Source organism: Bidens hawaiensis, unplaced genomic scaffold (genome assembly GCF_021521415.1).
Source record: "Bidens hawaiensis isolate Kalapana, Puna unplaced genomic scaffold, B.hawaiensis_p1.1 tig00034474_1, whole genome shotgun sequence".
NCBI classification, from domain to species: Eukaryota; Viridiplantae; Streptophyta; class Magnoliopsida; order Asterales; family Asteraceae; genus Bidens; species Bidens hawaiensis.
The window spans coordinates 14,348-86,436 of record NW_027495960.1 but is presented as its reverse complement, the minus strand read 5'-3'; the positions used below and the strand labels follow the sequence as shown (position 1 = coordinate 86,436).

General features: G+C 38.3%; 1 protein-coding gene across 1 annotated transcript; it reads right to left on the bottom strand.

Annotated features, from left to right (window-relative positions):
- Positions 1 to 27,138: 27,138 nt before the first annotated feature.
- Positions 27,139 to 60,636, bottom strand: LOC143586208 (uncharacterized). Its single transcript, XM_077067807.1, has 5 exons — positions 60,523 to 60,636; positions 57,929 to 58,579; positions 45,965 to 46,250; positions 44,243 to 44,533; positions 27,139 to 27,194 (listed from the first exon to the last, which is right to left on the bottom strand). The coding sequence occupies exons 1-5, from the start codon at positions 60,550 to 60,552 to the stop codon at positions 27,139 to 27,141; spliced, it is 1,314 nt and encodes a 437-aa protein (XP_076923922.1). The 5' UTR covers positions 60,553 to 60,636.
- Positions 60,637 to 72,089: the final 11,453 nt, after the last annotated feature.

The following is a 72,089-nucleotide window of genomic DNA, read 5'->3' as shown; positions in this document are numbered from 1 at the left end:
GTCCATTTCCCTCGTCCCAAACGGGTCGAGGTACTCCGGCGGCTTGTGATTATACTAATAAGGATAAGGATGAGATACCAACCACCAAACATAAAAATAGACACGTAGTCACGTTCAAACGTATAACTATTTTAACAATATCATACGAATACAATTAATGAAATTGTTGTGAAAATGATAAGCTATTTAATTTGTTAACGCATAACACCCCCAAAATATAAAACGGTACAAAGGGGGATGTGAATTACTCATCTTATAATGTAAGATAAGTCAAGATGTGACGGCGATAGAAATTAAATAAAGTGCGGTGGAGCTCCTCGAGATACGTCGACAACAGTTCCTAGTTGTTTACATATGATATATATTAATTAAAATGAACAAATTATAACGAAATTTGGGACTTGATTGGGTTCTATGTAAAAGTTTGTTATTAGTTTAATTATATATTTTGTTATTGTTGTAATTATTATTATTATTATTATTATTATTATTATTATTATAAATTTCAGGTTTGATAAAACATAAATTTTTGATAAATAATAATAATTATATAATATAAATAGATATACTAATGGAGAAAGTTAAAAGAAAGTTTATTCTTCGAACATTATTATATCATTTGTTCGGTTTTTTAAGCGAACGGTAAAAATATAGTATCATCATTGTTATATGTATATTTATATCTATATTTACATCTATATATGTGTGTGTGTGTGTGTGTGTATATATATACAGATTAAGAACTAAAGATAAAAAACAAGAATAACAATAACACGAGGTTTGGTTCATCAAAAAAATGTTTATTTAATATTGTATATATATATAATAAATATAAAAACTTTATTAAAAAGACTTTAAAAATGATAAACTTAAAAATCGGGCCTAGGGGCACGAACACGCGCCCCAGGCTAGTTCAATGCTTGAGAAAACATGTGCTGGCCATTAGGCCAGCGCCTTAATTTGATAAAACTTGACACTGATAATATAAATTCACTATATCTAGTTTATATTCTTCCCCAAATCAAAACCTAGACTTTAAATCGGTTAAATTGATAATCATTTGTTGAAATTGAATCGGGGTTAACGTTTGCTAGGCAAAAACGAACTGAATGGATAATTAAGGCTTAGGCTCAAACTTGAAATCGTTAAAGGTTTGCACTGTTTCGTATAATAAAATTGAGTTAGGGCTTTGGTTCGTGAGGTTTTAGAGATGGTGTGGGAGAGTTGAATTGCATTATAAACGAGTTTTATAGTGTTACAAGGAACGATTTGGTCACGGTTAGTATTTTGGTAAATTAACTGTCAATAGTTAATATATTCTACAATTAAAATGACGTTGGGATGCGATTTTTGTTACCAAAAGATTGGGTGAGATCAAATTTGATGATTTGGCCGTTAATTAAGGCTCAAGAAATGGGGTAGGTGGGGAGGTGTCGGCCACTGACGAGAGAGGAGGAAGGATAAGATAATTGTTTTTGATTATTTTGCAAGTTGGTCCTTTTAGTTTGGTGTTGGATACATAAGTGTATTATAGTTAGTTAGAGGTTGTTTTTGTACTTGTATCATAGTTATAATCAATTAAATAGTTAATTAAAAAATACTAAACAAATGCGGAATTTATTGACTACTAAACCGAATACAAATTCGAGTCGTGTAACGATTACAAAAATAAAAAACAAAAAACCAAAATGTTACAGTTTTGCAGTGGCAGTTCGTAAGCGTAAAGCAAAAGGTAAGGCTGTTGCTATTAACAATCATGTGAAGAAGAGAACCAGTAGGGGTTGTGGTGTTGAGATACATGAGCCACAACCACGTGTTTCAAGGGTTGTGGTGTCTACGCATGTTAATGCATTTACTCCAATGACACCGGCTGGTACTACTGCAACAAGTACACCGGTTGTTACACTTATAATTACAACGTCAACAGATTATACTTCAGTTGACGTGTAAAGATTTTATGCTAAAGAAAGTGAAGAATGATGATGATAAAGATCCCAAGGCTGTTGAATTGGATCAGCACCCATTCGGTTGTTTTTCATTATCTAGGAATGTTGCTGCTGAAAGAGATTCAGAAACAGTCGGTGGTGTATCATGATTCCACTGACGTGGAACCCGTGAGTACTTTTAAAGTAAAAATGGAGTTGTTTGTGGATGAGAAAGGGATTGAGAGAAGTATTGTGGATGCCAATGTAATAGAAGAAGGCGAGTTTGTTGACCATTCGTTAAGAAAAGAACAATTCGCCTTGCTTAATTATTTAAACAATGAGGCGGTGGATGCGTTGAAGAAACAGGATGATATGGAGATTGATGATAGTGAAAAAGTAAGATTTGATAAAAGTGTTCCATCCGGGAATACATATTTTAATTATGATGATGTTGAGATAGAGGATGTGACAACCGAGGAATACCCGGACTTGTATACTCATTCTAACAACTCTGATGAAGGGATTCCTTTCTTTACCACAGAACATGTTGAAGCAGTTGAAGAATGTTTAAGGAATCAAAAGGAGAAAGAAAGTGGCAACGCTAAAGTATCAGAAACCGATTCACAAGATTCAGGTGATATGTTTACACATAACATGTCAAAGATAAACAAGATGATCGAGTCCCTAAGATACGTTGAAAGAAAGATTATATGTAGTCAAACGCTCGAGAATCGGCATATCATATGAAGAAGTTTGTTGCAGTCAAGACGATCGTAGGTAATATTATCTCGTGGATGTACCAACCCGAGTTAAAAGTATGTATTGTGAAGTGGGAGCAAGGGGTTCAGTATTACAAGCATATTATTAACATGCTTACCATGCCACTCTAGGAAGTTCGTGCATTAGCAATCAAGCTGTTTATGAACTGAGGATGAAATTACTTAGCTGATTGGTTCTATCATCACTTGATACACGAGGTAAGGTATGGATTTAAGATCTTCAAACTACAGGTTCCAACACGTAAGTATAGTGATTAAATTGATCCGTCCACTAGTTGGAGAAAGCTTGTTCTTAAAAAAATAATAAATAATGAATGACCATGAATCCTCCAATTCGTTATCAAACTGATGAATTTTAGAAAAAAATTACGAATGACCAGGACTCGGTAAAGAATGAGCCCAGCAAATTAACAAACGAAGTCTCATTCGCTTAAATAATCCACAATCGTTAAAACCATTAATGAGTGAACTCATATGTTAAGAATTCATAGCGAATGAGCAACGGTAAGGAAAAGAAGGAGTCGTTGGAGCAGTTACTGTAGCCGGAAAAGCGCGATTCGCTTGAAAAATCTGGTACAACGGCCGAAAAAATGGTTTTCATGGCCAGAAATTGAAATTTCAAGCTCCATTAATGGCAAACATCGTCGAATAATCAAAATCACATCCAAAAAACACACCAAAAGTTCGGATTTTCATCAGGGTCATGAATTCATCATCAATTTCATAAATCGTCCATTAAATATTTATAAAATATTATCAAACAGTAACGAAGCACGAAGATACGTTCGGATCGAAATTCACATCTAAATTCATACGTATCAAGAGCAATTCCTGCTCTGATACAAATTGGTGAATTAACTGGTTATGAATGGTTGGACAGTTAATCTATCACAAAACATTGAATTAGTACCATTAAACGATGTTAATTGATCAATTCCCTATCATGAAAAATCCTATTGTCTAGTTAATCGTTAAGACCATCATTTTGATGCCTAGTAGAACGATTTTGATACCTTTAACAGTCTGATATCAAGTTTTAATACAAATAACTATGATTATCAACCAACTAATGAATCAATTGCACCGGATACCTATTCTAATCATGTATCAATCAGACACAGGCTCTTATACCAATTGAAAGACCGTTATATCCTCTAGCAAGATTTAATCGCAGAACATGACACGTACAAGAGACGATAAATAACGATGAAGGATATTGAATGATTACTTTAGTGACACATTAATACATTACCGTAATACATTAAGCTCGATTCTAGGGAGATTTTGGCAGTGTAATTTTACTTTAGGAATATTAGGACAAAACACATACCTTAGATGAATAAAAACAACCTATTAATAGGCACAAGCCCCATTCGTTAACATCACTAATCAATGTCGTGTTTCCGGTAACGAATGAGCTCCCATTCACTACATTCCATAACGAATGGGCACCCTTAAATAACTAATAAGCCTCATACGCTACACCTTTAGCGTACAATCTCATACCTTAACGAATTGGCTAACTAGTCTAATGAATGGACTTCATTCGCTATACAATCCATAGCAAATGGGTCATATTACATGTAGTATATTGACTAAACTACCCCTAGCCTATTCGATCAGTTGCGGACAACAAATCATGCACTAAGAGTAGTTTAGTCATTTATAGAAACAGAAACATAAACGAGTACAAAGTTTTGAGCCATTGTGTCAGTCCCTATTATCTCACTTCAGCACACACTATTCAGTCTCGAAACCAAAATAAATGTGTCGATAAGAAGGTTACGAAGTTATGCTTTTGTGAAAAACCAAAGAGTACTAGAGGCAGAATCAATTGTACTCAAAATATTACTCAACAGACAGAAATGTAACAAACACGCAAAGTACCTCAAAAGATTTCCATTAATATTGTGAAGGATACAATGAAAATCAGTTAGGATTTGTAGCAGCTTTTTCGTATAAAGATATTCTTTTCAGGAAAGAGACAACCATCAAATCACAACATTCACCCTGTGTCCGTTGTCATAGGCATCCCCTAAAGTTTCCTCAAGTAGGCATGCCCTGAAACCCTCTAGAAACCCTAATAATTGATTCTTAACATATTCAAACATATTACAAAATAATACAAGTGTAAACAGGTCTTCGAGTAAGCTTGTAAGCTTTTGTCCTTGTCGAGAAAACCTGGTAACCATTTAGTGTGCTTGGAACAGTTCTCCGAGTAAGCTTTATTTAAAAATATTTTCCTTAGAAAATATCCATCAAGCAGACTTCAATCTTAATCATAATATCAAACGTTTCTCGATATATATATCCTACGAGCAAACTTGTTCTTCTTGGGTCCCTTCAACCTTTTGTCTTTAACTTATTTAAACAAGTTTAAGTGTGCTGGTGACACTGTAGCTTGCTCCCCTCACATCCCTACCCCACCCCCCTAGGCCGCCCCCACCTTGGACACATCAATACCCAAGTGTTCCAATCCTACATTCCCAAGTACACCCTGATGATTACTTTCTAGAAACTACACACATGTTCATTCCCTAAACACTCCACCTCTCACTCTATTCACCAACTCAATACTCTACACATCCTCCCTCTTCTCCGTTTAAAAATGGCGGCCCAAGCACCCCCTTAAACATCCAAACAAAATTCAAAATTTCAATAAACATACACACACATATTAATCAAGAACAAATCAATGGAGGTTTAGAAGTTTAAAGATCAATAAGAGAGGTTAAGCTAGGAAGCACACTACACTCACTATCAACACTCTTTTCATCATTCAAATTCTCAAGAATCAAGTAGGTAATATGTTTAGATATGCGAATGAGGGTGTGTACACTTCACAAGGAAGATGGGTGACCCCGATTAAAAAATTGAGTATTTTGGGAAACTTTATAGATCTAATTTTTTATGGGATATTCCTAATAAGTGGGGCATTCATTTTGAAAAATTTGGTGACAATATTTTCCGGTCAATATTTCACTTGTATCTACTAGCCGAGGAGGAGAACACGATTAATTTAAAAAGAAGTTTATTGGATGTGTTTGAATTTTGTTTAAGTCCTTGCCGAATTTGTCAAGAAAAGAGAGAGATAAAAATTTCAATTTGATTGATTTTTTCTTATGATTCCAAGGTTTCTTGAGAAAATAATGCAATTCGGGTGGGAAAACATGGATTAAAGTTACTTTTGACTAATTTCAAGACTGCAATTGTTCTTCGATTGTTGACTGATTTGTTTGAGATTGAAACATGATAACTTAGCTATGATTGCATGTCCGTCTACTTCTTTCTAAGAGATTTGATCTGACTATGTTGGCTACAAGTACTCGACGGATTACTTCTGTTGAAGGGGGACAATTCTTGGATGGGTTGATCTTAATGAAGAATTCAATACAATTCTTGTCATCGAATTGAAGAATCAAATCCTTCAGGATTGACTAATGGAGATTGGATCTCTGAATCACACGCAGAAAACATTATTGCATCCAAGCGAATGGGATGCAGAAGTGCTGCAAAGTTGATAATTTAGGATAGACGTTATCAAGAGAAAGAAAATCAAAGTGAATGATATTTAATGATTGGGTTGTTCATGAACATGTGTGACGATGTCAAATGTAAAGATATTTTTGTTTTACTAGTGCTGATGGATAGCTGATGATTTGCTGCTAATTATTGAAAGATTAATCCATATCATATGGTAGTTGGATGATCGGGATGATCACCTGGAGTTGCTTACTTTGAGGGGGATATCTGATGCGAGAGGCTACGAGTTATTGGTTTTTCTTATAATATTTAGAGATTGTCCCTCAACACAAGCCCGAGAATCATCAGTCAAGGGAGTCTGTTGACTCATATTTATTATGACTGATGATTTGTAGTTAAAGTATTCCAAGTTAAAGTATTCGATGTTAAAGTCTTCGACATTAAAGTATTCGACAACTACATAAAAGGGGGTGTCTGTTAGTGCATAATTTGTTTCCCATAGCTAATCGAATAGGCTAGGAGTAGTTTATTTAATATACTACATGTAATATGGCCCATTCGCTATGGATTATATAGCGAATGGAGTCCATTCATTAGACTAGCTGGCCCATTCATTAAGGTATGAGTTCATACGCTAAGGGTGTAGCATATGAAGCTCATTCATTATTTAAGGATGCCCATTCTCTAGGGAATGTAACGAATGGGAGCTCATTGGTTACGAGAACAACACATCCATTAGTGATATTAACTAATGGGGCTTGTGCCTATTAATAGGTTGTTCCTTTTCATCTAAGGTATGACTTATGGCATAATTATTACAAAAGTAACGTTATGGTGCCAAAATCTCCCTAGAATCGAGTTTAATATATTACTATAGTGTATTAATGTATCCATAAAGTAATCCTTCAGTATCGTTCATCGTTACTTATTGTCTCGTGTACGTGTCATGTTTTGCGATTAGATATTGCAAGAGGCTATAACGATTTTTCAATTAATGAATGAGCTTCTCTTCTATATGTACCGTGTAATATAATTACCTAATTAACTATTTTTATTATTATTATTGTCTGAGATTCATTACTTTGTCCAAATACTCTCTGAACACACACATTCACACACAGTTAACGAAATCATCTGGATCCTAATCGTATAACATATCAAAGACTAGATCGTAATGTATGACCACAGATAACACATTTTCTTAACTACCACTTTGCCCGAAACTGAATATGCTACCTTTACTAATCTCCAATATAATTAAATGCTCAACTTACAACTTGTGAAAAACAATAAACTCTAAACACATTCAACACCTACGTATGAAATGCAAATATCCACTTTAAGCGTAAGAACAACAAATATCACAAATCTGAACAGAAACGTACATCAAATTACGAAAAAAATGAATAAAAAAACATCAACTTGAAACGATTGAGTTAGAATACATAATCAAAAATGAAACGTAACCGGAATCGTCACGAAAACTGAAACATATTTGGAATGGTAACAAACTGAATAGAAATGGAGTTGTGAAGTTTACCGGTGACCAGAAAAAGTTGTTATAATCGGAGAATTCTTGTTATGATAGTCGGAATTGATGAATCACAACAATGGAATATGTGATGCCTTCATCATCTCATTTCTTATTAACAAACCTTGCTCGATCCACCAAATTACTTGGTTTTATCTTGGTTTAGTCAACGGTTTTCTCTGAAACCAATATTGCTTGACTTGAAGAACAAGCTTGCTTGATGATATGTAGCTTGCTTGATCTAACACTTTAAAGACTTCCAGAAGATAACCTTGCTCATTAAGGTAAAATACCTTGCTTGACTAAGTTTAAGCTTGCTCGAATGCCTAAGTTTGCTCGGTTTTCATACTTTGCCATTTTCTAAGGAGGTTGAGAAGATTCCAATCTTCCTTAATAATTTTTTATCCCAATAATCTCCCCCTAGATTGGAACAAATTCAGCTACACCAAAACACCTGTTGGTTACACACACTTTTCAAAATACACATCCAATTTTTCAAAAGCAAAATTACATTAATTAAAGGAAAATTACATGACAAAAATTCTATCTCCTGGACATTACAAATTAAATTTAACAGAAAGATAAATATATCTTCATCTTTTTGAGCTTCCAGCTTCTCTTCTTCTTACAAATTTCACAGCAGTAGCCTTCTCTTTAAATAAGGAGATCTCCCTGTGATGTGGATGTTGAGAAGGTAGATTCCATCTGATTATCTCCTCAAGATTATCCACCTGAAGAAACTCAAAAACATGCATGCTCAATAATGCCCAAGGCCAGTACATCAGAATTTCTTATGATAAAGTATTCGTCTTTTGGCTCAAAGACTGTCCTGTAAATCCTGCCATTTTTCTGGACCTCATAGTTGGGCCTTGTCATCTTTTGCCTCATACTCTCATGTTGGCCAGAGGGTTTGAATATGTTCTTGATTTCTTGTAAGATGACTCAATCATCATGATGTCATTCATCCTCCTCTACCATTTAGTTTTCAAACTGTGAGAGCTCTAGTTTCCTATTTTTGTTTAGTAAAGGAAATCCCTTTCTAGATTGTTCTTTCAAGTATCTAGAAAGTTCAATCCTTTGTTGTTCGGAAAATCTCTGTCTGTCTTGATAGTCATACAAGTTCATCCATGCCATTTCTTCCAATTTTTCCTTCTTGAACTCTTGAAAAGCATCTTTGAAAACTATATTCCTTAAAGCACCATTGGACATGATTACTTTCAGAGTCTTTGTTCTTGCAAAAAATTATAGCTTCTTTGATAGGTCCACATCAGTTGGTGGCCTTTGTTGTCTTTGAAGTGTGGATCTTGTAGTTGGTATTGGGACACTTACAGTGGAGAACTTGAAGTATATTTTGTTTTAAGTTCAGGTCTTCTCACATGCCCAGTTTGTTGAAACAAATTTACAATCTGAGCCTTTGTCATCATAACCAGCTTGAGATAGTCTCCCCCTTCTTTGGTATAGGTTGTAATAATTTCCATAGTTTCTTTATCAAATGGCTCAGCTAGGGTAGATCTTTAGGTCTGGATAGGTTCCCCCCTTGGTCCACATTGGAGCGACAACAATCTTCTTTGCTCATCCTCCAACTTCTCCAATTTTCTTTCTCAATATAAAATAATTCTTTCAATTGAGCTTTACCAAGATTGTTAAAGATATGTTCTGCCATACCTTTGCTCACCATCATACCCTTTTAGGTTTTTATCCTGTTCTCATCTTCCCTACGCAGTAGGTTCACCTTTTCAACAGGTTCCTCTTTTACTTGAATCAGAGGAGGAGCCTGAGTTGGTTTTCATTTCATCTCTTCAATGTATTTCCTAAGCTCAGACTCAAATAGGTTTAATTTTTCTTTGAAGGTCATTCTTTTAACCTTCTCCTCCTCACATGTTGCAGTTATTATTCTTTCCAATAAGATCTCTTTTTCATCTTCCCACTTTTTCTTCTCCTCACCGCTAAACTCATTAGTCTTGGTTTTCTTTTAACAACACCAACATCATACTTGCTTTTCTCTGATATTTTCTTGAATCTTTCTTCAATCTGTTTCATGCTTATGATCTCCACTTGTTCAATCCCAACACCATGGTCAATCAAAAATTTGAATTTTCCGCCGTACTTGTTGTACAATTGAACAATCGTATCTTTATTTTTCAATCTTTCCTTCTCTTCCTCTTTTATTATCTCATTTGTTGAATTGTAGACACTCTCGTGTTCATTCTAGTTCATGTGGCTTAATTGTTTATCTGAAAAATTTTGAAGCCTCATATAAGCTAGGAAACTTTTGTTAGTGCATGATTTTGTGTTGAGTCAAAGATTTGACCTAAAAGAATTATAAGGAAGATTGGAATCTTCTCAACCTCCTCTAACATCACTAAGTATGGAATCCGAGCACACTTGGACTCCCGGGAAAGGTTTACTTTCCCTAGCAAGGTATTTTGTCCATCGGGCAAGGTTATCTTCTAGAATTCTTCTTTAGTGTATATCCGAGTAGGGTTTACTACGTCTAGCAAGATTGTTCTTCATAGCAAAGAAAGGTTTACTTCAGAGTAGGCTCTTGGTTAACCAAGCTCATGAAGCCAAGTGATTGGAAGATCGGGCAAGGTATTCATCAATAATACAGTGGTCCGAGCAGGCTTGATGTGAGTAATGAAATATCTCAAGTTACATCGAGCAGGGTGCAACTCAAGCACGCTATAGTGTTACCAAGCACACTTTGCCTTGCTAATAAGCTATTCCCTAGCAAGAAGTTGAAAGGATCATTGGAGAACAAGGTTGCTTGTAAGGTCATGTCTGGCAAAGTTGATATGATCAAGAAGATTGAAGTCTGCTAGGTGAGTATTCTATTTGGAGAATATCTAAGTAAAGTCTACCCGGAGAATTGTTCCCGAGCACACTTCAAGGTTACTAGGTCTACTAGGACAAGAAGGCACAAAGCCTACTCGGAAAAGACAACTTATGCAAAGACTACACGGAACACCTGTTTTTACACTTAGTAGAGCTTTGAATATGTAATTTGAATATGTATCTTTTATTTAGGGTTTCTAGAAGGAATGACAGATTTCAGGAGGTGTCAGACCTATAAATAGAATACTATAGGACACGCCTCCTAATGGATAAGACGGATTAGCCACTTTTCTCTGAGTGAATATTCCTGAGTGTGACAGCTGTCCTAGAATCGTATGGATACATCTTTCCTAACAAGAAACCCGAAATCGATAATCATTTGTTTGAATATTTATATGAATGAAAATATTGTTGGTACATAAATGTCAGTAGTTCATAGTCTAGCGTTTGTAATCGAGTTTGTAATGTAATTATGTTTAAGTTTATGTTTATGTATGTAAGCGAAGTTGTCAACAAGTTCGCTTAGGCGAACTTGTTAAACAAGCGAAGTTGTCCCGTGTACGAGCTGTAGAGGAGATGAGCTGAGGACCAAAAGAAGAGAAGATCAAGACGATGATCCCAATGCACCAGAAGGTGCAGGTGGTGAGTTGCCAAGAACTACTATAGCTCTTGGGGCTTCCACAGCTGAGGGGGAGTCTGCAGCTGGTGATGATGTGGTTGCTGTTGGTGATGATGTGGATGTGGTTGAAGATGTTGAGATTGTTGATGATATGATTGATGCGCTGAAAGAGATAGACGATATGTTAGAGGATGATGAGTTGATAAATGAAGATGATGTTCTGCCAATCGATGAGATTGAAAAGATTGGTGCAGAAATTGTGGTTGAGAATGTGATAGAAGAAGGAGAGATTGTTGAAGAAAATGTAGAGCATGAGATCCCTGTGGTTGAACAGTCGACTATATGTGAAGATGCTGTGGTTGACAACACTGAGTGGGAAGATCAGCCAAACTGGAAGGAAGGCTGCGCTCAGTGGTTTGTAAAGACGAAGAAGCCAGCAGTACTGACGATGTTCAAAAGGTCGTATAATATAAAGGGATATGCAGAATCAAAGAAGGGAATCATATGCTGGTTGTACGATGAAGAGTTGAAACTATTTGTGATCAAACGTTACGACGGCATTCAGTACTTCAAGAAGATGTTAAGATCCCTGAATACCTTACCGGAGTGTGAGGTGAAAGACTTAGCAAGACTGGGGCTGATAACAGAAGCGATGATAACATGGCGAGAGTAATTGGGAAAATTTTTTGGAAGGAGGCCATTAAAGATAAAAAGTTTGAACTTCTGAAGCCTCAGAAAGGGAAGTTAGTAGAAGACAAAGATTGAGGGATGAGGGCAGACGGCAAACCATGGATGGTTATGAAGTATAAACCAGTCCGTCATTTAAAAGAAGTGCCGATGAAGGTGATGCCCAAGAACGTCTTGAAAGACTTGAAGTGGTGGTACGTGGATTGTGAAACTGCTGAAGCGGTCATGGAGGATGAAGATGAGCAAGAGATCATGAGAGTGTATGATCCTATGCACTTAGTCAATCTGTCTCAAGCTGACTTGCAGGTACTACATGCTAAGAAGATTTTCTACATTCCTGCTTGGAAAGAGGAAGCTAAGAAGTACCAGAAGTTGGTTTCTGTATGTGTTAGACAGGGAGTGCATGCTTGAAGAGATGAAGAGAGAAGACGAGAGATTACAAGACACAAGCTTTGAAGATCAAGATATGAAGCTACTGCCAAGGGGGAGTCTGTTGGTACATAAATGTCAGTAGTTCATAGTCTAGCGTTTGTAATCGAGTCTGTAATGTAATTATGTTTAAGTTTATGTTTATGTATGTAAGCGAAGTTGTCAACAAGTTCGCTTAGGCGAACTTGTTGAACAAGCGAAGTTGTCGACAAGTTCGCCTAGGCGAACTTGTTGAACGAGTTAAGTTATGGACAACTTCGCCTGAACATATCGGGCGGAGTTGTCGTGTCTATATATACTGTAGCCGACGGATGGTTTAGGTTACGAGGGAGGTTATTCACGTGTAATTCAGTAGTTCAGTGACTGTGTCGAGAGTCTGTAATAGACGTGTTTCAAGTTATAATATATAACGTGTTCGTTAGTATCGCGTGTGACTGTTTTACGTATTCTACGCTCGTAACTACCTACGCAGGGATTCCGCACCTACGTAGATAGCGATATCCCGTGTAAGATCCGTCCGGGAACCTACAATTGGTATCAGAGCTTTGGCTCGATTGTGTGGTTCGGGATTTCACGCGGGTGTAGAAAACGTCTCGTTTGACCTATTCGCAGGACGCGTTTTCGTTGATATTGTGTTATACTCACCTTATACAGTCATATTCAAGCCGTCACACCGACCGGAAACTGCTAAATCGTCGAAAACAGATCTGAATATTTTCAGTGTTCTTCGGGCGAAGTTGTTGTTCTTCAGGCGAAGTTGCCGACACTGGAAGTAGGGTTTCGGCGAAGATATAAGGTTGAGCGAAGTTAACCACAACTTCGCCTACCTCATAAGTTCGCCTAAGAGAAGTTATCCTCAACTTCGCTTACCTCCTAAGTTCGCTTACCTTAAGCGAAGTTATTCTCAACTTCGCCAAGTCACGCGAATTTAAGGATTTTCCAGCGAAGTTAATACTTAAGCGAAGTTATCCTTAACTTCGCCTATAGTACTGTTTGGAAGAATTTTTTTTTTTTTTCCGGGTTTTTCTTGTTTTCGAGAAGATGTCGCCGATTAACATCTCAGAGTTAGTCAAAATGGAAGTTGAAGCGGGGTCGGCTATTAAGGCCCCAAGGTTGATGAAAGGAACCGACTTTGTGGCGTGGAAGGATAGGTTCATTCAGTATATTAAATACCAGGATGCAAAGATGTGGGTGTGCATCCAGGATGGATATATTCCACCGACAATGGAATACGAAGGTCGGGATGTGATAAAGAAGTACAGCAAGATGGAGGAAGAAGAGAAGAAGATGTATGAGGCCGAGAGCAAGGCCCATGCTGCAATTACTATGGCTCTTACTCAAGAGATTCTCTATACATTCCGGAAGTACACTTCTGCACGAGAGCTTTGGGATGCTCTTGAGAATAGATTCGAAGGGAACATGGGTATTCGTGCCTCGAAGATTAAGCTGTTAAAGACCCAGTTCTCTGTCTTCAAGTATTTGAAGAACGAATCGCTCGATGATATTATCACCCGATATTATCATTTAATGACAGAGTTGAACAACTATTCTATTGCTTACAGAGAGGAGGAAATAGTTGAGAAGCTTCTCGATGCTCTCCCACCAAAGTGGGAAATGTACACTGTTCTAATGAGGGAAGACAAAGACTTTCCTAATTATGACTTGGAGACAGCAGTAAACAAGCTCAGAACCTTTGAGCTTAATATGGTTCGTACAGAGACACCAACGGATCAGGTTCAAGACCCTGGTATGTATGGTGCCAAAGTTAACTCAGGCTCAAGTTCAAAGTCTGAATCTGCTGCTTACTACTCCAAAGGAGAGTCAGGTTCTAACTCTTCTCATGAAGGAAATGTGTCAGTATACATGAACGGTGATGTTTGCTTTGTTGCTGGAGGATCAAGTGCTTCGAAACCTCAAGCATCTAAGAGTAGTTTCTCTCCCAGTGCTTCAAGCAATAACTACTCTAAGATGCCAATGAGTGTCAAATCTGCTGAAGAGCAGTTTGCACTCTATGCATCTTTTATTGCTTCTTACGAGAACTACATACAAGGGAAGATTGTGGACCCTGCTGCTTTGGAAGAAGACTATGACCAGATCGATCCTGATGAGCTGGAGGAGATGGATCTGCAATGGCAGATGGCGATGATAGTCAGAAGAGTGAAGCGTTTCATGAAGAAGACTGGCAGAAAGTTCGTAGGTGGAAAGCCAGGATTTGATAAGTCAAGGGTGAGGTGTTACAATTGTCAACAAAATGGACACTTTGCAAAGGAGTGCACTAATGCACGTGTAGAACGTAGTCAGGGGAGGACTACACAGCAAAGTGGAAATAACAATGGGAATAATGCCATGATGTCTGATGCTGGTGAATACAACTGGAACATGTTATCTGGAGAACTCTTTGAGCAGGCACACATGGCGAAGGTGGCAGCTGAAGAATGTATGAAAGCTGCTGAAAATGAAAAAGCTTTCATGGCTAATGACTAGAACTCCGAGGTATGTACTAAACCTATCTGTACTAAATGTGAGAACTTGTCTGAATAGCTTGCTACAATTACTGATCAGTATGTTAAGTTGGATGCCGAATTTAAAACCTTGAAAGAAGATCATCACTTCACAAAGACAAGAGAAAATAATTATAAAATAAAAATTAAAGCTTGTGAAAAAGACGTTAAAAGTTTAAAACAAAATTAGCTGAGAAAATTGATGTGATCGATCTAAGCTACGAGGTTTTAGAAGAGAAAACCAAGTTAATCGCTGAGAAAGAAAAACAGATTGCTGATCACCAGGTAAAAGTGGTGGAACTAAATAGGAAACTGGAGCAATTCAGGAATTCCTCTGCTATTCTTGATCACCTCGTTAGTGATCAAGGTTCCTCACCTAAGAGGGGAGGAATTGGTTACCATGAGGTTCCACCACCTTATAACCTTAATTATACTTTCAATTCTAGTGTTCATGAATCTGTTAATTTTGTAGCTGATCAGACAGGTCCTGCTAAGGAAACTGGTAAAGTACCGGAACTTAGTAAAGGCGAAACAAGTTCGCCTGTCTCAAAAGTTAAAATTTCTATTTCAAGTCCAGTCTCATCTGATTCGGATAAGTCATCCGAGTCGGGTAAGACAAAAGAGAAGGAAATATTACCCACTAGTGGAGAAAAAGTTAATTCAACTAAAAGGAGTACTCCACTCAACCCATATGTCCCACCTTATGTGAGACGTACGGTTGGTAATACTGCCTCCACATCTAAAACATCTGCTGAAAAGAAAGCTGAACATAGGTGTTGCTTTAGATGTAATCAAACAGGGCACCTTTTGCTGATTGCCCTCTGAAGCAGCGTTTCAGAGAGGTGAGGCCCTCGAAAACTGAGACTAAGGTTTTTGGTAATCGTTTAAATATTAAAAATGAAAACCATTCAAATTTGACAGATAACACAGGTTTTCAAAGAAACACATCTCGTTTTTACACTACTAATAACCAAACCAAATGCTATAATTCTTTTGATTCTCTTAATGTACGTCGGTTTGGTTGGCCTCACTATCAGTCTCCAAGGAGGTATCCTGTTAGGACTCGTGGAAATTTTTCTAATGCTAACTTTGGTTAGCCAAGGTGTGTGAGTTCTATTAAGAAGGTTAATCGACCCAAGACCAAGAGGTCTTGGGTCCCCAAATTTTAATAATCTCTTTTGTTTGTGCAGAAACAGTTGAACAGGGCTTTCAATAATCTTTGGGTTGTGGACAGCGGCTGTTCCCGGCACATGACTGGTAACAAGAATTTGTTACAAGATTTAAAACCTGTTCAAGGAGCGAGAGTCAGTTTTGCCGGTGAGAGTGGAGGCAAAATAACAGGAAGGGGTACGGTAACTAACGGGAAGATGACGTTAGAAAATGTGAACTTTGTTGAAGAACTGAAGCACAATCTGCTGAGTGTGTCGCAGATTTGTGATAAAGATTATACCGTACACTTCACGAAGACTGATGCGATTGTGTTGAAGCCTGGTTTTCAAATACCAGAGGAGTGGATAGTAATGAAGGCTCCACGTGATCGAAATACGTATATGATGGATCTAAGTTCAACTGAAATGTCAACGGAAGAATCGTGCCTTTTGAATAAAGCAAGTGAATCGGAATCTGAACTGTGGCACAGGAGAATGGGGCACATTCATCTTTGGAAGATGAACCATATTGTCAGACATGGGCTTGTGTTGGGTGTTCCCTTAAAAAGTTTCAATTTTGAAGAAAAATGTCTTGCGTGCAAAAAGGGAAAGCAGCACAAGATGTCCCATCTCACCAAGAAAGTAAATTCAATTGCCAGTACACTAGAGCTGCTTCACATGGATCTCTTCGGTCCTGTGAATGTAAGAAGTCTAGGTGGTACAACTTATTGCTTGGTGATCACTGATGACTACTCAAGATACTCGTGGGTATACTTCCTGAAATCAAAGGACGAAACGGCTCAAATGGTGAAGAATCTGATTACCAAAGTTGAGAACATTATGGATAAACGAGTGAAGTTCATCAGAAGTGACAATGGTTCCGAGTTTAAAAATTTTGAAATGGAGATCTTCTGTCTGTCAAGAGGGATTGAACACCAATTCAGCGCTCCGTATACTCCGCAACAGAATGGAGTGGCTGAAAGGAAGAATAGAACTTTAATTGAAGGAGCCAGAACTATGTTGGCTGATTCGAAGCTTCCGGTGGTGTTCTGGGCTGAAGCTGTTTCTACAGCTTGCTATGTACTGAATAGAGTTTTAACGGTAAAAAGACTTAATAAAACATGCTACGAGCTTATGCATGGGTGAAAGCCCAATTTGTGTGGACTTGAAGCTTTCGGGTCCCCGTGTTCAATTTTAAAGGCACATTCAAAGTTTGGTGAAGCAGCCGATGAAGGAATCTTAGTCGGCTATGAAGTTGGGACTCCCAACAGGCGTGTCTTTAATACAACGAACGGCAAGGTTGAGGTGGTATGTAACACCGACATTACGAGTTACAGATCGCCAAGACCGAGCATCGGACCTCCTGGGATTTTCGACTATGATAGGCTCTTCAAGTCTTTTAACATACCTGATTTGTTTTGTACAGAAGAAGAAGAACGTGTTGCTACGAAGATGATTCTAGATGAGGAGGAAAATTTGGCACATAGACAGCTATTTGATGATTCTCAACCTTCCTCATCAAATTCTATCGGTTCCCCCGCTGTCTCTCCTGAAGAAGAGTTTATCAATCCATTTCACTCTCAGCCAGAAACAACCATTGATGAGCTCTCTTCTAATTTAGAAGATAATTTGCATGTCGGTGCTGTTCCGACCACGAGAATTCACATAGATCACCCTTTGGAGAATGTTATAGGTGATGTGTCCTCCGGTGTACAAACCAGAAGTAGCTTGAATGAGCACACCTGTGTTTATACAAGCATTAAGGAAATGGGTATAATGAACGAATGTTTGTACTCATGCTTTATTAGCCAGATTGAACCGAAAAATTATCAAATGGCTCTTAAGGACAGCTCGTGGGTCGAGGCCATGCAAGAAGAGTTGGCTCAATTTAAGAAGATGGAAGTTTGGTCTTTGGTTGAAAAACCAAGGAATGTGCATGCGATAGGCACAAAATGGGTGTTTAAGTGCAAGAGAGATGAACAGGGGATTATTATAAGAAACAAGGCGAGGCTGGTCGTTAAAGGTTTTAATCAGCAAGAGGGGATAGATTATAATGAAGTGTTCGCTCCGGTGGCCAGGTTGGAAGCGATAAGATTGTTTTTGGCGTTTGCTGCTTTTAAGAAGATGAAAGTGTTTCAGTTGGACGTGAAGAGTGCGTTCCTCAATGGGAAAGTTGATGAGGTTGTGTATGTTGAGCAACCTCCGGGTTTTCCTGACCCAGACTTTCCTGATCACGTGTACAAGTTGAGCAAGGCGCTGTATGGATTACATCAGGCACCTCGTGCCTGGTATTCAACGTTATCGGACTACTTGCTAGAGAATGGTTTTGAAAGGGGTTTGATTGACAGCACACTGTTTGTGAAGAGAAATGGAAGTGACTTCCTGCTAGTTCAAGTCTACGTGGATGACATCATATTTGCTGCATCAAGAGTCTCCATGTGTCAGGAATTTGAGGCCGTCTTGAAGAAAAGATTTGAGATGAGTGCTATGGGTGAACTAACGTTCTTTTTAGGATTGCAGGTTGATCAAAAGAAGGATGGGATGTTCATTCATCAAACAAAATATGTTCATGATGTCCTCAAGCGCTTCAAGATGGAGGACTCTTCTCCACTTGACACTCCAATTTGCGTCAACCACAAGTTGGGAGTTGAAATAGACGGTGACGCAGATGTGGACCCAACTCAGTATCGGGCTATAATAGGTTCTTTGATGTATTTGACTGCTTCTAGGCCTGATATAATGTTTGCTGTTTGTCTTTGTGCTCGTTTTCAGGCAAACCCAAAGGAATCTCACATGAAGGGTGTGAAGAGGATTCTGCGGTATCTCAAAGGCAAGCCGAAGCTAGGCTTGTGGTACCCGAAGGGAGGAGACGTGGAACTGGTTGCTTATACGGATTCTGATTATGGAGGGTGCAATCAGAGTCGGAAGTCGACAACAGGAGGATGTCAGTTTCTCGGTGGAAGGTTAGTTTCCTGGCAGTGCAAGAAACAGACATCAGTCGCAATCTCTACGTGCGAAGCTGAATATATGGCAGCATCCAACTGCTGCTCTCAGGTTTTGTGGATTCAGCAACAATTGCGCGACTATGGTCTGAATTTCTTACTCACTCCTATTTTTATTGATAACACTGCTGCCATCTCAGTAATTAACAATCCCGTGAAACATAGTAAAACTAAACATATTGACATTCGTCATCATTTCATACTGGATTGTGCTGAGAAGAAACTGATTAAGGTCGAAAAGGTCGATACGCTAGAAAATTTCGCTGATTTATTTACAAAAGCGTTTGATAAATCCAGATTTCAAAACCTAATTGAGCTGAACGGGATGATCAATCCCGAGTAACCATGTTTTTTTGTGTTTATTTAAAAAAAAAAAAAAAACGTCACTATTGCTTAAAATTAGTCGGTTACCTCAGTTTGATGGACATATCCTCGGATATGTTTTGGTCCTCGTTTCTACTTGTAGAGAATGAGGGTCGCCATTAACCAGATGACTGAAAGTGACCGGGGCGGTTATGATGTGTTTTCTTTCTGTCGCTGAAAATTAGTCGTTCATACTTAGTTAGAAGGACACATACTTGTATGTGGTCGGTCCAGTTGATCCATTGGATCTTCAGGATTGCCGTTTACCTGAAGACTTTGACGTGATCGGGGCGATTGAGGTCAAAATTTTTTTTTGGGGAAATGAAATTACTTTTCAAGTCTAATACTTCGTAAGAAGTTCATTTGCTATGTTCAACAGGAAATTGATCCAACCTTGGAAAATGATGTTTATACTAATTTTGTGTGCTTAACTAGTGAAGTTCTTAAGCTTAAAAGGCATTAGAACAGTCATTGTATGTCAAGGTAAATTCTTAATGGTGTGTAAAAGTATATGTGATACAAACTAAATATACTTGATTTTACGTAGAATCTACTTAAGAGTTTTTCATGTCTTCGTTTATATCTTTCCGCATAATAGGCAGAAAAGTGATTACCCAGTCATACACGAGCCCGTAAGTGTTCTGATTCCCGTGAAGAAGGCGTTTCAAGACACTGCAGTGATCCAGATTCGGGACTTGTAGTTGTTTATTACTCTGAAGTCTATAAGTATGTTTGTTAAAAAAAAAAAAAAATTAGTACTTATGAGTTATTGTAACATTCGAGAGTTCAAGATATCGAGACTTTTCAATCATGGAGTAAGAATGAGTACGGGAAGCAGACAAAGAATACTTACAAGTTAATCAGACACTATGGGTCGAAGTCAATTCGGGGTGACTTGGGGAAAGCCAAATACGCTTTGAGAATAGATAGGAGGCATCAAAATCTCTGAGTTGTTTTCCACTTAAATTTTGAGTCTTAATCGAATCTAACTCGTATCACAGAAACGATGAAAACCACTTTAAGTTATCTACATGTGTACAACCTGTTTCTCTATGTCATAATACAGCTAAACACGGATCTATGTGACAGTCACGTAGTTAGTATGATTCCTGTTCGGATCTTTTCTAAAACGTAGCAGTCCCTATCGAGACTGAAATTTGATCCCTTATACTTAGATAGCTTTATGAATTTTTAACTGGTTACTTAGAATTGATCACGTCGTTTATTTCTTAAAGGGAAGTTTTAAAGAGTTAATTCAAATTGTTCAAAATTATAAGGTTTGGTTATGAAAATATAGGCAAAGTTGCTGAATCAGGCGAACTTGTGGATAACTTCGCCTAGGCGAAGTTATCCGTAACTTCGCCTGACCAACTCTGACCCTATATAAGGATTTCAAACAGTAAAATATTCATTATTACAAAATATCAGCGAAGTTGTTCCGAGAAACCCGGCGAACTTAACTATTATCCGGCGAACTTGATTCGTTTCCTATTTCGATCCTTTTTCTTAGTTTCGTTCAATAGATTCAAGGTGTTTGTTATCAATTAACCGTATATCCAAAGACAGTGATGCTTTTCATAGGTCGTTTTGAATTGTTACGTGACCTCGGTCCGGTGACCTTTCAAAACCGAGATTTAAAAACTTGTATTACGTGTTCATGGACGATCTTTTCATCTAACCATCCGTAATATCATGTGTTAGAGTCTCCTGGATCGTCAAACTTTGCCGAATCATCGGATTCCGGCTGTTAGAATCCTAATAGTCGCCGATTCAATTCAGGTGAAGTTAGGGTTTCGGCGAAGTTATCCGCAACTTCGCCTGACGATTAATTTCGCCTGAGGCGAAGTTATCCGCAACTTCTCCTGAGGCTTAATTTCGCCTAACCCTTATCTTCGCCTGAAGCGATGTTGTGAAGAGGCGAAGTTATCACTAACTTCGCCCAGACCATTTTACTTAAAATTAATTAGACGAACTTAAAGATGAAGCGAAGTTGTTCCCAACTTCGCCTCACCTTTAACTTCGCCTATACTTTAACTTCACAAGAGCGGATTGTAGCTGAGCAGTCCAAGACTATTCAAAGCCTAGTGGAAGCAAATCAACTGCAGGCGTCCCTCCTGGTTGAGCACGGGAAAGTTATTGATGCCTTGAAGGTGTTCTTGGCATCTCAGGGGGAGACGAGCTGTAGAGGAGATGAGCTGAGGACCAAAAGAAGAGAAGATCAAGACGATGATCCCAATGCACCGGAAGGTGCAGGTGGTGAGTTGCCAAGAACTACTATAGCTTTTGGGGCTTCCACAGCTGAGGGGGAGTCTGCAGCTGGTGATGATGTGGTTGCTGTTGGTGATGATGTGGACGTGGTTGAAGATGTTGAGATTGTTGATGATATGATTGATGCGCTGAAAGAGATAGACGATATGTTAGAGGATGATGAGTTGATAAATGAAGATGATGTTCTGCCAATCGATGAGATTGAAAAGATTGGTGCAGAAATTGTGGTTGAGAATGTGATAGAAGAAGGAGAGATTGTTGAAGAAAATGTAGAGCATGAGATCCCTGTGGTTGAACAGTCGACTATATGTGAAGATGCTGTGGTTGACAACACTGAGTGGGAAGATCAGCCAAACTGGAAGGAAGGCTGCGCTCAGTGGTTTGTAAAGACGAAGAAGCCAGCAGTACCGACGATGTTCAAAAAGTCGTATAATATAAAGGGATATGCAGAATAAAGAAGGGAATCATATGCTGGTTGTACGATGAAGAGTTGAAACTATTTGTGATCAAACGTTACGACGGCATTCAGTACTTCAAGAAGATGTTAAGATCCCTGAATACCTTACCGGAGTGTGAGGTGAAAGACTTAGCAAGACTGGGGCTGATAACAGAAGCGATGATAACATGGCGAGAGTAATTGGGAAAATTGTTTGGAAGGAGGCCATTAAAGATAAAAAGTTTGAACTTCTGAAGCCTCAGAAAGGGAAGTTAGTAGAAGACAAAGATAGAGGGATGAGGGCAGACGACAAACCATGGATGGTTATGAAGTATAAACCAGTCCGTCATTTAAAAGAAGTGCCGATGAAGGTGATGCCCAAGAACGTCTTGAAAGACTTGAAGTGGTGGTACGTGGATTGTGAAACTGCTGAAGCGGTCATGGAGGATGAAGATGAGCAAGAGATCATGAGAGTGTACGATCCTATGCACTTAGTCAATCTGTCTCAAGCTGACTTGCAGGTACTACATGCTAAGAAGATTTTCTACATTCCTGCTTGGAAAGAGGAAGCTAAGAAGTACCAGAAGTTGGTTTCTGTATGTGTTAGACAGGGAGTGCATGCTTGAAGAGATGAAGAGAGAAGACGAGAGATTACAAGACACAAGCTTTGAAGATCAAGATATGAAGCTACTGCCAAGGGGGAGTCTGTTGGTACATAAATGTCAGTAGTTCATAGTCTAGCATTTGTAATCAAGTCTGTAATGTAATTATGTTTAAGTTTATGTTTATGTATGTAAGCGAAGTTGTCAACAAGTTCGCTTAGGTGAACTTGTTGAACAAGCGAAGTTGTCGACAAGTTCGCCTAGGCGAACTTGTTGAACGAGCGAAGTTATGGACAACTTCGCCTGAACATATCGGGCGAAGTTGTCGTGTCTATATATACTGTAGCCGACGGATGGTTTAGGTTACGAGGGAGGTTATTCACGTGTAATTCAGTAGTTCAGTGAACGTGTCGAGAGTCTGTAATAGACGTGTTTCAAGTTATAATATATAACGTGTTCGTTAGTATCGCGTGTGATTGTTTTACGTATTCTACGCTCGTAACTACCTACGCAGGGATTCCGCACCTACGTAGATAGCGATATCCCGTGTAAGATCCGTCCGGGAACCTACAAATATTTTGAGTGATTCTTGTGTGTTAGTTACTTTTCATTAATTCTTTAGCAACTACTCTATTTGTTTCTGATTCCGCCTTTAACAAACAGTTTTCTTTCCCAAAATAGAAACCGTCATTAACTCTTTTGTCGACACATTTATTGCGTGAGTTATGACTTGATTATGACTGTGAGTGATCAAACCGGACCTGAAAAGTGGTATTAGAGCTTGTTGCTGCCGTTCAAGTAAAGAATTTGTTGCTGATTGAAGATCCGAAGAAGAACAATGACGTGAGAAGAACACTGTTCCATTGAAGAGTGACGTCAGCTACTCTGTTCTTCATTTCCGTCCAAATCTACTGATTATCGATGTCTTCTTTTACTTATTTTGATTAAAGTTTGCATCTTTATTACTCAATCTTGCTCCAATCGAACCAGATATAACAGATCTGAAGATTTGACTCTTAGATCTAATTATTTTCAAAAACTTGATTTTTGGCTGTTCTCTGTTTGCTGCTTTTTAAATACCAAAATGTCTGGTTTTGAAGGGCAAGAAGTTTCTACTAACAAGATACCTAGATTGTACGGATAAGAAAATTTCACCAAATGGAAGGTATTGTCCGAGGCTATTGTGTGCTACAACGATGTAGACATGTGAGATTCAATCAAGAATGGCCCTCAAGATAATGATGGTGCAAATTCTACTGCTGTTGTACGTGAAAGGATGAGGAAAGTGGATGACATGGCCTTAGCTATGATCAAGCTAGGACTGTCTTGGGAGATCTTAACTAAGGTTGCACATCACACTATAGCTAAGGCTATGTATGATGCAATCCTTGAGATGTATGAAGGTAACACAGAGCTGAAAAACATGAAGAAACAAAGAATCAAGCAACAGCTAGAAAGATTCAAGTACAAGGAAGGAGAAAGACTGAAGTCGATCCTAGAGAGATTTCTGGCCATTGTGAATGACCTGAGGACTACTGACTATGTGATGACCGAGTTTGATCTGACCACAAAGCTGCTAAACTCTATGCCCAAAGAGTGGTACACGGCTATTAAATTCATCCTGCATAAGCCCAACTTTGAAACACTTAAGTTGGATGATGTAATTTGCTTCCTTCAAGCTGCAGAAATAGAAATGATTGAGAACGAAATGATCAATGAAGAGAAGCCATGTTTCCAGGTGTCCAATGCTCTCATTGCACCTATGGGAAAATTGTCAACCTAAAACAAACAGCAGATTCCTATCATAGAAGAACCAGTTAAACAAGATATTGATACACCTAAAGCTTTTGTTGGAGGTAGCACAAGTCATGAATGAAACCAGTCAAGGTTCAATGTCCAACTCTTCGAAGACAATGAGTCAGCATGTACGGCAAATGGACACACACCCTACACTGGTGGAAGCAATTGTCAAGGAAGTGAAACACATGCTTTGTTTTCAATGTTCACTGAGTCATACAATGCTTTTGTGGCAAAGAACTTGATTCATACCTATGTCATCCAGGATGACTTAGAGCAGATTGATGCAGATGATTTGGAGGATATGGATTTGAAATAGCAAGTTGCCATGTTGGGTTTGAGAAGTAAAAGTTTGTTCAATAGGACTGGGAGGTCACAGGTTTCTGGTCCTAATGAAAGGATTGGGTTCGACAAGTCAAAGGTAATTTTCTACAACTAGCAACAGCCTGGACATTTTGCAATAGAGTGCAATCTGCCAAGAAACTTTCAGATGAATCAGTACCATAATCAACAACCAAGAAACCAGCAGCAATATCAACAAAATCTGCCAAGATACAACAACAACAATCCAAACAACTTCAACAACTACAATCCCAACTTCAACAAGTACCAACAGCCTTAAATGAACAATCAACAGGTTGTGCCCCAAAATCAAAACTTTTAGAGAAACAACCAAAACAACATAAACCTTCAAATAGCTCCAACCAACTCAAACATAACCAACCAAAATCAACCAAGAAATCAGGAAAATGTAGCTTTAGCTGCACAGCAAGATGGTGATTTTGATTGGAGTAACCATGAAGAGGACATATCAAGAGAAAATGTTGCTTTGATGGCCATTGCTGAAAAAGAGGCTAGAACATCATCTCAGGTACATTCTACTCCTACAGTTGATTTAAATGAAACTATCAATGTTTTAATCATAAAGGTAGGCAAGCTGGAGGGTGAGTGTTTCAGGAAACAAAGTATCATTAATGGGTATAAGGCAAGTGATCTAATCAATGAAGAGAAAATTAAAAGTTTGGAAGATGATTGTATGAGCAGTTATAGAGCTCAAAGGAGATACATCACTGAGATAGATGGCTTAAAAAAATTGATTGTTGAAGAGAAAGTGCATAACACAAAATTGCAAGTTGAAAATGAATTTTTGAAGAACTTGGTTGCCACAGGTAACATTTGTGGTATCTTGAACCAAGTGAAAGAGGAAGACAAGTACAAAGCAGTTCCACCACCATTCAAGAACAACTTTATGCCCAAAGTTGACAAAGAAAAGAGAGATGCATATCTACAACAATTTAGAGATGTATTTCAAGACAAAGAAGAATTAGTTGATCTTTACAAGAATGTTGAGGTAAATGAAGAAGGAGAATTTGTAGTCAAGGAATAAGCAAGAGATGACAAGTCAATAGGAATACAAGTCTCAGAAGATGATTTTGATTCTGATGATCTGAATGCAGATGACTTAAGTGACTTAAGTGATCAAATCACAGATGAAGAAATTAGTGCTGCTGAAAGGGGCAGAAGAGGGAAGAAACCAGACTCCATAGACAAGCTTCCAATGTACCCACCAGTCACACCAAAGATGAAGAAACAAAATGAAAGAATGAAGAGAGAACATGTGTCTTTTGACATATGTGAGAAGAAAAGGGTGAGCTACAATGCAGTAAGGCAACCAAGCAAGGCTGTATTGGAAAGGATAAGAAGCAACAACAAGAAAAAGGTAATTGAAACAGTTGATGTTGAAAACTTTATCCTAGTTTACCTAGTTTTCTCTAGTCATGAGGTGTTTGATATTGGGGAAGTTGAGATTATGGAAGAATATGAAAAGAGGCAGTCAAGGCATAAAGGAAATCTAGATGAAGAACCTTTGAATATGAAGAAAATTATCTTTGTTAAAAGCAAGATTGAAAGACAAGATATCAAGATTGAGGAGTTTGTTCCTTTCTCAATTGACTTTGATGGTCTAAAGACTCAAAAGACACTTGGTGTAAAACCACCTAGACCAAGTGAAAGGTTCAAGAAGGGAAGTGTTCATGAAAAATACAAAGGAAAAGTTTGGTGCAAAAAATGTGATGAATATGGTCATCACACTGACTCCTGTAATGATAGATTCAACTTTAATCCTTTTCCTGTTCCCAATGAGATAAAGTTTGGACAAGACTTTGTACTTTACAAACAAAAATATGATGAGTACTTGGGAAAAGGAAAAGTGTGTGGAAAAGAGACTATGAGTGAAGATGTGTTGAAAGCTGCAGTAGAGACTAATAAGGAAAAGAAAGCTGATGTGAAGGCAAAGAAACATGTGGCTGAACCATACAGAAGAAGCAGATCTCCTAAGAAGTCTGAAAAGGCTGTCAAGAAGAATTTTCAACTTTTGAGAATTATCCCAAAATAGGATACAAAATTAGTCAAGTCTGATGACTCTCAAGGTTCACCAAGCTGAGAAAAGGAATGAATCAAAGGTGTCTTTACAAGAAAGAAACCAACTGAACTAACTAGTGATGAAAAGTTTCTGTTACAACATGCTTATGAACCACAAGGATTCCTTTGGAAACCTAAGGTTGAAGTTAAGGAGGAGAAGAATTCTGAAGTGAAGGTCTATCCAAGACCAATTGACTATGATATACAAGAATGTGTCACAGTATTGGATGATTGACCATGTCCAACATCATTTGTGAAAACTCCAAGAGAACGTAGTTATGAAACTAACAATTCAGATAATCTTGAGTTGACTCATGACGATCCTGAAGCCATAACACTCTCATCCAATGCTGCTACTGAAAATGAATCTGATGATTTGAAAGTTGAAATAGCTTGCATTTTATCACTCAACTAATCAACTTCTTTAAATTTATGCAGGAACAGTCAACTCCACAGAATGAAGTATCGTATATGGATAGTGGATGTTCTAGGCACATGACCTATGACAAAAGGTCACTAGTCAATTATGAAGAGAAGTTCGAAGGTCCTGTGGCATTTAGCAGTGATGAGAATGGAGGAAAGATAGTTGGAAAGGGAATTTTGACAAATGTAAAAGTCTCATTTGACAATGTGTTTTATGTGGAAGGTCTACAATATAACCTGTTGAGCATATCATAGATGTGTGATAAAGGTTATAAAGTTGGTTTTGATGACTCACATTGTTTCATTTTAAGACTTGAATTTGTGATCCCACCTAATATTGTCAGGTCGTTTCGGATCGGATATTAATCAATCATGTCATAACTCACACAAAAACTAATCGTGTTGACAAGCGAGTTAATGACGAGTTACTATGTTTAGAAAGATGACCGTTTGTTAAATGCGAAATCAATAACAAACATACGGTTTCAATGAATATTCAAAATACGAAGACACACGAAGGATTCACTCAAAAGATTTTCGTTTATATAATGTTAATCATACAAAAGGATAATCGATTAGGGTTTAGAAGGAATCCTAGGACAGCCGTCACACACAAAATATTCTCTTAATTAATGTGTCGGTCTTATCCGTATTGTCTCTCTTTTTCTTCATATCTGGCGGCGTGCCCTAATTATTCTATTTATAGGCCTGCCAACCTAAGACGGGCTGTCATTCCTTCTAGAAACCCTATCCGATATTACATATTCAATTTACATATTCAAAAATATACTAAGTGTAAAACAAGTCTTCCGGGTAGGCTTTTCATTAAATTTCAGTCTCCGGGTACGCAGTGTACTTGGCCTTCCTTCAGACTTGGTAAACATAGAAGTGTACTCGGAATCAGTTTTCGGGTAGACTTTACTTAAAGAATATTTTACCAAGTAAAATATTCACCGAGTAGACTTCAATCTTCTTGGACTTATCAAACTTTGCTCGACAAATCCTTACGAGCAACTTTGTTCTTCTATGATCCTGTTCGGCTCATTGTCAGTTAAACAACTTATTGATAAGGCGTACTCGGGAGTACATACCTTACTTGAGCAGAACCTTACTCGATATAACTTAGAGATATTTCATCAACTCATCAAGTATACTCGGACCATAATTATTAAAGAATACCTTGCCCGGTCTTCCAATTACTTGGCTTCTTGGACTTGGTTGACCAAACCTTACTCGGAAGAGTAAAATACTTGGTCTTAAAGAACAACCCTGCTTGACAAAGTGAACCTTACTCGGATATGCCAAATTAATGAACCTTACTCGGAAATCACTAAAAAGCATACCTTGCTCGGATATCCACTTAAGAAGACTATTTGAAGTAAACCTTGCCCGGAAGGCAAAATCTCGTACTCGGCTAAGTAAAAGCTTACTCAAAGGTCCAAGGTGTGCTCGGATTCAATACTTAGCAGTTTCTGAGGAGGTTGGGAAGATTCCAATCTTCCATATTCTTCGTTTAGGTCAAATCTCCTCATTTGGGTCAAATTCTTGACCCAACAATCTCCCCCTAGATTGGAACACCTCAGCTGACCCAAAACACTCTATGGTTACTTCACCTGGACCATTTTACTTAACAGTTATCAGACGAAGTTCAAGTTGAAGCGAAGTTGTTTCCCAACTTCGCCCCACCTTTAACTTCGCTTGTACAGAATAGATCACAACTTCGCTCATGGTAACAGGCGAACTTGTGACTTGCTTTGACGTTTATCTAACTTAGCCTGTTTGTTGCAGATATGGCTGCTGTTGCTGGAGCAGGTGGTGCAGGCGGTGATGACGGAGGTGATAACCAGAGACAGTTCTTCCCGGGTCACAACATGTACATAACATTAGACTCGGAGGCGAGCGGAGTTGATGATTTCCGCGAAATCATCACATTTCTGTTACGCTCGCGGATATTCCACGCGATTACAACAACTCTTCCGATATCCTTGCCCAACATTGAGGATTTTTGGCAGACTGTGGAATATGACTGTAGAGTCGAACCCCCGGTGATGCGCGCAACAGTCAACAATCAGATTGTTCAGTTCTCTTCTGAACAAATCCAGGCGGCTTTACGGTTTGGAAATGAGACACGGGATGACCCGACAGAGTTTGTAGCTCCTTTCCGTGATGGAGCGTTTTTTAGAATGGGATACTCTGGTCCCTTGGGGATACGCAAAGGAGGAAAGGATTTTTACTTGACCAGTGGCGCTTTCTCATGCATGTTATGATTGTTTGCATGTCAGGGAGAAAGGCGGGCACTGATGGCATGGGCGTGACCATGCAGTTAGCGATGACTGCTCTGACTTACAACAAGCGATACAGCTTTAGTCAGATGGACTTTTATGAGATTGATCGTCAAAGAAAAGCGATGGCGCGTGAGCGATTTATCATGTATCCAAGATTTCTTCAAATGATCTTGAATCATGTTGCTCCAACGCTTCCTCAGCGCCGTCCGATCCGATACGTTGAGAGTGTGAATAAAAGGATCTTCGCCCAATGTAGATCCTCCAGTGCGAGGAGCAAACCTGAGCTCCGTCCTCGACATACTCCACTTTTTGGGTACTTGATCAACCCGGGGTATGTGCCTGCTCGAGGGGACGAGTTTAGGGACCCGGCACCACAACAGGCAGGAGCACCTTAAGTTATACCTGCTGCACCTGTTGTGTCACCGAAGGAGAACGTGGACCTTGATGCAGAATTTGGTGGTCAAGGCTTCTTTGAAATGGATCGGGTGGATCCAGAGGAAAACGTACAGGCCTCGGTAGCCCAAGTGTCGACTGTGAATGTTACAAAGACAGCTGCTACGGTGGCTGGTTCTGATTCTGATGATGAAGTGGCAGAGGCAAGAAGGAATATGGTAACTCGAGAAAGACTACATGGGAAAAGAAAGAGAACAGATGATGACAGTGAGTCAGACTTTGAGGAAGAGGTACAACAGTTGATCAGGAGGTCAAGAAGGGAACGGATAGGTGCAGGATCTGGAGCCGGTGAGAGCTCTAGGGTGGTACGTTTCACTCCACCAGCAGTATCCGGTATGACAATGGTTCCCTCATCACTACAGGTTACAAGGCCAAGCGCTACGGTTGTTCCCGTGGTGGCTACCTCATCTACATTTGGCCTCCCACCCACTACTTTCCAACTTTCGACTCCTGAGATCGTTTCGTTGCCGCCTCCGACTGTTACTCCAACGGAGGTCGTGGCACAATTTATCGAGTCGACTGTTGGGGCCACTGCAGGGTTATCGGTGACGATACCACCTGCGGTTACGTCTATTTCTACTTCTGAGGTCCCGGTGACGTCGGAAATCCCTCCTCAGTACACTCAAGATATATCACATATAAGGTTCGATTTCGATGCAACCCTATCAGACTCTGAACGAATAGCAGCACTTGAATGGGTCGTGGCAGAGCAGTCAAGGATTAATCATATCCAGACCCAGGCTATTCAACGCCTAGTTGCAGAGAATCAGATGCAGTCGTCCCTGCTGGTAGAACATGGAAAAATCATAGATGCTTTCAAGGAGTTCTTGGCATCTCAGGGGGAGACTAGCTGTAAAGGCGATGAGTTGAGGACCAAGAGACGAAATGATAAAGACGATGATCCCAATGCATCGAAAGATGCAGGTGGTGAGTTGCCAAGAACTGATCAAGCTCTTGGAACTTCCACAACTCAGGGGGAGTCGACAACTGCAGCTGGTGGTGATGATGTGGTGGTAGTGGACGTAGTGGAGATGGATGATGGTTTGGTTGGTGGTGATGATGAACTACCGAGTGATGTGATAGAGAAGATTGGAGAAGAGATTGTGATTAATAATGAGATTGAAGAGTGAGCGATAGTAGAAGATAATGTGGAGCATGAGATACCAGATGTTGAGAAGATAGATATGAGTCAACAGATTGGAAGTGATGAGACGGAATGGGAAGAGCAGCCTAGATGGAAAGAAGGCTATGCTCAGTGGTTCGTCAAAACGAAGAAACCAGCGGTTCTTACAATGTTTAAGAAGAGTTACAACATTAAAGGCTATGCTGAAGCGAAGAAAGGGATTATTTGCTGGATATATGATGAGCAGTTGAGGCTCTTCGTGATTAATAGGTATGATGGTGTTCAGTACTTTAGAAGGATGTTGAGATCGTTGAATACACTGCCATAATGTGAAGTGAAAGACTTAGCCAGATTGGGATTGATAAACAGAAGTGACGATAATATGGCTAGAGTCATTGGGAAGATTGTGTGGAAAGAGAGTATAAAAGAGAAGAAATTTGAGCTGTTGAAACCACAAAAGGGAAAACTTGTTGATGACAAGGATAGAGGTTTAAGAGCTGATGGAAAGCCTTGGATGATTATGAAGTATAAACCGATCCGGTGTTTGAAAGAAGTACCGATGAAATTAATGCCCAAGGATGTGCTTAAAGACCTGAAGTGGTGGTATGTAGATTGTGAGACAGCTGAGGCAGTGATGGAAGACGAGGATGAACAAGAGGTGCTTAGAGTGTTCGATCCGATGCATCTAGTAAATTTGTCGCAAGCTGATTTGCAGGTGTTGAATGAAAAGAAGATATTTTATATTCCTGCTTGGAAAGACGAAGTGAGGAAATATCAAAGAATAGTATCGGTTTGTGTTCGAGAAGGAGTGCATGCTTAAAGATGAAGATAAGAGTGTTGAAGATTACTAGACACGTGTTTGAAGCTAAAGAGATGAAGCTACTGCCAAGGGGGAGTCTGTTGGTGCATGATGTCAGTAGTTCAGTGTCGAGTGTCTGTAATCGTGTTAGTTAGATTTGAGTTTTGTATGTAAGCGATGTTGCTAACAAGTTCGCTGATATGGGCGAACATGTTAGACAAGCGAAGTTAGGGACAACTTCGCCTGAACATGCCAGGCGAAGTTGTCGTGTCTATATAAGCTATTTTGTTTACGGCTTATTCAATTAATTATTAGAATTCAGTTTATTCGTGTATTCGAGTCAGAGAGTTTGTATTCAGTGATCATTGTATCTCATGTTTACGGTTGGAATACAACGTGTTTTTGATTATCGTATCGTGTGTTAGCTCGTATTGTTTTCTATACTCGTAACGTCTTACGTAGGGATTCCGCACCTACGTAGAACGCGATATCTCGTGTAGATCCGGCTGGGAACCTACAATTGGTATCAGAGCTTTTGCTCGATTGTGTGGTTCGGGATTATCACGCGGGTGTAGAAATCGTTCCGTTTCGACTATTCGCGGGACGAGTTTTCTGAGTTTTGTGCTATATTCACCTCCTACAATCATAAACAACCCATAACACCTTCACAAATCTCAAAAAACCCAGAAATCTAATCTGCCAAAAGTTCGTGTTCATCAGGCGAAGTTGCCGTCACTGTTAGTAGGGTTTCAGCGAAGATATAAGGTTAAGCGAAGTTATCCACAACTTCGCCTACCTCTTCAAGTTCGCTTACCTCAAGCGAAGTTACCCATAACTTCGCCTACCTCCCATGTTCGCTCAACTTAAGCGAAGTTATTCTCACTTCGCCAATCCGGCGAATTTAAGAAAGTGAGCGAAGTTACAAATTCACACGAAGTTAAGTTTTAAGCGAAGTTATCCACAACTTCGCCTACAGTGATGTTTGAAAATAAAATTTTTGATTTTCGGATTTCTTTGAGTTTTGTGAAAGATGTCTTCGATAAACATTACCGAACTGGTAAAGATGGAAGTAGAAGCGGGTTCGGCTACAAAGGCACCTAAGATGCTTAAGAAAACTGATTATGTAGCGTGGAAAGATCGTTTTGAACAATATGTCAAGTATCAAGATGCTAAGATGTAGGTGTGCATACAAGATGGTTACATTCCACCTACTGCTGAGTATGAGGGTCGTGATCAGATCAAGAAATACAAAGAGATGGAAAAAGAAGAGAAGAAAATGTATAAGGCCGAAAGCAAAGCTCATGCAGCAATTACAATGGCTCTTCCACAAGAGATACTTCACACCTTCCGAAAGTATAAAACTGCTAGAGAGCTTTGGGAAGCACTTGAGAACCGGTTTGAGGGCAATGTGGGATTTCGTGCCTCAAAAATTAAACTTCTAAAAACCCAATTCTCGGTCTTCAAGTATCTGAAGAATGAATCACTTGATGATATCATCACTAGATATTATCATCTGATGACTGAACTCAGCAACTATTCAATTGTTTACAAAGAAGATGAGATAGTTGAAAAGCTTCTTGATGCTCTCCCACCGAAATGGGAGATGTATACTGTGTTGATGAGAGAAGACAAAGACTTTGCTGACTATGACCTGGAGACAGCAGTTAACAAGCTAAGAACGTTTGAACTGAACATGGTACGAAAGGAGACACCTACCGATCAGGTTCAAGATCCGGGTATGTATGGTGCAAAGGTTAACTCAGGATCAAGTTCGACAACTGAATCATCTGCTTATTACTCTAAGGGAGAGTCAGGCGCTAACTCAACACACGAAGGACATGTATCTCTCAACATGAACGGTGATGTGTGCTTTGTAGCTGGAGGATCAAATGCTTCTCAACCTCAAGCAACCATGAGTAGTTTTACCCCAAGTGTTTCAAACAACAACTACTCGAAGATGCCCATGAGTGTTAAATCTGCTGAACAGCAGTTTGCTCTCTATGCATCTTTTATTGCTTCGTATGAGAATTACATTCAGGGTAAGATTGTTGATCCTGCAATTTTGGATGAAGACTATGATCAGATCGATGCTGATGATCTGGAGGAGATGGATGTGCAGTGGCAGATGGCTATGATTGTGAGAAGAGTTAAGAGGTTCATGAAGAAGACTGGCAGGAAGTTTGTCGGTGAGAGGCCAGGGTTTGATAAGTCAAAGGTTCGCTGTTACAACTGTCAGCAGAATGGCCACTTTGCAAAAGAATGCAAAAATGAACGTGTAGAACGCAGTCAAAACAGATCTACACAGCAGAGTGGTAGTGGTAATGACTATAGAGCCATGATTTCCAGATAGAACGAGGAGTACAACTGGAATCTGCATGTTGAAGAAGTATTTAAACAGGCCAATTTGGCAAAAATCGAAACTGCAAATAGTGAGAAGGGAACTGGCGAAAATGAAGCTTACATGGCAGATGTGGCAGACCAGCTCTCCGAGGTAAGTACCGAACTCCCTTGTACTAAGTGTGAACATCTGTCTGAACAACTGACAACTATAACTGATCAGTTTGTTAGTTTGGATGCGCAATTTAAAACATTAAAAGAAGATCATCATTTCACTAAAGCTAGAGAAAATAGTTACAAAGTAAAAATTAAAGCTAGTGAGAAGGATATTAAAAGTCTTAAAGCAAAGCTTGCTGAAAAAATTCAAGTGATTGATCTTAGCTATGAAGTTCTAGATGAGAAAACCAAACTAATAGCTGAAAGGGAAAAACAGATAGCTGATCACCAGGTAAAAGTGGTGGAACTTAACAGGAAACTTGAGCAATTCAGAAATTCCTCCGCTATACTTGATCACCTCGTTAGTGATCAAGGTTCCCCAAAAAGGGGAGGAATTGGTTATCATGAAGTTCCACCACCTTTCAATCATAATTACACTTATGATCCTAGTAATCAGAAATCTGTTGATGTTGACTATGGTCAGACAGTTCCAGTTCAAGTTACTATTAAAGAACCAGAAGTTAGTAAGCCTGTTGCAAGTGTTAAGATTTCTGCTCCGAGTCCTGTCTCATCTAACTCAGACAAGTCTTATGAGTCGAGTGAGACAAAACAAGAGGAAGTGTTACCAAAAAGTGGAGAGAAAAATAAAACACCTGAAAAGAAGTCTCCACTAAACCCGTATGTCCCACCATATGTGAGACAAACGGGCAGTAATACAGCCTCAACATCTAAGACAAATTTTGATAAGAAATTTGGACACAGGAGTTGTTTTAGATGTAATCAATTAGGACACCTTGTTGCTGATTGCCCTCTGAAGCAGAAATTCAGAGGTGTGAGGACTTCAAAATCTGAGAAAAGAACTAACGTTAATCATTATAATGGTAAAAATGAAAACCCATTAAATTTCAGAAAATGGACTAATCCAGGTTTTCAAAGAAATAGATTTCAGTTTTTCACTGCTAACAACCAAACCTTAAGTAATAATTCTTTTAATTCACGAAGGTTTGGATGGACTCATAGTCAATCCACAAGAAGGTATCCTGTTAGGACTCACAGAAATTATTATGATACTAACTTTGGACAGCCAAGGTACGGGATGTATCAACCCAAGACCAATCGGTCTTGGGTCCCCAGATTTTAATCATCTGCTTTAATCGTGCAGGAACAGTTGAACAGGGCTGCCAACAATCAATGGGTTGTGGATAGCGGCTATTCCCGGCACATGACGGGTAACAAGAAATTGTTACACGACTTGAAACCTGTTCAAGGAGGAAGAGTGAGTTTCGCAGGAGAGAGCGGTGGAAGGATTACAGGAATAGGGACGGTGTCGAATGGAAAGATGACTTTGGAGAAAGTAAATTTTGTTGAAGAACTGAAGCACAATCTGCTGAGTGTTTCGCAGATTTGTGACAAAGACTACATCGTACATTTTACAAAGAATGAAGCGATTGTGTTGTATCCTGGTTTTAAGATACCAGAGGATTGGATTGTTATGAAGGCTCCAAAAGTGAAGAATACGTATATCATGGACATGAGGTCTACTGAGATGGCCACAGAAGAATCGTGTCTTCTGTCAAAAGCAACTGAATCGGAGTCCGAGTTGTGGCATAGGAGAATGGGGCACATTCATCTTCGGAAAATGAAATACCTTGTCAAAAATGGGCTTGTGCTAGGTGTTCCCTTGAAGAATTTCAACTTTGAAGACAAATGCTTATCATGCAAAAAGGGAAAGCAACACAAGAAATCCCATCACACCAAGGAGGTCAATTCAATTGTCAGTACCCTAGAATTACTTCACATGGATCTCTTCGGTCCTGTGAATGTAAGAAGTCTAGGAGGAACATCTTACTGCTTGGTGATCACTGATGATTTCTCTCGATATTCCTGGGTATATTTCCTGAAGTCAAAGGATGAAACAGTGCAGATGGTAAAGAATTTGATTACCAAGGTTGTGAATATCATGGGGAAACGGGTTAAATTCATCAGGAGTGACAATGGAACTGAGTTCAAGAACTATGAGATGGAGATCTTCTGCTTACAGAAGGGGATAGAACACCAATACAGCGCACCGTATACACCGCAACAAAATGGAGTGGCTGAGAGGAAGAACAGAACCTTAATTGAATGAGCCAGAACCATGCTGGCTGATTCGAAACTTCCCGTGGTGTTCTGGGCTGAAGCTGTTGCAACAGCCTGTTATATCCTTAATAGAGTGTTAGCTGTTAAAAGATTAAATAAAACCTGTTATGAACTTATGCATGGGAGAAAGCCCAACTTGAGTGGTCTTGAACCATTCGGGTCCCCGTGTTCGATATTAAAGACCAATTCTAAATTTGGTGAAGTAGCCGACGAAGGAATCTTAGTCGGATACGTTGTTGGGACTCCCAACAGACGGGTCTTTAATACATCGACCAGCAAGGTTGAGGTGGTGTGTAACACTGATATCACAAGTTACAAATCACCAAAACCAAGCACGGGACCCGCTGGGGTTTTCGACTATGAGAGACTTTTTAAATCTTTTAACATACCTTATCTGGATTTTGCATAAGTTGAGGAAAGAATTGATACGTAGATGATATGCGATGAGGAAGACACTTTGGTGCAACGACCACAGTATGATGAATGTCAGCCTTCCTCGTCAAATGCTGTCAATACCCCTGCTGCCTCTACTGAAGAGGAATTCATCAATCTGTTTCACTCTCAACATCAATCACCCATTGGTGAGCTATCTTCGAACTTGGAAGATAATCTGAATGTCAGTTCGGTTCCGACTACGAGAATTCACAAAGATAATCCTTTGGAGAATGTGATAGGTGATCTGTCCGATGGTGTACAAACAAGAAAAAGCTTGAATGAGCACACCTGTGTTTACACAAGCATTAAAGAATCAGGCATAATCAACGAGTGCTTGTACACCTGCTTTATCAGCCAGATTGAACCAAAGAACTATCAAATGGCTCTTAAGGACAGCTCGTGGGTCGAAGCCATGCAAGAAGAGTTAGCTCAGTTTAAGAAAATGGAAGTATGGAACTTGGTTGCAAAACCAAGGAATGTGCATGCGATTGGCACGAAATGGGTCTTCAAATGTAAGAGAGATGAGAAAGGGATTGTTATCAGGAACAAGGCGAGGCTGGTTGTTAAAGGCTTTAATCAACAAGAGGGGATTGATTACAATGAGGTGTTTGCTCCTGTGGCAAGATTGGAAGCCATTCGGCTGTTTTTGGCATTTGCTGCTCATAAGGGGATGAAGGTTTTTCAGTTGGATGTGAAGAGTGCGTTCCTTAATGGTAAAGTCGATGAGGTTGTGTACGTTGAGCAACCTTCGGGTTTTCCTGACCCTGACTTTCCCGATCACGTGTACAAGCTAAGTAAAGCGCTGTATGGACTACATCAGGCACCTCGTGCCTGGTATTCAACCTTATCAGATTACTTGCTTGAGAATGAGTTTGAAAGAGGTAAAATTGATAGCACATTGTTCTTCAAGAGAAAGGGTAGCGACTTTCTGCTGGTGCAAGTCTACATGGACGACATTATCTTTGCTGCATCAAAGGTCGCCATGTGTCAGGAGTTTGAGGCCGTCATGAAGAAGAGATTTGAAATGAGTGCTATGGGTGAACTAACCTTCTTTTTAGGATTGCAGGTTGATCAGAAGAAAGACGGGATGTTCATTCATCAGACGAAGTATGTCCATGATGTTCTCAAACGCTTCAAGATGGAGGACAACACTCCATATGATACTCCAGTCTGCGTCAATCACAAATCGGGTGCTGATTCAGACAACGATGCAGACGTGGACCCAACCCAATATCGGGCTATTATAGGTTCTTTAATGTACTTAACTGCTTCTAGGACTGATATAATGTTTGCTGTTTGTCTTTGTGCACGCTTTCAGTCAAACCCAAAAGAATCTCATTTGAAGGGTGCGAAGAGGATACTGCGGTATCTCAAAGGCAAGCCGAAGCTGGGGTTGTGGTACTCGAGAGGAGGAGACTTGGAGCTAGTCGCTTACACAGATTCTGATTATGGAGGGTGCAATCAGAGTCGGAAGTCTACAACTGGTGGATGTCAGTTTCTTGGTGGCAGACTAGTGTCGTGGCAATGCAAGAAGCAGACCTCAGTCGCAATTTCAACCTGTGAAGCAGAGTACATGGCAGCATCCAACTGCTGCTCCCAGGTTCTTTGGATTCAACAACAGTTGCGCGATTATGGTCTGAATTTCTCACTTACTCCTATTTGCATTGATAACACTGCTGCTATCTCAGTAACTAACAATCCCGTAAAGCACAGTAAAACTAAACATATTGACATTCGTCATCATTTTATACGGGATTGTGCTGAGAAGAAACTGATTGTGCTCGAAAAGGTTGACACGTTACATAATTTCGCTGACTTGTTCACGAAAGCGTTTGACAAAACTAGATTTCAAAACCTTGTTGAGCTGAATGGGATGATCAATCCCCAGTAACCATGTCATATGTTTGTGTTTGAATTAAAAAAAAAAAAAAAAAAAATCACTATCGCTTAGAATTATGTCGGTTGCCTCAGTTTGAAGGACATGTCTTCGGATATGTTTGGTCCTCATTTCTACTTATAGAATATGAGGATAGCCATTAACCAGATGACTGAAAGTGACCGGGGCGGTTTATGATGTGTTTTCATTCTTTCGCTGAAAAATAGTCGATCATACTTAGTTAGAAGGACACATACTAGTATGTGGTCGGTCCAGCTGATCCATTGGATCTTTGGGATAGCCGTTTCCCTGAAGACTTTGATTTGGTCGTGGCGATTGAAGTTAATTTTTTTCTTTTCGGGAGATGAAATTATTTTTCAAGTCTACTACTTCGTAAGAAGTACCTTTACTATGTTTAACAGAAAATTTATCCAACCTTGGAAAGTGATAGATATACTGATTCTGTGTGCTTAACTAGTGAAGTTATTAGGACTAAAAGACTTTAGAACAGTCATTGTATGTCATGGTAGCTTTTTATGGTGCGTAAAAGTAGAAGTGATACTAACTAAATCTACTAGATTTTATGTGGAAACTCCTTAAGAGTTGTGCATGTCTTCATACATATCTTTCCCAATGATAGGCAGAAAAGTGATTACCCAGTCATACACGAGCCCGTGAGTGTTCTGATTCCCGTGAAGATAGCGTGTCAAGACACTGCAGTGATCCAGATTCGGGACTTGCAGTTGTTTTCTACTTGCAGTTGTGTATATGTTTGATTAAAAAAAATGTATTCTAGAGTTCATAATGTTAATGATTATCAATCAAGACGCAAGAAGGTGAACGGGAAGCTGAGTCTAAGATCGAAGAGTAATTACTACTTAATCAGACACTACGGGTCGAGGTCAATTCGGGGTGACTTGGGGAAAGCCAAATACGCTTTGAGAATAGATAGGAGATATCATAATCTCTGAGTTGTTGCCCACTTAAGTTTTGAGCTTAATTGAACCTAACTCGTATCACAGAAACGATGAAAGCCATTTTAAGTATATTACCTGCTTACAACCTGTTTCTTTATGTCATAATACAGCTGAACACGGATCTGTGTGACAGTCACGTAATAAGTATGATTCCTGTTCGGATCTTTTCTAAAACATGGTAGTCCCTGTCGAGACTGAAATTTGATCCCGTGTACTTTAATTTTTCAAATTTTCGTTACTTATGTAGTTGTTTGATTTTATACCTGGTTACTTGGTCTTGATCGTATCATTTAACGCTTTAAAGGATGCTTTAAAACTTTATTGAAAATTGTTCAAAGTATAGGGGTTTGTTTTGTAAATACTGGCGAACTTGTTCATAACTTCGCCTGGAATAGGCGAAGTTATCGATAACTTCGCCTGTACTAACTTTGACCCTATATAAAGAAATTTTTAGGTCAAACGGTTTCATTATTTCAAAACCAGCGAACTTATCCTCTCCGAGACCTAGGCGAACTTATCGAGCATCTGTGTTTAACTTTCCTTCGATACTAATCAAATTCAAGGTGTGTAGGGTTCGATTATCATACTATCATTGTCTATTGAGGTTAATCATCGGTCGTTTCGACTCGATTAACGACCTCGATCTTTCGAACCTTAAACACCCGATTTCAAACTAGTTATTACGTGATAGTAATTTACTTGAACGTCTAAAACTTCATAAAATCATGTGTTACGGAGTCCTCGATCTCAAAAATCATCATCTACACGTCGTTCGATTATCCTAACTGTTGCCGATTCGAATTCGGCGAAGTTACAGTTTAGGCGAAGTTATCCGTAACTTCGCCTGAGGTCTAACTTCGCCTGATTATATATTTTGAAACAGTTTATGAGGCGATGTTGTGGTTAGGCGAAGTTATCATTAACTTCGCCCGGACCATTTTACTTAACAGTTATCAGACGAAGTTCAAGTTGAAGCGAAGTTGTTTCCCAACTTCGCCCCACCTTTAACTTCGCCTGTACAGAATAGATCACAACTTCGCTCATGGTAACAGGCGAACTTGTGACTTGCTTTGACGTTTATCTAACTTAGCGTGTTTGTTGCAGATATGGCTGCTGTTGCTGGAGCAGGTGGTGCAGGCGGTGATGACGGAGGTGATATCCTGAGACAGTTCTTCCCGGGTCACAACATGTACATAACATTAGACCCGGAGGCGAGCGGAGTTGATGATTTTCGCGAAATCATCACATTTCTGTTACGCTCGCGGATATTCCACGCGATTACAACAACTCTGCCGATATCCTTGCCCAACATTGAGGATTTTTGGCAGACTATGGAATATGACTGTAGAGTCGAACCCCCGGTGATGCGCGCAACAGTCAACAATCAGATTGTTCAGTTCTCTTCTGAACAAATCCGGGCGGCTTTACGGTTTGGAAATGAGACAAGGGATGACCCGACAGAGTTTGTAGCTCCTTTCCGTGATGGAGCGTTTTTGAGAATGGGATACTCTGGTCCCTTGGGCGATACGCAGAGGAGGAAAGGATTTTTACTTGACCAGTGGCGCTTTCTCATGCATGTTATGATTGTTTGCATGTCAGGGAGAAAGGCGGGCACTGATGGCATGGGCGCGACCATGCAGTCAGCGATGACTGCTCTGACTTACAACAAGCGATACAGCTTTAGTCAGATGGTCTTTTATGAGATTGATCGTCAACAAAGAGCGATGGCGCGTGAGCGATTTATCATGTATCCAAGATTTCTTCAAATGATCTTGAATCATGTTGCTCCAACGCTTCCTCAGCGCCGTCCGATCCGATACGTTGAGAGTGTGAATAAACGGATCTTCGCCCAATGTAGATCCTACAGTGCGAGGAGCAAACCTGAGCTCCGTCCTCGACATACTCCACTTTTTGGGTACTTGATCAACCCGGGGTATGTGCCTGCTCGAGGGGACGAGTTTAGGGACCCGGCACCACAACAGGCAGGAGCACCTCAAGTTATACCTGCTGCACCTGTTGTGCCACCGGAGGAGAACGTGGACCTTGATGGAGAATTTGGTGGTCAAGGCTACTTTGATATGGATCGGGTGGATACAGAGGAAAACGTACAGGCCTCGGTAGCCCAAGTGTCGACTGTGAATGTTACTAGGAAAGCTGCTACGGTGGCGGGTTCTGATTCTGATGATGAAGTGGTAGAGGCAAGAAGGAATATGTAACTCGAGAAAGACTACATGGTAAAAGAAAGAGAACAGATGATGACAGTGAGTCAGACTTTGAGGAAGAGGTACAACAGTTGATCAGGAGGTCAAGAAGGGAACAGATAGGTGCAGGATCGGGAGCCGGTGAGAGCTCTAGGGTGGTACGTTCACTCCACCAACACTATCCGGTATGACAATGGTTCCCTCATCACTACAGGTTACATGGCCAAGCGCTACGGTTGTTCCCGTGGAGGCTACCTCATCTACATTTGGCCTCCCACCCACTACTTTCCAACTTTCGGCTTGAGATCGTTTCGTTGCCGCCTCCAACTATTACTCCATCGAAGGTCGTGGCACAATTTATAGAGTCGACTGTTGTGGCCACTGCAGGGTTATCGGTGACGATACCACCTGCGGTTACGTCTATTTCTACTTCTGAGGTCCCGGTGACATCGGAAATCCCTACTCAGTACACTCAAGATATAATACATATGAGGTTCGATTTCGATGCAACCTTATCCGACTCAGAACGAATAGCAGCACTTGAACGGGTCGTGGCGGAGCAGTCAAGGATTAATCTTATCCAGACCCAGGCTATTCAACGCCTAGTTGCAGAGAATCAGATGCAGTCGTCCCTGCTGGTAGAACATGGAAAAATCATAGATGCTTTCAAGGAGTTCTTGGCATCTCAGGGGGAGACGAGCGGTAAAGGAGATGAGTTGAGGACCAAGAGACGAAATGATAGAGACGATGATCCCAATGCGTCGAAAGATGCAGGTGGTGAGTTGCCAAGAACTGATCAAGCTCTTGGAACTTCCACAACTCAGGGGGAGTCGACAACTGCAGCTGGTGGTGATGATGTGGTGGTAGTGGACGTAGTGGAGATGGATGATGGTTTGGTTGGTGGTGATGATGTACTACCGAGTGATGTGATAGAGAAGATTGGAGAAGAGATTGTGATTAATAATGAGATTGAAGAGTGAGAGATGGCAAGTGATGAATCTGAATGGGAAGAGCAGCCTAGATAGAAAGAAGGCTATGCTCAGTGGTTCGTCAAAACGAAGAAACCAGCGGTTCCTACAATGTTTATGAAGAGTTACAACATTAATGGCTATGCTGAAGCGAAGAAAGGGATTATTTGCTGGATATATGATGAGCAGTTGAGGCTCTTCGTGATTAAAAGGTATGACGGTGTTCAGTACTTTAGAAGGATGTTGAGATCGTTGAATACACTGCCAGAATGTGAAGTGAAAGACTTAGCCAGATTGGGATTGATAAACAGAAGTGACGATAATATGGCTAGAGTCCTTGGGAAGATTGTGTGGAAAGAGAGTATAAAAGAGAAGAAATTTGAGCTGTTGAAACCACAAAAGGGAAAACTTGTTGAAGACAAGGATAGAGGTTTAAGAGCTGATGGAAAGCCTTGGAAGATTATGAAGTATAAACCGATCCGGTGTTTGAAAGAAGTACCGATGAAATTAATGCCCAAGGATGTGCTTAAAGACCTGAAGTGGTGGTATGTAGATTGTGAGACAGCTGAGGCAATGATGGAAGACGAGGATGAACAAGAGGTGTTAAGAGTTTATGATCCGATGCACTTGGTAAACTTATCGCAAGCTGATTTGCAGGTGTTGAATGATAAGAAGATATTTTATATTCCTTCTTGGAAAGACGAAGCGAGGAAATATCAAAGAGTTGTCTTGGTTTGTGTTCGAGAAGGAGTGCATGCTTGAAGATAGAAGATTGAAGATTACTAGACACGTGTTTGAAGCTAAAGAGATGAATCTACTGCCAAGGGGGAGTCTGTTGGTGCATGATGTCAGTAGTTCAGTGTCGAGTGTCTGTAATCGTGTTAGTTAGATTTGAGTTTTGTATGTAAGCGATGTTGCTAACAAGTTCGCTGATATGAGCGAACTTGTTAGACAAGCGAAGTTAGGGACAACTTCGCCTGAACATGCCAGGCGAAGTTGTCGTGTCTATATAAGCTGTTTAGTTTACGGCTTATGAATTAGAATTCAATTTATTCGTGTATTCGAGTCAGAGAGTTTGTATTCGGTGATCATAGTATCACGTGTTTACGGTTGGAATACAACGTGAGTTTGATTATCGTATCGTGTGTTAGCTCGTATTGTTTTCTATACTCGTAACGTCTTACGTAGGGATTCCGCACTTACGTAGAACGCGATATCTCGTGTAGATCCGACTGGGAACCTACAAGCAATATCCATCTTCTTTATCTTTGCAGATCTTCTTGCTTTGTTCATTGAAGCTGCACCTCTACTTATGTTGTCTTTTAAGAACCTGAACCCATTTCCAGCTTGCTCATACATGTATTTAGATAAGTCATTCATTTGTCTCCCTGCAGATCTGCTTCTATCCCAGAAATCATAAAGATGATGTGACTCCATTCTACTCAGTTGCTCTTCATTGTATTCTCTGAAGTCACTTCTCACAATAATTTCCCTAAACTGCCTACTTTCCATGATCACCTTCAGAGTATCAGTTACTGAATCATAGTAGAGCTCTCTTGGTAGATTCACACCAGATTGTGGTCTTGTTCTTTGTTGTACTGAGCTACTTAATTCTCCTATTCCTCCTTGGCCTCTTCCTCTTGGGAATCTTTGATGGATTGGAGGTCTGAATGGAATTGATTTCTTGGGCTTCTGAGGTCCCAAGTTGAATGTTTTCACATATATGGCTTCCACCATCTCAGTAGGAAGGTTTGCTATATCCACAATGTCATGTCCTGCTGCCTCCAGTTCAATTAACATTTTGATCATTCCTGGAGTTCTTGCTAGTCCAGCAGGTACAAATCTGCCATCAGCATAGTATCTGGGATTTTCTCCTTCCTTCAATGCCTTTTCCCACTCATCCTTTTGCAGATAGAACAGAGTCTTCAAATCCTCATTTTCCAAAACATTGAAATCTGCTTCAGTCATCCCTCTCTTGTTTATCATTATGTTTCTTAGGATGCTGATCATTTCCTCATTCTCCCAAGGCATGAATGGTTCAGTTTCTTGTTCAGGTTTGACATCATCTTGTGGGATAGGAATTTCAACAGGTTTGACTTGCTCCTTTTCCTTCTCCCTTAAGGTCTGAATTCTTCTTTTCTTCTTTGGAGGCTCATCAGGTAGTTCAGTTTGAATTGTGCTCTCAGTATAGACCCTTTTTAACTCTTTCTCTTTTCTTTTGGAATACTGGTCAAATACTGCCTCCTTACTCAGATTTCTCACAACCTCAGGCTTCATGCCTTTCTCAATCAAATATCCACACATACCATCATATTTCTTCTTTAATTCTTCCAGTTCAACCTTATCATCATGTTTTACAAACTTTTGTGAAACTATCTCTTTCTCACTGTTGTAGAGATCTTGAATTTGGTCCATAGTGTATTTTTCCAGGGCAGCTTCAGGATAACCTCTGACTTTTAAATAGTTCTTATAATGCTCAGTATTTTTCTTTCTCTTCTCAACCTTCTTTAAGACTTCCTCTGCATTAATTTCAATGATGCCCCTTTGAATATAAGTCTCTTTAGCTTGAGGGGTCTCAGTAGTGGAGCTTGTACCAACTTTCTCACCTCCTTGATCAGGGTTGTCATCACCCTCTTCATAAGACTCCTCAGAGTCATCCTCCTCATCATCTGATAGATCAATCATGGTATCTATTTTGGGTTCATCAGAGGCAGGATGCTCTGGTTCAGTAACATTAACATCAGGAACATTAACATCAGGGACCCCTGGTAATTTTTCTCCTGGTTTCAGTGTTTGCAAGGGAATTACCCTGATTGGTTCATCATTAGTCTGCTCAGCAGATCCCTTTCTTCTTTGATAAGTCTTTTCAAATCTTCTTTCTCCCCAGTTACCAGTAGGGTTCTTTTTCATGTCTTCTTTTACTTGTTCAACCCATTTCTTTGCAGCCATAGTTGCAATTGACTCACCAATTTCTTCTTCAGGAATTATATCAGTAGTTGGTTCAGCAGCAGTTTCTGATGTTTGACTTTTAGATTGAAACTTGCTGACCACTGTGCCCAAGGAGTTGTCCACTTCCTCAACTCTTTTCATCTTAATCAATACCTCAATAACTTCTTGATCAGCCTCATCTTCAGTCAGTTCTTTTTCAATGTTGGCTTGTCTGATAAGATTTTCTTGCTCTGCTATTTCTTCTGGAGTTAGAGATAGGGCTATTTTCTCCCTCTCCAAAGTTTCTTTGATTATTCTTTCTTGCTCTTCAAGAGCAGCAGCAGCAGTATCTACAAAAGATACATCTCTCTCAACATATACAGCAGGTTCATCATTAGTTGCCAAACCTTTTCCCTTCTCTTTTCTTTTTCTCAACTGTTCTTCATCTTCTTCTTTATCAGAAGTTCCAAATTCATCAATTTCTCTAAATAAGTTTTCCAATTTAGAGTCATGCTCTACCCTCTTGGAACTAGCTTCTTGATCATCATTTGGCTCAGTGTGTTCTAGTTCCTCAGTAGCAGCATCCACATTTACATTCTCAACAGTCAGTTCTTCTTCCATGATCTCAGTCAGTTCTTCTGTAATCACATTCTCATCATTATTTGACTTTTCATTTTCATTTGTTTCCTCTCCACACACCTCTTCTTCATTTTCATCACTAACATCATAATCATTCATAATCATTTTCAAACCATCAATATTTTCAGCACTTTCAGCATCAGTCACATCATTTTGATCCATATTCTCCCCCTGTTTTGGGGCAGCTGAGGTCTTCTCAACCTCCTGCACCAGGGTTCTAATCATCAGTTCAGCATCAGCTAACCTTTTTAATAGCATTTCATTTTCATTTGTTAGCTCTTCATTCTTTCTACTCAACTCAACATTTTCATTCCTAACCTCCTCAACTTGCTTTTTCAACTCATCATTCTCCAACATTAGATCAATATTTCTTTGAAGTGTGTTATCTTGTTGGCTTGAGGGTGGGGTTGTAGGGAATGGTTCATAAGTGGGTTGTTCAGTGATGGATGGGGATTGTGTGTGTTGTGTGGAGGTTTCAGGTTGGTCTAAGGTAAATGATTGAGGTGGTGTTTGATGTGGTGAGGTTGGTGGTGGTGAGTGTGGTAGTGTTTGGATTGGTTGTTCAATTTCTTCTCTTTGATCCCCCCTGTTCTTGTGACATAACTTCCATCTCCAAACCATCTCCACCATCATTGCCATCAACATCATCATCAGAGTCTCCTTCAGCACTCTTATCATCACTCCCTTCTTCCTCCTCTGAGCTCAGCTCAGGCACAGGTTTATTAACCAAGGTAAAATTTCAAATGAAACACTTGCATCAAAGTTATTAGAGACACCTGGATTTTTTATTCTCTTGTAAGCATCAGGATCTTGCAGTTTATGTGTGTCTCCAATTGTTGGTAAATCTTGTAAAGTGCTGTTGAAAATGATCTGCAGGAATCTTGGGTACTGCAAAAATCTCCTACTCTCAGGTTTCTTCAGATTTCCTACTAGCCCATCAAAAATCATCTTGGAAAAGTTAATGGGCAGATCAAAGATAGTTCCAACTGTGGCATTTGCTAGATCATGACTCATCAGAGTCCATGATCCCTTCCTCGGAGCAAATCCATGAATAATGTGATGAATAAGAAATCTGTATAGCATCGGAAACAGACCCTTCTGAAACTGTCCCTCATGGACATTTCCTTGATACCCCATTGTTTCTTTGAAAATCTTCAATAGATGCTTTGTATCGAAGCTGATGTGATTGTGATCATCGTCATTCAGTCTTAAACATCTTCTGATCAACCTTTCATTGATTTGTATCTCCTGTCTGGCCACGGTTGCCTCTATTCGTCATTCATTACCGTCTTCAACTAGCTCTGCTGATCTCCAGAAATCCAAGGAGTGATTTCTGTAAATACTTGGGCATTCAGTTAGAGCGAAGCTGATATTTGACCGCGCCATCCATAAAATCATACGAGCCATCGGTTCATTTTCTGGTGTAACTTGTAGTAAAGCACACATATTGTGCTTTGGCTCAAAAACATACTTTGGCTCGTTATCTGCCATATCTGTAATACATAAACAAACACATTCAAAGTGAAATTAGACATAAAGTTTAATACTTTAGACAATTTCAAGTTATAAAAATGAAGAAGAAAGAAAGAATTCTTCAAGAACCTATTCTTCGACAAATTAATAACCTAAACACATAAACAGAGTGTTAGTACTCTAGTACATAATCAACTTACATTACAATCTAATCGTGATCGGAAAACATAAATTTTTATGTTTACCGAGTCGGAATTAGTGGCTGATAAAAATTAGGGTTTGGATTAATCTTGATTTCGATAAGTCGGTTATTTTTCTTAGTAAGAGAGGTTTTGCAGTGGAAGGAGAGAGATAGAGAGAAATAATGTAGAAAAATTTGCCTAAGTCCCTCTTTTATACATTTTGAAAGTGTGTTTTAAATGTTTTTTGTCTTCTTGTGAATTACTAGCTGTCAACCAGTAACGTTATCCACTTGATATATTAAAAACATTTAATCTCATTTAAGATCATAAGACCTTACTCGAAAAAATAATTTTTCCAAAGTTTACTCGGTCTACTTCCACTAACAAACCTTACTCGGTCAAACTTTACTCGAAAAATTTTCATTTTGAATATAAAGTTTGCCCGAATACTTCTCTATTTAAACCATGCTCGATCAAGTAAATTAATTTAAAGTTAAGACATAATGAAGAAAGCTTACCCGAAATACTTGATTTCTTGAGAAATTAATCACAAGGAAAAAATAATCAAATATAGTTATCAAATAAACATTCTCACTAAAAATCAATTAAGATCCTCACAAAGATTTCTCAAATTCAAATTAAACTCATCTAGCATGAACCCTAAAAATCATAATCACATTTTGTCATATTAACTAACATATTCAATCAACGCATTCATTCAAGTATGCTTGTATACATAGTGTGCTAGAGCACTCTCTCAAATGTAAAGTGTGTTCGGACAACAAACTTATGCAAAGTATACCCGAATAACTTTCATATAGTACAAAATGTGCTCGAAAAGAAATTCTAGCAGACAGTGTACTCGGAATGTTAAAGTTTTGAAAATTACCAAGTATATTGAAGGAACACAAGTGTACCCGAAATATAAAGTGTGCTCGGTAAACAAAGTTTGCCTGAAAACACTTGTAATTTCAAAGAAATTATAAACACACATATCACAGAGCATGCTCGGAATGAAATTAAACACATAAACATTTAAGTGTGCTATAGTCTAAAATTTCATAGAGCTTGCTAGAAAATCCTAAGTTAGCACTAAGCTTGCTAGGATAAACACATTCAATCATCAGGTATGCCCTTGCTCGAGGGAACTTATCATATCAAACCATACCCGAAAAAAGACAAACTTAAACAGTAACATCTAAGCTTGCCTGGAAAGATTAACAAGTCTTTCCCAACAACATATTCACTCAAAGCTTACTCGGTGTACTCACTTAAGTTCACAAAGTTTGATTGGAAACACAATCAGCATATAATATGCATAGCTTACTCGAAACTAGCATATAACTTGCATAGCTTGCTCGAAACAAGAATTTCTTGTTAAAAGATAGCTATTTCAACACATAATTATCTCAAGACTTCAAGCTTACTCGGGATAGTGAGTGCAACAGTGTACTCTACCCGAAAAGTGTAAACACTTCAAAGTATGCTCGAAAATCAGAAGGTTAGTCAGAAATGACTAAGCTTACTAGGAAAGGTTGAAAACTGTCAAACCTTAACATATTCAAACATAGACAACTGTTTTGTACTCGGGAAGGTTAAACCTTAACCGAACATACATATTCAAACAGTTTGTGCTCGAGAAGGTTATAAATCATCAAACCTTACTCGAACATACATATTCAGACATAATCAACTGTTTTGTACTCGAAAAGGTTAAACCTTACCCGAAAATACATATTCAAACAGTTTGTGCTCGAGAAGGTTATAAATCATCAAACCTTACTCGAACTTACATATTCAGCCTTTTTTGGCAAAATGCAACACTTTTTGACTTAAACCACTTTTCAAAGACATTTCTAAGTTATGTATCATTTCAGAGCATAGTTTAGGAGCAAATGGTGCATTAAGTGATCAAATTTCAGTTATACTTCACTTCAAAGCAATTTCTTTTATAAACTGAAAAGATCTCAGGAATGGGATCCTATTGACTAAGTAGCTTTCTCAATACTTCACTCTCAGCATTATTATGACAACTTAGATAGATTTACAGCAGGTATATACTTAGCATGATTTTCATCTCTTTGGTGATATGATTAAGGTTCAATTAAAGCATAAAGCATTAATGGTCAACACTGTGCTCTGATGCCTCATATCTCTTCTCAAAGCTTATTTGGCTTTCCCCATATCACCCCAATTTGACTCCAACCTCCTGTATTTGGTCAAAAATGGTTTTTTTATGACAGAACTTATTGTATTTTTGGACTTTTGATATTCAAACATGTAAAGAGGTTGAACATTGGACTTACAGTTAGCAACATGCCTTTCATTCAAGATGAGACAGATTTTGTCAACATCTTTGTAGTTCTTGTTGTAACCCTCTTGTTTGATAAAATATTTAAAACATTTGTCAACTTTTGGTTGATTTATTCATTCTTCCCCTTGTTTTTGATATTTTCTCAAATTCTCTTAAAGCATGTTCTTTGTCATAATTAAAAATTGTTTCATTTTGGTTGACCAAAAAACAACATGCTTATGTATGACTGGGTAATCACTTTTCTGCCATATCATTCGGAGAGATCTATCTTGAGACATGCAAAACAACTATGCATCTCCACATAAAGATTAGCATATCCATTATGTTTATATCACCTTGGAGTTTACATCATCATGGGAAAGCAACCATACATGTTAATGACTATACTAAGGCCATTTTAGCCTATTAATTCCATATGATCAGCTAAGTAGTCAATGTACTATCATTTCCCAAATAAACAGTTTAATATTCAATCACCCAATACCACTTCATTGTCAGGTTAATTGCTATCCTGTTTGACCAAAGGTGGTCAACAAGACCAAACATACATGTGAATATATGTCCTGTCAAAGTCAGAGTTATTGACATAGTTTTAAGTGAAGAAATAAGAAACAAGTCATAATTGCCCCAAATGCATTCAGTTTTCAGGTCAATGGCTATCCTTTGAATCTATAAAGATTTAAGGACCAAACATACACAAGTGCATGTCCTTCCAATTGGGCAGATGACATAATTTTCAGCAAAAATAACTACTTGAGACCTTTCCCTATAAAAATCCTTCTTTTAAGCTTCTTAAAAGCTTGAACTGAATAATCTTATCATATCTCCACACCATTAATCAACTTGCTCATGTTTTAACCAAAATATAGTATTTATGCAAAATTCATTAGAAAATTCATTTTATCACTTAATTTTGTCATAAAACACATTTTGACATAAACAGTTGCATCACATACTCAAATCTTAATCATTCTTTCATCATCAAGAAAAACAGACTGTACTCACATTCAATGTCTATTCTATCTTAACAACTTCAGAAGATCAGATTAAGAACATATTCAAGTAACCATAAACATGTGATTACTCATGACATTATATAAGAAATTAATCTCACCTAATCAGATCAAACTAATTATCATAACATCAGATCAGTTAACATGATAGTCAAGAATTATCATCAGTGTCAAACAAATTGCACAGATAGTTACTTAACCACCTATCAGTTAACTTCAAAAACAGTGACATAATCAAAACATATTCAATCAACATTCAGTTGAAACATATTCAATATGTGTAATCTCTAAGAAAATAAACAGTTATCACAGAGAGACACACATAGAAACAGTTAAGTCATATAGCATAGAACATACTCAGTAACATATTTAGCAACATATTCAGCAGCATATTCAGCAACATATTCAGCAACATATTCAACATGTGTGACCTCTTCTAAAATATTCAAGTAGCACATAGAGGTACACAACCAAGCACACATCCTTAATCAGATTTCATCAGAGTTGATCATTCCCAGGGCTTTCAAAAGAAAGTTGAACCTGGTTCTATCAAGTGGTTTGGTGAATAGGTCAGCCAGATTATCACTTGTATCAACTCTTTGCATTTCAATCAAACCTTTTTCACTTCAATCTCTGATGAAGTGATGTCTGATTTCAATGTGCTTAGTCTTAGAATGTTGCACAGGATTATTAACAGTAAAATATGCAGCAGTATTATCAATGAGAATAGTGGTGTTTAGAAAGTTCAAACCATAGTCCAGCATCTGATTCTGAATCCAGAGAACTTGTGCACAGCAGGCAGATGCAGCAACATATTCAGCTTCTGCAGTGGAGATTAACACTGTGGTCGCATTGCCATGACACTAGCCTTTCACCCAAAAACTGGCATCCTCCTGATGTTGACTTTCTACTCATATTGCATCCATCATAATCACTGTCTGTATATGCAATCAGATCAAAGGATTGGTTCTTTGGATACCAAATCCCTAAGTCTGGACTTCCCTTTAAATATCTGAATATTCTTTTCACAGCATTCATGTGGGAGACTTTTGGGTTTGATTGGAACCTAGCACATACACAAACAGCAAACATGATATCTGGTCTTGTTGCAGTCAGATACATCAGTTATCTAATCTTGGCTCTGTATTCATGTTCATCAACTGACTCCCCTTTTTCATCAGCTATCATCTTTTCTTTGGTGTCCATTGGAGTTGAGGCAGCCTTGTAATCATGACAGTTGAACTTATTCAAAATGTCCTGCACATACTTAGCTTGGTGAATGAAGATTCCTTCATCCTTTTTTTGAACTTGCAGTCCCAGAAAGAAATTCATTTCACCCGTGGAACTCATGCTGTACTTGGACTTCATCACCTCTTCAAACTCCAAACACATATTTTCATCTGTGGATCCAAAGATGATATCATCAACATAGACTTGTACAAGCAGCAAATCTGACCCTTGTCTTTTGTAGAAGAGTGTCTTGTCAATGGCTCCCCTTGTGAAGCCATTTTCAAGTAAATGAGTTGATAACTCATCATACCATGCTCTAGGAGCCTGATGCAATCCATAAAGGGCTTTGTTTAACTTATACACCTTGTTCGGATACATAGGATCCTCAAAACCTGGTGGTTGAGCAACATACACTTCTTCATCAATCTTTCCATTAAGGAATACAGATTTGATACAAAGCTGGAATACTTTAATGTTCTTTGAGGCAACATATGCAAGAAAAATCCTTATGGCTTCCAGTCTTGCAACTGGTGCAAACACTTCCTCAAAGTCTATCCCTTCCTTTTGAAGACATCCCAGTGCTACAAGTCTAGCTTTGTTCTTAATCACCAAATCCCTTTCATCCCTTTTGTTTCTGAAAACCCATTTGGTTCAAATTGCATATCTATCATGTGGCTTGTCTACAAGATCCCATACATGTAAATCTCTAATCTGGGCCAATTCCTCTTGCATTGCTTCTACCCAACTATTGTCTTTTAAAGCTTGAGCAATATTCTTTGGTTCTAATTGGGATAGAAAGCAAGAGTACAGACATATGTTAGCTATCTCAGAATGACTCCTTGTTACTCTTTCATGCAAGTCACCAATGATATTTTTCAGCAGGATGATTCTTTTCAACAGTAGGAGTTTGTATTATCATATTTGTAGACAAATTTGTGTCAAGATTTGTTTCATTGATTCAGGTTCTTCAATGATCAAATCAGCTTCTGCAACATGAAACTCTGGTGCTTCATCATTGGTTTGTCCTGAAGTAGATGTACCATTGTTTCCCAGATTCAAACTTTGAAATAAGTCTTGAAATCTTGATGTTGTTGCAGCTTCTTCATCATTTGTTTTGTTGCCTATGTCACTCCCATTATGAACATGATCATTTTGTACATAAGGACTATCTTGACTTGTCATTTCCTGATCTTGTTCAATGTCATTGTTTGAGGAGCTATTCACAAAAGTATATTCCTTTTCTTTCCTAGTAACCTTTTTCCACAATTCTTCCAAGTCCAGTTCTTTCTTCTTATCTTCTTCAAGTACACTGGTGTCACACCCCGACTAGGTAGTTACGGAAGCGTAATACGGGAATGTAACAGATAATACTGGTATCAACAACATTGTTTATAAAGAAATTCATAAACTAATTTACATCATAATACATGGGTTGGTACTAAGTTTACAAACTAGATGAGAAAAACACATAACCGGTTTACGAGCTTCTTACACAGTATTATATCAGCGTCTATTCACAGCTATTCAACTTTCTTCCTAACACCAAGCATGTAAGCAAATCATTCCACTTTTGCTTTACCTGAAAAGCATGTTAAAACGGGTCAACTACGTCTAGTTGGTGAGTTTCAAGTTTCACGAGTATCAATGAAATCAGTTCACGAATTCGTAAAGTTTACAGTGTGTATGTATATATGTCTGTGTATATGTATGTGTACATGTATGTGTATGATGTATTATACTAAGTCACAAGTGAAACCGAAACGAGCTATACTGCATGGCCTCTCCTGCCCATGCGCTCCCGTTGGCATTTAACAGCCATTTTGCCCCAAGTATGTACTATGTCTAACACCACATAGCAGTATGTAAATATATAATGACAATGTGCAACTGGTTTTACATATGTTCCGGCTTACCCCACCGGCTCTGTCACAGTTGGGTTTGTCAAACCGATAGTACTATCCACACGCCACCGGCACGAAGTTAATCACTTGTGTTTGTGGGGACTTGTCAAGTGTTAGTACTTAGATAATCCACATCATCACACGTTTTCAAGTATAACAGTTTATGTAAACATGCTTTTCACCCCAAAAGTTCGTAAAACAGTTTAGAAAGTGGGGGTCGTGAAACTCACCTTATCGTAGTTCGCACAGAAATCACGTATCAAATAGTCAGATGTCTCGTTTATAGTCTGATTCCTATAAACGGTATCGTATCGTTAATACTAGTACAGTGTTCAAGCTAAGTCGGGCTGTATAGATAATCTGGGTATAGCTGTTAGGCCCAGAACATGACCATAGTCTTAGATTGTGACGTTGTATACTATGAAATGTTTAAAACTGGATTTGGCTCAGTTTCATCGTTTCCTGAGCCTAGCTCAGTTGATCGTTTATACGTTTCGGGATTAGGTAAGATCACATAAAACTTAAGTAAATATATTGATTGATAAAATAATTTGATTTATGAAAGAATTTTAAGGTTTCGGTGTCTGGTTTGATTGCAGGGCTCGTTTCCGTTTTCACACGGGTTTGATTATACAAAACGCGCACAATCCACCCGAATTGTCCGGAATTCTTGTAAAAAGTTCGTTTTTATCAATATCATTCAAAAATATGATCTTTGACCACTTTTGACATTTTGACATACCAGTCAGTCCGTTAAACACAAAACTGCCGGTTTCGTTAAAACAATTATAATTTAAATCTTTGATTAATCATAACTAAATATGTACTTATATATAAATTATGTAAATTTTTGTAAAAATACATTAAGACATGGAGAATTTTATAAAAATATTTTCAGAAATTTTATGATTATTTATTTATTTATAAAAATTCATTTAATAGGTTATAATCGTGTAATAAATGGCCCGTTTATATCAAACGACCTCCGAAAAATCTGATAATTTTTACCAATGACTTCAATGTTATTACATAGCCCCTTCAAAATTTCCAGAACCTAACTCTTTTGACAAAATGTCTTTTTGTGCGTTTTTCGGCTGTTAAAATTCGGTTAAGCCATGATTGCACAAACCATACTTAGGCATTTCCAATGATTCCCAAACTTTACCAGTAATTTTACCATCCCATATTAAACTCCAAAACCAAGTTTCATAATTTTTAAATATGTTTAGCTATTTTTCCCAAATAAACGCTCATAAACGGGAATAAATTCACCAAATATTCTCCGTTTATCGAAAAATTACCAAATTTGAACAGGGCCTCATTTATATGATCCCTAATGTCCCTGCAAGTTTTCACAAGCTAACAACAAGCACGTCACAACCTAATACTAAACAGCCCCTAAACGAGTGTTACGGGTTTACCTTGTCGGTTTTTGATGAATTTTGCTAGCTTAAACGACTATCCGGGTCTCGGGTTGCAAACTCAGTATATCTACATATCATATAACATCAAACCAAGCATAAATCATCCATGTAACAGCCTTGATAATTAGGGTTTCGGTTTTGGGTTCAAACCGAACTTTCTAACCGTAAAAACGTTGTATTCATGTTCTAATCCGCGTTTTTGACCAAAAAAGTATATGTTCCTGGTTTGTAAACATGTTTAACATCAAAACATGGTTTTACTTGATTTTTAGGGTTTTTGGATGGTTAAACATGTTTAAAACTAACTAAAACATGTTTATATGTTAATCATAGTTAATGAAATCAAGTTAAAAATGATGAAATAATCAAAATACCTAGAGTTTTTGAAGGAAGATAGATAGAGCAGAGCTGGAGCTGCTTTGGACTTCAAAAGTTTATATGTTAAAATGAATAACAATAGCTTAAGAATGAAGTTTTATAAAAAAAATAAATGTGTAGTGTGGAGGGCTGTTCCGATCGGGATTCCTTGGAGGCCCTTAATGGGCTGTTTTGGCCCATTTCTCTAATCATACAAGCCCAAACATGAAAAGCCCACTTTAAATTTAGTTCGGGTTCGGTTTTTCGCAAGAAAATTAATTCGGGTGTGAGAAATAGCGCAAAAACGAGTGTTTTTCAGCTTATTTTTGTAAAATAAGAAAAACGTACTGACTCGTTGTAAAATTCCAAAATATTTTCACGGATTGCTTAGAACATGTCATATAAGTGTTTTATAAATCTTTTTCGGCTTAACGGATGCTACAATGCTTGTTTTGATATTAACGATTGCGTTTAAGCTTATAGCGTATCGATAAACGAAACCTTTTTCGTTTAAAGAGTTTTAAACGTACTAAGGCCTAAATATCAATATGTTAGTCTATAACATATATATAACTCGTATATGACCCCTCAGTATGTATACGGGTCATAATTAGTATCGGTCGGTTACTCGTTTAAGCACTACGAATTAACCGATTTATCGTTTACTTGTTACGTAATGAATATAGTATACCTCGTTTTGTCATGAATGTCACAACTGGTCTTGTAGAATGTATCATCAAAGTCTTCAGAATAAATCTTGAATGACTTTATTAATTTTTCATGATCAAACAGCCATGTTGCACCACTGACTGTATTGAATTGATTCTCATTAAAAATAATGTCAGATGACTCTATCACACTCATATGATCTTTCACATAAACTCTGTATGCCTTTGAGTGAGTAGAATATCCAACAAAAAAACAGTCTAGTGACTTATTTTGAAACATGTTCAAATAGTCTCTAGTGTTCGATAAGAAACATTTGCAGCCAAAGGGCTTGAGAAACTTGATGTAAGGCTTTCTATTGTTGAAAATCTCATAAGGAGTTTTATCATCCCTTTTGTTCACAAGCACTCTGTTCTGAACATAACAAGCAGTGTTGATTGCTTCAGCCCAGAATGTGACAGGTAAGTTAGCATCAGCCAACATGGTTCTTGCAGCTTCTATAGTGTTCTGTTTCTCCTTTCTGCAACACCATTTTGTTCAGGAGTTCTTGGAGCTGAAAATTGTTGCATTATTCCTTTCAGAGAACAAAATTCTTCCATAACTCCATTCTTGAACTCAGTACCATTGTCACTTCTCATCATCTTCACTTTCTTATTCAATTTGTTTTCAATCATTGTAACACAACCCTTAATCAACTCAGCAGTCTCATCTTTGGTACTTAGGAAATAAACCCAATTATATCTTGAATAGTCATCAATGATCATCAGACAGTATCTCTTATTTCCAATACGTGGCACACTCACAGGACCAAAAAGATCCATGTGAAGTAACTCAAGTGGTTGATCAATTGAGTTGATGAGCTTTGTCTTATGAGTAGACTTGTTTTGTTTTCCCTTCTGACATGAGTCACAATGATCATCTAACTTAAATTCTCTTGTAGGTAAACCAATCACATGTTCACCCTTGACCAGTCTATTCATATTCTTCAAGTTCACATGACACAACTTCCTATGCCACAATTTAGATTCATTTTCAGTGGCTTTGGAAACAAAACATGCACCACCTCTTGAAATAGCATCTTTCATATTCAACTCATACAAGTTTCCATTTCTTGGTGCCATCATCATAATCATTTCAGGTGGGATCACAAATTTAGGTTTTAAGATGAAACAATGAGAATCATCAAAACTGACTTTGTAACCCTTATCACACATTTGAGATATACTCAACAAATTGTATTGTAGTCCCTCAACATGAAAGACATTGTCAAAAGACACCTTCCTATTTGTCAATATCCCTTTACCTACAATCTTTCCACCATTTTCATCACTCCCAAAGGCAACTGGACCCTCATACTTCTCTACATAATTCACAAGTGACCTCTTGTCACAAGTCATGTGCCTAGAACAACCACTATCCATATACCATATATCATTCAAAGGAGTGGCCTGTTCCTGCACAAAGAGAAATTTGGTTAGTTCGGTGATGAGATGCAAGCTTCTTCAACTTGCAACTTATCAGTGTCAATTTCAGTGGCAGCTTGGGAAGTGAGTGTAGTAGGTTCAGGTTCTTCATGAGTGATCTCCAAGTTGTCTGAATGGTCAGTTTCATAACCACACTCTCTTGGTGTCTTTACAAATGAAGCTGAATTGTCAAGCTCAACTGAGGCAGTTCTCTTTTCTTGTAAGACATAGTCCTTAGTTTCTGAGAAGTCTCTTACATCAGTCACAGCTTCAACTTTAGCTTCAGTTCTAGGTTTCCAAGTGAAACCTTGTGGTTTATATCCATGTTTTAACAAGAACTTTTCATCACCAGTGAGTACAGCTGGTTTCTTTCTTTGATATACAGTTTTTCTTCTTGATTTCTCACTGCCTGATGATTCTTGTGACTCATCAGACTTGACTGAATGAGTATTTTTGGTAAATTTCAATGAATGGTTCTCCATTATCACCTGCTTTTGCTTCTGAGGTGATTTACTTCTTCTTTCATTCTCAGTCATTTGCATCTTCTTCTTTGTCTCAGCCTTTACTTCAACTCTTGTCTCTATGCTATTCACATTTCCCTTTCGCAAATACATGGCATACTTCTCTTTGTACAAAACAAAGTCTTGACCAAACTTTGTTCCATTTGGGACATGAAATGGCTGAAACTTGAGTCTCTCATTACATGAATCAGTATGGTGTCCATATTCATCACACTTTCTACACCACACCTTTCTTTTGAACATCTCATGTTCTTTTGGTCTCCTGAATCTTTCACTTGGTTTGGGTTCTCTTACACCAATTGTCTTTTTGTTTTTCAGATTGTCAAAATCAATTGAGAATGGAACAAACTCAGCCATTCTGATGTCACTTCTTTTAACATTCCCTTTAACAAAGACAACCTTTTTCAAGTTCAGTGGTTGATCATCTTTATTCTCTCTATATCTTGACTTCCTTCTTTCATATTCCTCAACAGTTTCTACCTCACCCACATCAAAGTCTTCAACACTTGAAAAGATAGGATAAATAGGAGTAATATATTCTATTTCCATTTCTTCCTTATTTACCTTCTTTTTCTTGTTCTTTTCTAATTTTTCCAAAAACTTTTTGCTTGGAGGTTTGACAGCATTGTAACACACATTCTTCTTTTCACCAATGTCAAAAGAAACATGTTCTCTTTTCATATGCTCATTCATTCTTTTCATTTTATGTGTAACTGGAGGATACTTTGGAAGTTGATCAACAGATTCAGGCTTTCTATATTTTCTTCCTTTTTTAGCAGCTTGAATTTCTTTTTCAATAATTTGATCACTCAAATCACTCAGATCATCTTGATCCAACTCATCTGAATCAAAGTCATCTTCAGAGACTTGAATTCCAATTGACTTTTCCTCTTTCATTTCTTTCTTCATAACAAATTCACCATCTTCACTCACCTCAACATTCTTGTACAAATCTGCAACATCTTCTTTGTCTTGAAACACAACTTTGAATTGTTGTAAATAAGCACTTCTCTTTTTTTCTTTGTCAACTTTTGGCATGAAGTTGTTGTTGAATGGTGGTGGGACAGCCTTGTACTTTTCATCTTCTTTTACTTTATTCAGAATTCAACAAATGTTTCCAGTTGAAACTAAGTTCTTTAGGAATTCATTTTCAGTTTGCAGCTTTGTATCCAGCACCTTTTCATCTATCACCATCTTCTTCAACCCACTAATTTCTGTTGTGAATCTTGTCTGAGATCTATAGCTATTCATACAATCCTCTTCCAAACTTTTCTATCTTTCCTCACTAACAATCTCACTCTTATAAGCATTGATAATGCTTTGCTTCTTAAAACACTCACTTTCCAGCTTACCAATCTTTTCTTTTAATTCATTGACAAGTTTAGGTAAATCAGCATTAGGATCAGAATGTACCTTAGATGAAGATGCAGAGTCTATGGCCATGAATGCCACATTAGCTCTTCTGATATCATCTGCTATATCTTCCTCATGGTTACTCCAGTCAAAGCTTCCCTCATGCTGAGTAGTTACTGCCACATTGCCTTGATTTCTAGATTGATTTTGGTTTGTTGGAATGTTGCTAGTTGCAGGGTTTTGAACAGCTTGATTCTGATTGTTGTTCATTTGATATACTTGATTCTGATTCATAGCCTGCTGGTTGTTCATCTGAGGCTGATAGTGGTTGTTGAAATTAGGATTGAAGTTGTTGTTTGGATGGAAGTTGTTGTTGCTGGAATTGAAGCCTTGGTTATTGTTGAAGTTATGCTGGTTGTTGTTTCTATGCACATTCTGCTGGTATTGTTGTTGGTTTCTAGGCTGTTGGAACTGATTGACTTGAAAGTTCCTTGGCATATTGCACTCTCTTGCAAAGGGTCCAGGCTGTTGACAGTTGTAGCAGATAGCCTTGGACTTGTCAAATCCTATACTCTCATTTGGACCAGAAACTAGTGATCTACCAGTTCTATTGTACAGTCTCTTGCTTCTTAATGCCAACATTGCAGCTTGCCATTTGAGATCCATGTCTTCAAGATCATCATCATCTATTTGTTCCAAATCATCCTGCACTACACTTGTGTGAAAAAAGTTTTTTGCCACAAATGCATTGTAGGATTCAGTGAACATAGACATTAGGGCTTGTGCATCACTCCCTTGAACATGCCCTGCACCAGCACTTTGGGCATTTCCATTTCCCACAGAGACTGAATCATCATCAATCAATTGAACATTAAACCTCTGTTGACCACCTTGACTGCTTGAACCACCTCCAATGAATGACTTAGCAGTCTCATTGTTGTGATCACTTGGTTCTTCAATGATGGGAATTTGTTGTTTATTCTTTGTTGTAAGATTCCCCATTGGAGCAATTAAAGCATTTGACACATTGAAACTTGGTTTTATTTCCTTGATCATTTCATTCTCAATCATTTCAAGTTCAGCAGCTTGAAGAAAACATACTACATCATCCAATTTCAATTCATTGAAAATTTGCTTTTGAAGGATGAATTTGCAAGCAGTATACCATTCTTTTGGCATTGAGTTGAGCAACTTTGTATTCAAATTAAAGTCAGTCATTACATAATCAGTTGTTCTCAACTCATTCACAATACTCAGAAAACGTTCTAGTATTGACTTCAACCTTTCACCATCTCTATACTTGAATCTTTCTAACTGTTGCTTCAGTCTTTGCTTCTTAATGTTTTTCAATTCAGTGTTCCCTTCATACATCTCAAGGATTGCATCATACATTGCCTTAGCACTTTGATGATATGCAACCTTTGTGAGGATTTCCCATGACAGACCAAGTTTGAGCATAGCCAATGCTCTGTCATCAACTTTTCTCATTCTCTCTCTGACAGCAGCAATAGCATTTGCATTAGCACCTTCTTCAACGGCAGCTTGTGGACCATTCTTGATAGAATTCCACATATCCACATCATTATAACAAACATTAGCCTCAAAAAGCACTTTCCACTTGGTAATGTTCTCCTGACCATACAATCTAGGTATCTTATTAGTAGACACCTCTTGTTCCTCATATCTAGACATTTTCTTAAAATAAAATTTAAGTTCTTATCAAAAATAAAGTAAAATGATCAGATCTGAGAATAAATTCTTAGATCTGAGGTGTCTGATATGAATAGAACAAGATTCAACAATACAAATCAAAGCTTTAAGTGAATAAGGAAAAGAAAACACCTAAAACTTGTAGATCTGGAAGAAAATTGAAGAACAGGGCTTCTGACGTTACAAATCAATCGAACAGTGCTCTGCTTACGTCATTCTTCTTCAAAACTTAATCAGCAACAATCTTTCTAAAAAATAGCAGCAACATGCTCTGATACCACTTGTCAGGTCGTTTCGGATTTGATATTAATCAATCATGTCATAACTCACACAAAATTAATCGTTTTGACAAGCGAGTTAATGACGGGTTACTATGTTTAGAAAGATGACCGTTTGCTAAAGGCGGAATCAATAACAAACATACGGTTTCAATGAATATTAAAAATACGAAGACACACGAAGGATTCACTCAAAAGATTTCCATTTATATAATGTTAATCATACAAAAGGATAATCGATTAGGGTTTAGAAGGAATCCTAGGACAGCCGTCACACACAAAATATTCTCTTAATTAATGTGTCGGTCTTATCCGTATTGTCTCTCTTTTTCTTCGTATCTGGCGGCGTGCCCTAATTATTCTATTTATAGGCCTGCCAACCTAAGACAGGTTGTCATTCCTTCTAGAAACCCTATCCGATAGTACATATTAAATTTACATATTCAAAAATATAGTAAGTGTAAAACAAGTCTTTCGGGTAGGCTTTTCATTAAACTTCAGTCTCTGGGTACGCAGTGTACTCGGCCTTCCTTCAGACTTGGTAAACATAGAAGTGTACTCGGAATCAGTTTCCGGGTAGACTTTACTTAAAGAATATTTTACCAAGTAAAATATTCACCGAGTAGACTTCAATCTTCTTGGACTTATCAAACTTTGCTCGACAAATCCTTACGAGCAACTTTGTTCTTCTATGATCCTGTTCGGCTCATTGTCAGTTAAACAACTTATTGATGAGGCGTACTTGGGAGTACATACCTTACTTGAGCAGAACCTTACTCGATATAACTTAAAGATATTTCATCAACTCATCAAGTATACTCGGACCATAATTATTAAAGAATACCTTGCCCGGTCTTCCAATTACTTGGCTTCTTGGACTTGGTTGACCAAACCTTACTCGGAAGAGTAAAATACTTGGTCTTGAAGAACAACCCTGCTTGACAAAGTGAACCTTACTCGGATATGCCAAATTAATGAACCTTACTCGGAAATCACTAAAAAACATACCTTGCTCGGATATCCACTTAAGAAGACTATTTGAAGTAAACCTTGCCCGGAAGGCAAAATCTCGTACTCGGCTAAGTAAAAGCTTACTCGAAGGTCCAAGGTGTGCTCGGATTCAATACTTAGAAGTTTCTGAGGAGGTTGAGAAGATTCCAATCTTCCATATTCTTCGTTTAGGTCAAATCTCCTTATTTGGGTCAAATTCTTGACCCAACAAATTTGATCATGATGATGGCACCAAGAAATGGCAACTTATATGAGCTCAACATGAAAGAGGCTATTTCAAGAGGAGGTACATGTTTTGTTTCCAAAGCCACTGAAAATGAGTCAAAATTGTGGCATAGGAAATTATGCCATGTGAATTTGAAGAACATGAACAAACTTGTGAAGAGAGAGCATGTAATTGGCTTACCTGTAAGAGAGTTCAGATTGGATAATAATTATATTTCATGCCAAAAAGGCAAGCAGCACAAGTCTTCTCATAAGACAATGCTCATCAACTTAATTGATCAAGTGCTTGAATTGCTTCACATGGATCTTTTTGGTCCTGTGAGTGTCCCAACCATAGGAAAGAAAAGATATTTTCTAGTGATCATTGATGATTATTCAAGATATACTTGGGTTTATTTCTTAAGTACAAAAGATGAGACTGCAGAGTTGATCAAAGGCTGTGTAACAAGGATTGAGAATCAACTAGATAAAAGGGTTAAAGTGATGAGAAGTGACAATGGTATTGAGTTCAAAAATGGAGTTATTAAAGAATTTTGTGCAGAAAAGGGAATACTTCAACAATTCTCAGCTCCTAGAACTCCTGAACAGAATGGTGTTGCAGAAAGAAGAAACAGTACACTTATTGAGGCTGCAAGAACCATGTTGGCTGATGCTTTTCTGCCTGTGACCTTTTGGGCAGAAGCTATTCACATAGCCTGCTATGTTCAGAACAGGGTACTAATCAACAAAAGGCACAATAAAACCCTGTATGAAATATTCTTCAATAGAAAACCCTATATCAAGTTTCTCAAGCCTTTTGGACGCAAATGTTCACTCTTGAACACCAAGAACTATTTAATCAAGTTTCAAGCTAAATCCTTGGATTGCTTCTTTTTTGGTTACTCTACACACTTAAAATCCTACATAGTATATGTGAAAGACCATTTGAGTGTCATTGAATCATCTGACATAATCTTTAATGAAAATCAGTTCAACACAGTTGATTGTGCAGCATGGCTGTTTGATCTTTAAAAATTGATCAAGTCATTCAAAATTTATGCTGAAGACTTTGATGATTCATCCCACAAGACCAGTGTGATTGAAGAGAAAAGTAAGAAAACATTGGACTGGGAGAAGTTGTGGAAGAAGGTTGCAAATAAAGAAACTGAATATCCATTTATAAAGGATCCTTCAAATGCAAATGTTGAGCAAGTTCTAGAAAATGATCAAGAGAACAATCAAAGTCCAGAAAAGATCATGCAAATAATCCTCAAGACAACCAAGAAGTGCAGAATGATCAAGTTCAGAATAAGGGAGACCCAAGCAACCAAACAAGTGAAGAGGAAACAGTTTCAACAGCAAAGTTTCAAGATCTGTTTAAGAGATTGAATTTGGGAAACAATGGTGCATCCACTTCAAGACAATATAATGAAGAAGCACCAGAGTTTCATGATGCTGAAACTGAATTGATCATTGAGGAACTGGATCTCAATAACTCAAATCTTGACATTACTGTGTCTGCAGATGTGATAGTTCAAACCCCTTATGTTGAAAAGAATAATCCCTCTAAAAACATCATATGAAATATATATGAAAGAATATTGTTCAAGCTCTAAAGGACAACAACTGGGTAGAAGCAATGCAAGAGGAATTGGCTCAGTTCAGAGATATTGTGACACCCGGTAAATTCCCAATCCCTTAAACCAAGTAATCAACCTAAATATTAGGTAATTATGTTATGCGCGAGCGCGCCATGTTAATCAGCGCGTGCATTTGTTATGTGCGCCCTGCGCGAGCGCGCCATGTTAGTCAGCGCGTGCATTTGTTATGTGCGCCCTGCGCGAGCGCGCCATGTTAAGAACCAGCGTGAGCATATGTTATATGCGCCATGCGCGAATGTTTTGGCTTTATGTTTTCATGTACCTTAACGTTATGTTGTCTAATGGGTTGACCGTCACGCATGTTGCTAAGGCGGGTGCACCCTAAATCGTTTATGCGCGTGCGGAAGGGAACTAACCTCCCCGCATGGCGGGAACATTGAGAGCTAGTTTGTCTGAAGCTCCAAGATGGAATTGACTTCAACATGACTGATCACTATGTTGAAATACCAAGACCACCTGGAGAATCTACAAATGAAACTCAATGTCCCTAACTGCGAGAAGGTTACGCACCTACCCGCAGCAAAGAAATGTCCTTCACGCAGAAAGCTATGCGCACAAAGTAATACGCGCAGAACACTTAGTCTATTCTCCAGACGTAAGGAGATTACTCCCGCCCAAAAGGAAACAGTAGCGTGTTTCAGAGATTTTCCACTTTTTACTGTACACTGACAAAAGTACCTGAAAAAGCACACTGTAACACGAAAAGTTAACTGTCAGCCACCCTATTCTCACCAACCCCAGACCTGCATGTCCTGACCAAATCAAAAATCAAAATCTTTTATCCACTACTCCACTTTTAAATAAATAATAATAATTTCCATACTTTATCATCATTACCCCTAGATATGAAAAGATTACAATCCCCTAAAGCAAGGGATTGTGTTCCCTTGAGTTTGCCTATAAATATGTAACCTAAATTATCACCCAAAACACACTTCAAAGAACTGCAAACTTGCACTAATCCTCTCCCAAGCATCCGTTGTTTTCATTTCCAATCCTGTTACTAGGTAAGCCGAGAATATAACCTTGAGATCTACTTTCCAACCCTTATATTCTCCCATTTCTTGATCTTAATATATATACTTCTTGTTATTTAATCGTATTCTAGACCTTCGATTCCGAGGCCAACACCAAGAAAACCCGAATCTCGATTAACCCCTTAACAAGAACCACAGGTGAGTCTCACAGCCCCTATTCTCGCTGTTTTCACTGTTTTTAAACTGTTTTCGGGGCGAGGGACACGTACTTAAATAATGTTTTATCATGGTATACTTACAAGCTATGCAAGCGATTATGTGTTTAAATTATATTCCATGATGAGAAATGCGAACGGTTATCTAAGGTTTTCGATGTATGTGCGCTAGAACTCGAGTAAGTGATCACTTTACCATTGGAACTCTAAGGGTAGGGACTGCTGGTTTGATCCACCCACTCGTAGGGGTCGCACCTCTTTGCATGGACGAGTGCCTAGTATGGTCATGGGGCAGTACTATGGGTTTGAGCCCGCTCGTAGGGGTCGCGCCTCTTTGCATGGACGAGCGCCTTGTTTTCCGGCACAACGTCCGCGCGTAACCCGCGGGACGGTATTATTGATTAGCTCGTAGGGGCAACGCCTCTTTGCATGGACGAGCACGGTTTTTCAGAAATGTCCACGCGTAACCCGCGGGACGGCATTACATTATTTAGCTCGTAGTGGCAGCGCCACTTTGCATGGACGAGCACGTTTTCCTGAAACGTTCGCGCGTAACCCGCGGAACGATTTTATCAGAATATGTTGATAGAACCATGTTTTACCAAGCATGTGTTTTTAATGATGCTATCAGAATTATGTTTCAGAATGATTTGTATCAAGATTATGATGCAATACGATTTATCAAGTTACTAAAACTTGTGAACTCACTCAGTTTATACTGATTCAAATGTTTTTACGTGTCTTTCAGGAGATAACTAGGTAGCGCATGGAGTCACACTTAGAGCACCTCACGCTGAACATCTAAAACTAGCTTTTTGGAAGATTTTAGTTCTATCCCTTCGATACGCGTGGTTGTTCCCGCCGCGCAAGGGGATATGGCATGGAAATCTTCAACAGTTTTTATACTTGGATGTTTTTATGTAATTTTTAAACAATGTAATGTATTTGTATTAAACATTTCATGCGCAATGAAAATCTTTGAATGTTTGCAATGGCCGTGCTTAATTATCAATCCCCACTCGCGCGCGCCCGGCTGTTTCCGCCGCTCAGGGCCGGGGTGTGACAGATATACATGTTTGGGAGTTTGTGGACAGGCCAAGAAATAGATATGCAATAGGAACAAAATGGGTTTTCAGAAATAAGAGGGGTGAGAGGGCTATTGTGATTAAGAATAAAGCCAGACTTGTTGCACTTGGATGCCTACAAGAAGAAGGGATTGGTTTTGAGGAAGTCTTTGCACATGTTGCAAGACTAGAAGCCATAAGAATTTTTCTTGCTTATGATGCCTCAAAGAATATCAAGGTATTCCAACTTGATGTCAAATCTGCATTCCTAAATGGAAAGATTGAAGAAGAGGTGTATGTAACTCACCACCAGGTTTTGAGGATCCAATGTATCCTAACAGGGTGTATAAGTTAAACAAAGCCTTGTATGGATTGCATCAAGCTCCTAGAGCATGGTATGATGAGTTGTCAAAACATCTTCTTGAAAGTGGTTTCCAAAAGGGAGCTATTGAAAAGACACTCTTCTACAAAAGGAGAGGATTAGATCTGCTATTGTTACAAGTCTATGTGGATGATATCATATTTGGTTTAACCAATGAACAAATGTGTATGGAGTTTTAAGAGGTGATGAAACCTAAATAAAGTATAAGCTCTATGGGAGAAATGAACTTCTTTCTTGGACTGCATGTTCAACAGAATACTGATGGGGTTTCATCTACCAAACTAAATATGTGCAAGACATTTTGAGTAAGTTCAAATGTCCTGAATTCAAAACAGCTTCAACTCCTATGGACACAAAAGAAAAGATGATACTGATGAAAATGGGGAGCCTGTGGATTAGCATGAATATAGAGTCAAGATTGGATCCCTGATGTACCTAACTGCTACAGGACCTGACATTATGTATGTTATATGTGTCTAATCAAGATTCCAGTCAAGTCCAAAAGTTTCTCACATGAATGCAGTCAAGAGAATCTTTAGATATTTGAAGGGAAGACCTAACTTGGGGATTGGGTATCCAAAGAACCAGTCTTTTGATTTGATTGCCTACAAAGATACTGATTATGATGGGTGTAACATGAGCAGGAAGTCAACCCCAGGTGGATGTAAATTCTTGGGAGACAGGCTAGTGTCATGGCAATGCAAGAAGCAGACCACTGTGTCAATTTCAACAGTAGAAGCTGAATACATTGCAGCAACTGCTTGCTGTGCAAAAGTTCTCTGGATTTAGAATCAGATGCTGGACTATGGTTTGAATTTTCTGAACACTCCTATTTTTATTGACAATACTGCTGCATATTTCGCTGTTAAGATTCTAGTACAACATTCTAAGACTAAGCACATTGAAATCAAACATCACTTCATAAGAGATTGTAGTGAAAAAGGTCTGATTGAAATGAAAAGAGTTGATACAAGTGATAACTTGGCTGACCTTTTTACCGAACCACTTGATAGAACCAGATTTAACTTTCTTCTGAAAGCCCTGGGCATGATCAACTCTGATGAAGTCTGATTGAGGATGTGTGCTTGATTATGCAAACTGACTATCTTTTGAATGCTATCTTGAATGTTGTGTTTGTGAGTTTGATTATGATACTTTTTGATGTTGACTGATATGTGCTTGTCTGAATATCTATGTAAATTAGGTGTCATTGATGCTTATGTTTGTTTATCAGTTGACTGATAGGATGTTATGATAAGTAGTGAATTGTCTAAATTGATTAAATACTTATCTGATGTCATGATTGATTGTTTGAATATGTGAGTAATCTGATCTGATGATGTTGTTAGGATAAATTAGACTATGCAATGATGTGAAGTCCGCTTGTTTTAATGACGTCATTGATGATCATGATTTGAATATGCTATGCTTGTGATTGTGTCAAAATGTGTTTTTGAGTCAAGGTGATATGCATGACTAAAAATAGTTAAGAAACATTTGTGATCAAAACATCTTTTGAAAATGCAAGAGCAAGTTGTTAATGGTGTTAAGACATGATAATAATATTCTGTTCAAAGCTTTGTAGAAGCTTAAAAGAAAATTTTCAATGAAAAGTCTCAAATAGTTACCTTTGCTGAAAATTATGTCATTTACTCAAGTTGGAAAGGCATATACTTGTATATGTTTGGTCTTATCATCTATTTTCAGATTGAAAGGATACCATTAAGCTAGAAAACTGAAAATATTTCGGGTCAATTGTAATTTTTTTTCTATTCTCTTACTTAAAATAATGTCAATAACTCTGTTTTGAAAGGACATATACTCACATATATGTTTGACCCTATTAACCACTTGTAGTAAAAAAGGATAGCCATTTACCTATCAATTAAGAGATATTGGGGTGTCTGAATTTAAAATTGTTTTAATTTGGAAAATGATAGTACATTGACTACTTATCCAATCATATGGATTTAATAGGCTGAAAAGGGCACTTAGTACAGTCATTAACATGTATGGTTGCTTTCCCATGATGTGTAAAATCTAAGGTGATATAAATATAAAGAAACTGCTATGTCCTATGTGGAGTTACATTGTTGACTATGCATGTTCCAAGGTAAATCTTTCAAAATGATAGGCTGAAAAGTGATTATCCAGTCATACACAAGCATGTTGGTATTTGGTCACTAGAATGAACTATCTGATTTTTGAATGACAAAGAACAACTGTGAACCACATGATTTTAAATATTTTATCAACCAAAAGTTTATCTATGTTCACAAATTTTTATCAAGAAAATACAAACATAAGGGTTAATCCTAGAACTACAGGGGTGGAGGCAATCATATAAGTCCTTTAAACATTCCAAATGAAAGGCCTGTAAGTTCGACTTGCGTGGCATGTAAGTCCAACGTTCAACCTCACATTTTTTTGTAAATTTGAAAAGAAAAATCTAAGAAATTTTAAAATATGTTCTATCATTAAAATTTTGACCAAATCCAGGAGGTCAAAGCCAAATTGGGGTGATCTGGAGAAAGCCAAATAAACCTTGAGAATAGACATGGAACATCAGAAAACAAAATGTGTTATCCATTGAGTAATAAGCATATTAATTGAAACTTAATCATATCACCAAAGAGATTAAATTCATGCTAAGTCTAGACCTACTGTTGACCTGTCTATGTTGTCATAATAATGCTGGGAATGAAGTATTGAGATAGCTACTTAGTCAATATGATCCCATCCTTGAGATTTTTCAGTAAAAGAAAGGAAGTTGTTTTGAAGAGAAACATGACTGAAATTTGATCTCTAAATGCACCATTTTCTCTTAAACAATGATTTTTATTGATAAATATAGCTGATATTGTGATTAAGTAAAAAAGAGTTGCATTTTACCTTCAAAAAGTTTGAATATGTAATTTTTGGTAAGGTTTGATGATTTATAACCTTTCCGGGCATGCTTAGATGTTTTTATCTATGTTTATTAATTTCGGGCATGCTCTGAAGTACTTAACACTTTTCGGGTAGAGTTCTCTATTCTACTTACTTTCCGAGCAAGCTTGATATTTGTACATGTTTGAATATGATGTTTACTAGCAAGCTTTTATGTAGTTAGGACTTTCGAGCATACTTAGTGATTTGTTTGAAAGTTGATATGATTGATTGCATTGTTACCTAGCAAGCGTTGTTGATTTCTAAACTTTCTAGCAAACTTCTGTTATTGGTTTAGTTAATATAGCATGCTTTGTGTTTTGGTGTGATCTTCTAGCAAGCTTTAGTGATTTTGAACTTTATAGCACACTTAGGTGTTTGTTTTACTGTTTAAATTCATTTCTGGCAAGCTTTGTGTTTAAGTGATTATGATTCTTTGAGATTACAAGTGTTTTCGGGCAGACCTAGTTTCCCGGGTACACTTTATATTTCGGACACACTTTGAAGTTTCAAAAGTTCCCTTAATATATTTGGTAATTTCATACTTTCCAAGTACACTTTGTGTTAGGAATTCACTTCTAGCACACTTTGTATTCTCGGAGGTTTTCGGGCATACTTTGTATCAAAGTACACCTGACTGAATATTTGTGAATTATTCTCCGGTAAGGTTTGTGCTAGATTGAGTTATTCGGGTAAGGTTAGTTATTAGAAGTATGTTTGACATTTATTTGGGTATCTTAACTGATTCCTAGCAAGGTTGCCTACTTGATATTGTATACTTGATTATCTGTCTTGTGATTCAGTTCTCAAGTATTCTTGTATTTTGAGTAAGCTTTCTTCATTTTACTTAAATTTACTTCTAATAACTCTTAACTGACTAAATCGGGCAAGCTTTGAGAAAGTGAAACATCTCAAGCAAACCTTTAAAACTCAAATGAATTTCTCCGAGCAAGGTTTGACAGATAAACTTTTCCGAGAAAGGTTTGATAGATAAACTTTTTCGAGTAAGTTATCATAAATGGACTTGAACAAAGTTTTTAAAAGAGAATATTTTAAATTGTTGACAGTACTGTTTGACAGCTATTCACTCACTACACGATGAATTGCATTTAAAACCCACTTTCAAAAAGTATATAAGAGGGAGTGAGAAAATTTTTTCAACATCATTTTCCCTCTCTCTCTCCTTCCACTGATTGC

Excerpts from the sequence above, each read along its gene's own strand:
- LOC143586208 (XM_077067807.1), bottom strand. The coding sequence starts at position 60,552 with ATGGCCATAGACTCTGCATCTTCATCTAAG. Across the intron at positions 58,580-60,522 it reads ACTCTGCATCTTCATCTAAG|GAACAGGCCACTCCTTTGAA; the intron begins GTACATTCTGAT and ends CTCTTTGTGCAG. Across the intron at positions 44,534-45,964 it reads AATTCCTGAAGAAGAAATTG|TAACTGATACTCTGAAGGTG; the intron begins GTGAGTCAATTG and ends ACTATGATTCAG.